This window comes from Porites lutea, chromosome 8 (genome assembly GCF_958299795.1).
Source record: "Porites lutea chromosome 8, jaPorLute2.1, whole genome shotgun sequence".
Classification (NCBI taxonomy): domain Eukaryota; kingdom Metazoa; phylum Cnidaria; class Anthozoa; order Scleractinia; family Poritidae; genus Porites; species Porites lutea.
In genome coordinates this window covers 24,045,507-24,109,473 of record NC_133208.1, presented here as the reverse complement: position 1 = coordinate 24,109,473, position 63,967 = coordinate 24,045,507, and the positions used below count along the sequence as shown (strand labels likewise).

The 63,967-nt window shown below is 39.6% G+C and overlaps 5 protein-coding genes across 5 annotated transcripts in view; all 5 read right to left on the bottom strand.

The window, feature by feature from the left end:
• Window positions 1–141, bottom strand: part of LOC140946100 (anthrax toxin receptor 2-like) — a 26,688-nt gene extending 26,547 nt beyond the window's left edge. Inside the window, exon 1 of the mRNA XM_073395175.1 lies at window positions 1–141. This exon is cut by the window's left edge and continues 14 nt beyond it. Coding sequence (XP_073251276.1) covers window positions 1–105 — 105 coding nt within the window. The 5' untranslated portion in view covers window positions 106–141.
• Window positions 142–4,315: 4,174 nt separating this feature from the next.
• LOC140947045 (uncharacterized) lies at window positions 4,316–25,975 on the bottom strand. Its single transcript, XM_073396124.1, has 3 exons — window positions 25,513–25,975; window positions 6,806–6,963; window positions 4,316–4,963 (listed from the first exon to the last, which is right to left on the bottom strand). Exons 1-3 carry the CDS (start codon window positions 25,835–25,837, stop codon window positions 4,316–4,318), a joined length of 1,131 nt encoding a protein of 376 aa, XP_073252225.1. The 5' UTR covers window positions 25,838–25,975.
• LOC140946653 (uncharacterized) lies at window positions 12,428–22,598 on the bottom strand. The gene is made up of 7 exons (XM_073395763.1): window positions 22,586–22,598; window positions 22,149–22,338; window positions 21,552–21,709; window positions 20,660–20,782; window positions 19,366–19,488; window positions 15,390–15,749; window positions 12,428–13,200 (listed from the first exon to the last, which is right to left on the bottom strand). The coding sequence occupies exons 1-7, from the start codon at window positions 22,596–22,598 to the stop codon at window positions 12,575–12,577; spliced, it is 1,593 nt and encodes a 530-aa protein (XP_073251864.1). The 3' UTR covers window positions 12,428–12,574.
• Window positions 25,976–34,474: 8,499 nt separating the features above from the next.
• On the bottom strand, window positions 34,475–49,063 carry LOC140947070 (thioredoxin reductase 2, mitochondrial-like). The gene is given in 17 exon segments (XM_073396156.1): window positions 34,475–35,253; window positions 36,274–36,371; window positions 36,447–36,518; window positions 37,293–37,385; window positions 37,670–37,765; window positions 38,562–38,698; window positions 39,171–39,440; window positions 40,605–40,624; window positions 41,721–41,791; window positions 42,373–42,435; window positions 43,088–43,166; window positions 43,533–43,607; window positions 44,418–44,467; window positions 45,030–45,124; window positions 45,789–45,845; window positions 47,110–47,175; window positions 48,888–49,063. Coding segments are annotated over 17 exon segments (1,587 nt in total). The 5' UTR covers window positions 49,009–49,063; the 3' UTR covers window positions 34,475–35,129.
• A 3,951-nt stretch (window positions 49,064–53,014) lies between these two features.
• LOC140947052 (protein Wnt-8b-like) lies at window positions 53,015–60,417 on the bottom strand. The gene is made up of 5 exons (XM_073396136.1): window positions 60,220–60,417; window positions 59,245–59,269; window positions 58,582–58,735; window positions 56,307–56,575; window positions 53,015–55,027 (listed from the first exon to the last, which is right to left on the bottom strand). Exons 1-5 carry the CDS (start codon window positions 60,285–60,287, stop codon window positions 54,548–54,550), a joined length of 996 nt encoding a protein of 331 aa, XP_073252237.1. The 5' UTR covers window positions 60,288–60,417; the 3' UTR covers window positions 53,015–54,547.
• Between the last annotated feature and the right edge of the window lie 3,550 nt (window positions 60,418–63,967).

Genomic DNA, 63,967 nt, shown 5'->3' with positions numbered 1-63,967 from the left:
ATAAATGTCAAATCCTCCGAGACATTTGTGCTGGCTACAAACAAATTTGGGGACTATCCACGCATGTAGCAAAAAAGTGACGGCGAAACTTCGCCAATCAACCATGATTGTTTACGTTCTTCACTTTTGACCGAATGTCTGGATGCCCAAAAATAATCGATGTCGATGTCGATGCCTAAGTTCGTCTGCTTCACCGTAATGAAGCTCTACACGTAGTTCATTGTGCCTTTTCACTATTCAGTTTGAAGACATCTCCCATTTACATGAAAACATTCTTCTATTCAATCCTTACTTACCATTGCTTACCATATGCAAACCGTTTCCGATGTGGCGCTGTGCCACCTGGCCGCACAGGAAGTGCTGAAAGCAGAAGAGTGAAGAATAGCGGAAGGGAGGGTCGGCAATTTTATCTCTGCCGGTTTTTACAGCAACTTTTTGTGGTTCTAGCAGCTTCGAGCAAATTTTGCCTTTCTGAGCAACTTTTGAGTAAAATATAGGTTTAGAGCACCTTTTTTTTTTTCTTAACCGATGTTAGTAATTATTGTGAAGAACAAAAAAAATAAGGCTTTTAGTTAACGTTTATTATTATAAAAATATCAAGAAATTTAGGTGGTAACTTTTGAAATTTAGGTACCAACTTGGATTTTTGGCAAGTTTTTAGCACCCGGTTTTGGTATTCCGATGAGCAACTTTCCAGCATTTTACGAACACAATCGGGAAAGGCCTAATACAAACTTACAAACTAAAGGTGACTGTTTTGATTTCATAAGGTTTTAAAAAACACTTATATTTTAACAAATTTTCAGACGATCTGTAATAATTAAGCTCTTCGGAACAGGCTAGGGAAGAGTCCCTTCCGATTTTTTCCCTTCCCCCAGTCTCCGTCTCAATAAGACAGCGGAGATCGAGGAGCAACCTACGTGTATTATGTTCATCCTTATCAGCAACCTTGCAATACAAGGTTTGATTTGATTTGATTTCTGCAAAGAAGAAACTTTCCTTAGCACCTGAATTGTTACCGGAGGTCGGGCCACTTTTGTTCGGTTGCCCCCTTTTTTAACCGCTTCTACCGGTTGTTGTTGTCAGCTGTGTTGTTGTTGTCGTCGTTGTTTTCCACGTTCTGTTTTGAGGTGAGAAAAAATGCAGAATCAAAACGAAGCATACGGTAATACGGTATCTTTTTTTTTTTTTTGGAAAAAACTGGTACGCATTCTTTGTTTTCGCTGTCACGCAACCGGGCATCATACTTTTTTTGTGCGGTGTTTATTGCGTTGGACACCGTCCAGTAGAAGAAGCCAACAAAATGAAATGTTATAAAAGAGTAATATACAAACAATTTGTCCAAATCTCAGGCCTTTGTGGCCACAGTTTCTGAGTTATTTGCCGAAATATTTCACGAACCTTTGTAGAGCTTTGGAGGCGCCATATTGGTGGAGAGAAACTGTCCACCAATACGGCCACTGCAAATCAACAAAAACATCTGGAGTTCACTTTTTCTATAAAAGCTCTTTCTTTTAACTCGAGAGCAAGCACACGTGTGCATAAACACATCTTTTAATACTTGAAGTGGTGAAACTGCTGAAAATCAAGAGAAATGACTTTTTTCAAAGAGACAGCATTCCTCTTTTGGTGTCACACACTGTGATAACTCGGAAGTTCAAATTGCTGTATTTTCGAAATGAATCGAGCTTCGGGGCTGGAAACTTGTACAAAGATTTATTTTCTATTTATCTTCAACCTAGTGTAAATAAGAATTCGTAAAAACCTCGCTTTTTTGACTTTGCAATCTGATGACGTCACTGTGAAAACCATCAATTGAACTTACGAAAAAGTCAGGTTAAGGCTGGTTTTCACTAGCGACGGAGTCGGAGTCGTAATCAGAAGCGTTGAACTTTACGATCTAGTGAAAACAACGTTCTGTTTCTTCTCAGCGAACCCACTTACGACTCCGTTTTTACAATCAAGTGAAAACTGGGTCTTTGGCGGGGGTCGCAAGCAGAAACGGAAGAACTAAACTAATCACAAAGCGTGGGAATGTGCACTGTGATATTCATTGGTTTATCATTCCGCTTCTGCTTCCGACTCCGACAATTTGGTTTTCACTAGATCATATAAGCGGAACGTAGGCGACGGAGTCCTAAAGGGAGTCGGAAGGAAATGGAAACGTTCTGATTCTTCTGACTCCGATTCCGTCGCTCTTATGACTCTGCTTACGACTCCGATTTTTGATTTTTACAAGGTCATAAGCGCTCTTACGACTCAGCTTACGACTCCAACCCACCGTGAGGAAGAATGGTAAAAAGGCTGTAGGAAATATAAAAAATTAGACAAATGCGCGTTCTTGACGGAGTGGAAAAATGTTTAACTCTGGAAAATTCTGATTAAATGAATGATGATCTTCCTAAGAAGGAAAAAAAAAACTCAACCACTGCGCAAAAGTCATTTAGGCGTCAATATGAATGTCTTTCTTTAAAGTTTTTTTAAAATTCTAAAGCTGAAGGTCTCTAGGAGCAGAGAAAAGTAGTATCAACAGAAAGACAGCTTGAATTAGAAAATAATTGTTATCTTCATCTAGTCTCTCAAGTGATGAGCCGATCGCAAGTGACTGGGGCAAGGTAGGGCCAGGGTTACCGTACTTTATTTTTCTTGTTGTTTTATTTCATATTTTCTTTCGGTGACATACAAATGGAAACATTTCTAGAATTTCTACTTAGATTACACAGTAACCTTCAAAATGCACAACTAATTCAGCTAAGTTGAACTTACGTATACTTTGTACAATAACATATATTATCAACCTTCTGTTACTCCAGCACGTGATAGCCAATCCATATTCACCCTAAGCCTAGTCCCGACTTAAAGTAGGCTTTCTTAGCCTGCATAACGGGCACTTTACAAGCGAAGCGAGGCGAACGCGGCATTTTGCGCTAAGCGCCAAACGAGTGCGAAGCGCAGGGTGGCCACGGTAAACAGGGTTACCACTTCCGCTTACTGGTAAAGGTGATCGCTCAACAGACGTGAAATCTAAAGTAAAAATAAGAAACAAATTCCGGGAATTTGATGCTGAAGTAGTTAATTATTTAATTGAAGCTAGCAGAAGCATGGTCTAAGTGGGGCAGTGGTAGCTTTGAGGGTTGACGTTTAATTTTCTCCGATTTGGACAGTTGCCGGTTCATTTATTCAAATGAATAAATAAGTGGGAATTTAGTCCAAGAGTTTTAGTAAATGTTATTTTCTGTATTATGCTTTTTTTTAGCTATTTTGTTTTGGAGGTTGTCTTGGCCTTTGACTTATAAAATTTCAAAATAATTTCAGATATAAGCAAGTTCTAAGGTCTTGTAATGTCTAGAAGGAATGTTTTTAAGAACATAAGAACTGGTTTTCCATTTTGGAGCTGGATTTTTCAGGAGCCAAAAGTCCCTGACGATCAGCTGAAATACTAAAAACTAAAAAAAGCAAGATTGAAATGTCTTGAAACTTTTTGACGGCTTATATCAATCTGCATTTTTGACAGTTGACGGTAAAAAATAACCTTTTTGAAAACCACATTGAGTCCCCCTCTATATAGTAGTAATTGCGTCGAACATCATAGGGGCGGTAGGTATGCGAGATATTCACGAACCCAGTACAAGAACATAAAATGCATTGGCATAGAAAAGTTAAAAAATATCGGAAAACAAGCTAAGGTCTATTGTTGTTATTGTTGGTGCTGTTGCTGTTGTTGTTGTAAGTTGTCTTTAGTTTAGGCGAAGGGGTGAGGGACTAAACTAGATATCCACAATTATGTGGTTCTTCTGTCCTAAAATTAAAAACATGACCTATGATATTACAACTGAAATATAGTCGAAAATCTTCGGATTTCTCCTTGAAAACTTCGACAGTCTTCGGACATCTTCGGTAGACTTCGGGAATCTTCGGAAATCTTCCGAAATAATCGAGAATCGTTGGAAAGTGGTCTAAAACTTCTTGATATAATGAATAAATAACATGACCTTTTTGGAGCCGTTTTTGTTTCCTTCTGGATAAAATTTACTGTTGCAGAGAATTTTATTACTGTTAGAGCTAAAATGACTAAAATTTAACTGTTTTATGTTGCAGTGCCAAACAATTAAGTGTTTAGTGTTATCAAAGTACCCCCATTTTAACTAACGACTGCAATCCAGAATCCAAGTTCCACTGCCAAAGACTGGAATCCAGTACCTGGGAATCCGGAGTCCACGGCGTGGAATCCAGAATCCAAGACTGTCTTGGATTCCCTTACATGTGGCCACTTTGAAATAACATTCTTGAAAAAAAAAACGGGATCTTTCATGAATTACGTTACCCACAAGTTCAAAGAATACGTCTTAATTGAATTGTAATTAGCCTCACTGCCAAAATCTTTTTCGGGTGAGTCACGCACATTCGCCAGTGAAGGAGAATTAGCTTCAGTTATTCCAATACCGTGATCAGCTCTGTTACAGCTAGAGCCTCCTCCACCAATCATCATCACCGATCCATCTCCAGAAGACCAGTGACACCAAAAGCCAATCGAATTGGCATCTTGCATTGTCCCGTTGCAAGCAGCTTCTTTAAAGCCTTCGGTTGTTTGGTACTGGCCCCAATAATGGACACTACATCGTCCCAAACATTGATTTTTAGACCAAAGCTTGCCGTTTCTGAAGTCACCATAGTTTGTGATTTTCGACCTAAACGTCTCTCCACTTAGGCAGAGACCTATGGTTTTCAGAAGGGCAGTGTGCTGAGGGTCATCACTGCGCGTGATCTTAAACTCAGTTCCGCTGACAAGCCAGAATGCTGAAGAAATCATATCAGCATTGTTTGATGGATCAGTTGTTTCCCCAGAAGCAACATCCTTGTCATACCACCATAGTGCACTGTCACTCATCCAATGTAAGGCATCATTATTTGAGAACCGAGCGATCAGAGTCCATCCGTGATCAGAAGTCATATCGCAATAAACCTAATGCGCAAAAAAAAGATAAAAAAACACTTGTAGCCGAAAAACAGGACGAACAATTCCCTTGCGTGCCGAGATAAGTTCTACAAATTACTCTTATTTCGCCTTTTAGTGTCAATATATTTTGTCATCTAATCATGCGCATCGATGAACAAAGGGGCTTCGCCTCAATTTTCAACAAAAAAAGATCCCCGCTAACGTGTTGTTCTCAATAATTTTTGAAAATAATGCCGATTTAAAGTTGGTCACAGGAGAAACAGCAGGCAGCCTCTGTGATATCTGGTATCATAACTCTTTTTCCAAAGCCCTTAATTCCTTTCTTAATTGACGATCGTTAAGGCAGAGGCGTTCGAGCCTTCTGTCACGCCATGTAAGGTAATCCAAGACAGTCTTGGTTTGTGGAGTGCACGCCGGAGTGCTCGCCGCGGATTCAATTCCAGGTACTGGATTTCGAGCTATTTATCAGTGGAACTTGGATTCCAGATTCTAAACACAAGCGGGATACCGGATTTCTTTGATTCCAGATTCCAAAGCCCAGGATTCCTGATTTTACAAGCGAAAATTTCTTAGATTCCGGAATCTGGATTACCTTACATGGGACGACCGCTGTCCTTGTTCCGTGTTCATGCTGAATCAATTCAAGAGGTTACACTTAATGTTGTTGTTGTTGTTGTGTACATGTTTTAAGTACAATGGGATGCCGGATTCCAGATTGACATATGACGCTTTTAAGACCTTACCGGAATAGCGGAGGACGATGAAAATATCGTGTAGCTTCCGTCACTCGCTTTGGGGTCGCTTCTTTTTATTGCCTCGCATGAAGGATGTTCTGGGGACATTAATGTTTATTCAGTTTAATAGAATGTGTGACCATAATCGGACTAAGATTAGGGACGGACCATTAGAAAACCTATCGGAGGGGAAGGGGGGCGGGCGAATTACCAAAAAAAAAAATATTCGCGCAAGGGGAAATTAAACGGAAAAAAAATTCATGCGCGCCAATTAACCCTAAGAAATATTTATGCTATGGCCTAAAAAAGAATTATACCAGGAATTTGATAACGAAAAAATTCCTGAGGCTCGAAAATTCTTTCCCCCCCCCCCTCCCCTCATAACTTTTCTAAAGGTCCATCCCCTAGCTCCGGACAAATATAAAACCCATAATCTTCGCGATCCTGTTATTATCCAAGAGAGAATCGGAAGTGACGCTAAAAATACGCCCCGTGGGCGGGTGAGGCGCGCTTGAAGCTCTTACGCTACTCTTACGCTACACCAAACCGATTTTGAGACGGAAAAAAAAAAGATTTAAAAAAAAAAAAAAAAAAAAAAACGACTGTTTTGCAGTCTACCTCAGGCCAGGAGCCTAGGGACAGTCAAGCGCTATTTCTTCGAGTTGTTGCCCGTCGGTATCTGAGAATGAAGTATGTTCATCCAACCTTTGAACTTTTTGCTTGTCTTATAACAACTCTTTGTTTATATATAGCTCCTCTAAAAATTTCTTTTGACTCGAAACCAGATGACTCGAAACAAAAACTTTGCGTGATCCTAAGATCCAAGAGAATGGATCATAGATGGCCAATCCGGACAATGATGATGTTATTTGCACGCACATCAAGTCAAATATATTGGTGGGAAACTGCCTGATCGTAAAAAGTTAACGGTTGAACAAACGTTGGACTATCAAGGCGGGAGTCGAATCATCGAGAAACAACATAATAACGTGATCCTGGATTATTTGGGGAATCTGTCAAAATTTCACATAATATTTAACAAATAGAAGATTACACTAAAAAGAAATCCGTAATTAAAGGAAGAAAAAAAATGTGCAAAAACGAAAGAGTGTACCAAACACCTACCATACGTTGAGAAGTTGCAGTAGGTGAGTTCAGGTGGTCTAGATTCAACGGTTTGAAGCCAGTATTCGTCGCTAACCGCTTTTTCTTCACTCGCCTTAATCTCTTTACACGTTTGAGCTGGTAGCTCAGGGATAGAACCTAGAGGAACTGCCAAAAACGAACACAATATTCATAAATAAGTAAATACTCAATAATTTCAGTTGATGTGCGGAACTAGAACTGAATAAGTGAAAATTCAAGTAAATGGAGTGTTTTCACTCACGTGGCCAGCATCTATGCAAATTTATTGGAACAAAAGAAAGCGTTTGCATAAGAAAAAAGTTCAACTCCCACAGGATTTGTTTGGGACACCAACATGGCCGCCGTTTCATTGTTTTGGGACACCAATATGGCCTTCGTGACGTCATGTGAAAACACTCTATAGATAACTTCAGGTGATGTGCAGAACTAAAATGACAATGATAATGACGACGAAGAAGTCGATGACGATGATGATAACAATAACTTTTAGCTTTAAACACCTAACAGTGTAGGGTTAGGGTATTGGGCATTGGATCGATGAATATAAACTAGTCAATGCATGCATGTGTCGGCCCTTCTTTTAAATTGGAGGACTTATGGACACATACCCACATAAACCTCATCTTAGTAACCCCACTCCCCCCCCCCTCCCCCCCCCCCCCCGTCCCGTTAGAATCTTTCTGGCATAGCAAGCCTAAAACAGATGTCAAAGTATCTGTCCGTTCCGTCTAAATTTGAAAGGCTGAATGCTGTACATAACCACACAAGAACCTAATTTTAAGTCACCCCCTGGATGAAAATTCGCGACACAAAAACTTAAAAATGATAAAACTAAGTATAAGAGCAGGTTTACTTGTGCAGTTCGGAGGAAGGTGAAAATTACCGGCCAGAATGAGCGCACAAGTGATTTACCCCGAACTCAAACAGGTGAGCTTACTCGCAGGCCAGCCCCGACTAATTACCTCGATTCATGCCTCGTCTGTAATAATATCTGTCTGGGTGAGGGACGAAATCCACGGGCCTGGCTTCTTTAGTTCTGTCACTGAATTCACACATGTTGGTAGAGATCACCCAATTGAAACTTTGGCATCTGTTGTCTTGACGACAAACTTTTAGACATTCATGTCCATGGTTTAGGGTCATACTTTTATAAATGTGTCCTCTTAACATCCAGCCAAAGATGGATTCTTGTGTTCCACCACTGAGGCACTGTTGAGTTATGGCTTTGTTAAATATCTCCAATATAAGGAGAATGGAGAGTGCTCTTGAAGCAGACATCTTTCTGTAAAGTTGCTTTTGGTCATGGAAGTCTAAGGAAAAGAATTGAAGGGATGGTTGCAAGTTGATTTTAGACGCTGAAGAAGCAGTCAGAGAGTTATGCTGTTTTATGGTAGTGCTAAAATTACTGTCGGTAGATGACTTACCTACTGTAAGACTGTGTATAACAAACAGAGTCTTTTCTAATTGACGGAACAGATGAAGTCAATTCGAAACCGACAACTGAATAAACCACGACCATTTGACATTAAATAGAGTTGGGAAAGAAAAAAATAATAATAATAACTCGAAGGTTTCAATTTCACCCTGATTTCAAATAGTTATCAATTTTCTCTCCAGCTATACACGAAGGCTTATAGAAGAAATTTGATTCACAAAATTTATAGTACCCGTACGGTTATGGCAACTGTTGAAAACTTACTACGCAAAATCATTTGGTTGGACCCATTTAGTACGACGTCAAAGTGCGTACATTAGGTGGCTCTTTACAAAGAAAAGGAGTTTTCACAAAGAACGGATTCACATCAGCTGTGAAGTGAATCACAAATCAACAGCAAAAACGAAACTTTAAAAAATGCTAATTATTTTGAAAGCAATCACTTTTTAATTAACTTACCCTTTAATTCATGGCCAGGACCAATTTCATATTTCGTACAACGAAGTTAAAAATAAAAATTTAATGTTTTTGTCCACAGGAGAAAGTGCATTTCATTCATGTTTTTTGCTCATCTTCACATCGTGTTTAGATCTACGGCTTTTCCTCTGTGTCAACAATATCATTGTGCCTTGGAAATAAATGTTTAACAAAGGGAGACCTTCCTTTATAACTGTTTGAAAGAGTTAGTTCCTTAAAATACTGTGGGCTTCTTAATTTAAATTGTTGAATGGCAGCTGAGCCGGTGACGTAGATCGTGTGGGTTGAATAACCGAGTTAGGTAGATGAGAAAGCCTGCTGATCAAAGCCTTGTTTGACCTGTTTACATAACTACGTACAAAAAAGTAGCAGAATCATTCAAAGATGGTGGCCTCTTGCAATTGAATAAAGGAGCCTTTGATATCACTTTAAGTTTTAATTAGTGGAAAGTGAATTTCGTCCTATTGTTTAAAAGGGCATGCATACACCTGCGAAAAGAATATACAGCTGTATATGAAAACAAAAGGTTTAAAGGTAATTTCAGCTACTCAGACAAAAGTATTGCAGATTGTATTAAACACATTGTCCCCTTCGCCACCACTAAGGCAAACTTTTATGCTGGGTGATGGGAGTGAAAATGAAGATATGTTATAGTACAAAGGCATGATTTTCTTCATGGCCTCAGAGGGCCACCATCGCTTCGAACTCAATTTTGCTAAGATTAATTGGCGGTTTAAAAATTGGTTGGACACACTCTCCGTGACAAATTAAATTAAACGAACAGATGCACTAAAAATAAAAAACAAAATGGGTCTCCTACAAAGCGCCACTTGGAATTTTGAGTAGGTGTGACTAATGACTAATTCATAAAAAGGGAAAATGTGAAAAGAGGAATAAAGATAAATAACATACGGGCAGTTCACAATTTAGTTCACCCTGTCGGTCAAAGTTTACAGAATGTGGTTTTGCAAGCTACAGTGGCGTAGGTCTGGACCAATTAGAGTGCTCTCATCTCTTCGCACCTGACTAATTAATATGCTAATTTATTTAGCAATTATCTGATGAGGCTGAGTACCGATATGAACAATTATTATGCAGATCGAAGAGGGTGTTTTTAGCACCCTTGGATTTTTGTTTTTTGTTTTTTGTTTCATTTCGTACAAAAGCTAAATAATAAGTTTTATTACTCATTCAAAAGATTGACATACTTTATGCTAAGTTTCCGATTTCCTCAGTTCAAAACATTCACATGTTCGGAAAGAGAGCCTACGTTCGATATACGTTCGGAACCCATCAAGACTTGAGTAAATTTCAATTTTTAGTGGACAAAAAACTTGTACCAGAATAATTTAAACAATATCGCATTCTTTTTTTCATTTTCAAGAGCTATAGATATAAAAAATTTATGTGTAAGGTGTCATAATATTTTTTGCGAATTTGACATTTATTTTCTCAAGCTTTCATGAGAAATTTGTTTTGGTATTATTACAAATAACTAACTAGTATATCCATTATAGCCCTTGAAAAATGTAAAAAAAAAGAATGCGATATTGTTTCAATTATTCTGGTACAAGAATTTTGTCCACTGAGGATTAAAATTACTCAGTTTCCTGATGGATTCCGTCTTAAAATCCTAACATGACCCCGAGGCTTTCTGGTCATTTTTCTATACATGTATATTTGCTTTGGTTTTCCTTGTGTTCAAGATTCTTTTGGGAATTGTGAGACAGTGAAGTCGTGAAAAATTTGCAGCCTCGGAGTTATGTTAGAATTTATAATAAATAACGACTGGACTATTGTTTGTTTATTGTTTGTAAGGGCCTGTTTATATGGAGTGGGGGACCCCGGTCTAGTGGGGTTGGTTTCTTTTGTTTCCACGCTCTGGGGGACACAAAACAAAAGAAACCTACCCCACTAGACCGGGGTCCCCCACTCCATGTAAACAGGGTCTAAGATTTCCGTACAGCCTCTTTCATTATGCATATAAGTTTCGACTTACTTAATTTAATAGTATGAAATTCCTGCGTGCAAAATAAATAAGGGGCGCGCTGTACGGAATCTCTACCCTACTGTGTTTTTGAAAGTTCGGCTATGTCGTATTCCCGTAACGAATCAAATCTTCCCGTATTCTATACCACTGTAGCCAGTAAGATTGCTGAAAGCGTTTCTGATGCATGTTAGAATTACTGACTGACTTTTCTTTCTTCCGTAGTTATGGCTAATAGGCCATTTGCACTATGGCTTCATTTTACTACTACGACGAGAATCCTTCAGGGTATTGCTTTCTTGTACAAATTAAGGCTTTTGTTAATTAAACCTCACTGGGATTACCGAATTTAAATATGAAAGGAAAAACGAAATGAATTCTGGTCTTAGTAGTAAAACGACGTCATCATGCAAATGGCCCATTAACCCACCGTCTTGATAACTATGAATGAATAAATGCAACAATTTATTATAAGTGCAAGTAAATACATACGTTAATAAACATAAATATACTGAATATTACTAATTACTTGTACATAGAAAAGGTGACCTGAAGGCGACGCTTCTTACTGATTATAAATATTGTAATAGTAATCCGAAAAATAAATTACGGGACTAAAGACTGACTTGACCCTGATTCGTCTCCAGTCGTCTTCGTGAGAGACGACTGAGGACGAGTCAGGACGACAAAACGAGCCCATTTGATAAACTTTGATACAAGAAATAATGTCAGTAACCATTTACCAAGTATAAAATAGCGTACAAGAAAATTTTTACTCTTAGTTGTCTTTTGAAGAAAAAAGTGTGAAAGGGGAGGTTCTAGAGAGAGAAAAAAAACCTTTTTGCGCATAGTATTTCTACTCCACAATATGTTAAGGCTTAGAGGAAACTTTTCTGTCCAAACAAAAGCACTTTTCTCTTATCTCGGCCCTAAAATGCTGAAAATGTAACGCGAAAATACTAACTACTGATGTACTTTTAAAAAAACACCTAGAAAGGACTGTTGTATTGCACTCTAACGAGTACCAAGTTACTTTGTTTTCAAAATTTGTACATGAGTGCAAAAACTGCGTGGATTCAATGACAGAGAGATGACTGGATCCGGATGATCTTATTATTCCCCAATTAGCAGTTATTACCGTTACAATTGCTAGCTATAGCTACTGGGGAGAAGCATTACTTTAAACTCTGTTTTGGCTTTATGGCGAGAGCGGTACAACCGTTTCTGACTGGACGCAATTATCGGGCCGTTTCAGGGATTGGGAATCCTCGTTTTCGAATTGCCTGGCGAGTGTTAAACTGCCTATTACAGATTCACTTGTTCTTGAAGGAGATGAAAATATGCATCGTTCGTTTTTTGAGTAGCCCTTTGTCTTTGAGCATAGTTTAAAATATCTGCTGTTTTCTGTGGCAAAAAAGTAACACTCGAGGCACAAAAGAGGCGCTCTTCACTGGCTGTCATGCATATCCGCCGTCTATCAAAAAAAACAATTCAAATTTGAAGTTCCAAAATTTGAGAAATATCCATGTTTTTCAAAACGTTCGTAATACAGTCTCAGACGACCTAACTCCCTCGCCCGCCCTCGATAGAGACTTGCTCCTCCGGTCTCGTTTGGTCTGCCTCCTCCTTGGATAGCACCTCCCCGTAAAAAAAAAAAAAAAAAAAAAAAAAAAAACTGGCTACGGGCCTATACTAAGTCGCATAGCTTTTGTCAATCTGATGATCGTTTTATTTACGTTTCTCGATCAATGTAAATTTAAGTAAAGCAACTTAGTGATGCAAACTAGACCGACTGTGTTAACTTCAGCACAATAAAGGTTTAAAACAGAAAACAAAAATTAGTTCGTGCAAACTACACTGGCATCCTCGCCATGATTACAGTTCTCAATACCCCATCCTGCATGTGAGCAGTTAAACAGCGAAGCCTCTTCTCCCTTGCAGCCGACATCATCCAACCAGATAGGATCAGATCCCTGACCGTATTTTGCACCGTGTGGCGCAGAGGAGGCGTTGCGGAAACCAAGTTGGCGACAAACCACTCCAGCATCATTGAGATCCCAGAGATCATCACAAACTGTACCCCAGATCCCTTTATAAAAAACCTCAACGCGACCATAATTTTGTCCTCCCCCTGCAAGACGGATTGGGAAACACTCTACACTGGCGTCTTCAGAATGACCACAATTCTCCTTTCCCCATCCATTATGGCTGCAATGGTAGATATGCGTTTCATTTCCTAAGCACGCCAAATTATCCATCCAAATCGGTCCAGAACCCTGCCCATGTTGGGCCCGTTGAAAGAATTGGGACGCTTTTGGGAAACCAAGCTGCCGGCAAACCACGTTAGCGTCATTCAAATCCCAAATATCATCGCAAATTGTGCCCCACTGGTTGTTATAGAAGACTTCTACTCTGCCGGTTGATAGTGTGCTGCTGTTTATACGAAGGGAACCAGTAGTGATAGCTGAATTTTCCGGCACAGGAGATAAAACGATTGGTAAAAAAATTAGCAACAGAGAAAGATACAAAGAGTAAAAAATCAAAGCGGAGCGTTGTGCGTGCGCAGCCCTGTTGATGATAAAAATCTGATAACCTACCGATACGAACAAAGTCGCTTTTCAGGTGACTGCACGACCGACCGCTAATCAGGTCATATAAATCAATGTGAAAAGTCACACAATTAAAGCGACAATACTGAAATGAGAAAATTGTGATACTGTCATTCTATTATAGAGTTATAAACGCCATCCAGAACTAAGTCAGTTGACAGCTCTCAGATTCCGAAGAATTTTTCTTTCTAAGAGTTGCAATCCTTTTGGTCAATCCCAGTCCTGGCATTGACCAAAAAGGTCGCAACTCTGAGACGAGAATGGTTCAGAATCTGCATCCACAGACCTTCATACTTTCCATTGACTTCGGTTAGTTATCCGCTGAGTAGACATGATCAGTTGATACTTATACATTGGTTCGCATGCTTAAGATTCTTAGTTATTTATCGTCGAAGGCGTTACTTCGAAGTTAATTGTTTCACGGGTTAGGATTTACTAGGGGCTCCGCTTTACTAGTCTCCCTCGCAGCCGTTTTTTATCTAAAAAACGGCTGCGAGGAAGACTAACGCTTTCCAGGTCGGATAAAGTTTATACCTGTAAATCATATTTGTGATGTATTAATTATATAATTTGATCTTAGTGCCGTTCTGACAGGAAACTGGATGGCCTGCGAGTAAGCTCTTCATTAAGACTCGCGAGCGAGAACGCGCAGGCGTTTGGCAAAACCGCGAGGAGCTTTCCCCGCTCTAGCGTCTCCTTTCGCTGACTGCACGCGTGACTTCACGCGACTTCTTTAATAGAGAGCATGCTTGCAGGCTAGAAACCAAGCAACCTTTATCTTGCGGGAAGTTTTCTTATGAAAAATGCTACTCCTCAAAAATTTCTTTCACATGTAGCACGATATCTCGATGGAAGCTTAGCAAGCGATCCAGACGTTAAAGAGGTTTCAAGGAAATCACGCTTTATATATCGTCGGGAAAAAAACGGCCTTATTTTTTGCTATCTTTTAACTGTTTGTTAAATCTCTAAGAATATCAAATGACAAAAATTAAACAAAACAAGTTATCGTGTGAAAGCACATCCAAATCTCACAACGCATTTGATCAAGCCAAGTGGCAACACCACTGGGCGCTTTAATTTCCATTCAACCAAAACGTTCGGTTTGAATTTTCGACAACTTTCAGTGGCGAATAGAACAGCACTTTGCAAAATTTCCAAAAAAGAGGACAACCTCTCGAGGTGTACTTCCTAATCCAACTTTGTTCCCTGAATTTCTAGAATTTTTGGTTGAATGGTTCGCATTTTGGAAATTCAACAGTTTCCAGAACCTCTGGAAACTTTTCCGGAAAATGTCTGTAACATTTGCCGCTGTTTCCAAATTTTCGAAAGTTTTGGTTGTATAGATTGGAAAGCGCCCACTGTCTCCTTAACAGACTGAGCCTTCCGCCTGGTATCCCAAGTACCCCGCGCGCTTTCACTTTTCCTTCTCCCCAGCCTCCCTTCGACACAAAGAGGCCTCTGCAGAGGAGAGAGGCAAAACCATGAGCATTTAAATAAATTAATTCGAATTTGAACTTTACATAGAAATTTCTGCAATTTGATTGGTTTAGAGCAGTGGTATTTCAGCTTAATTTGAAATACCTACATGTGAAAATTACAAACCTTTTGCGGGTAGTAATATAAACAAATAATAGCATGATTTGCACGTGATATTTGGCATAAATACAACTCGTGATATTTCAAAATTGTCTCAAATTTCACTCGCCTAACGGCTCGTGAAATTACGTATAACAATTTCGAAATATCACTCGTGGTATTTATGCCAAATATCACTACAAATCGTGCTATTACCTATACTAATATCATAGGTGACGAATTACTCCTTAATTTTGGCGCGAAATTTCGGCGTTAATTTGTAATTTCACAAGTGAAATTACAAAATTGCCATGGCAACCCTTCCGTACGTCTCGGTGTCAAGATGGCGACGAAGTTTTAAAACAAAGGCTCGGGAAATTATTACGATTTGGACAAAACGCGCGTGAAATTATTCCCTAATTACACTCGTCACCATTTGATTACACATACTAATTTTATGGTAAGTCACCTCGGTATCGAGCTCTGAATCCAAAATCCGTTGATCCTGCGCTACTCGATGAAAACGTCAAATAAAGATTATTCGTAGTACTGAGAGCATAAGGTCCAGGCAAAATTTCTCCACTGAATCTGCCAATGAGATTCGATGAGGCCGACGTGCCATCGTACACACTAAGGTAATCAGAGGCTTTGGTTTTGAAAATGGAGAAGACCAGTTCCAGTGTTGTATTTGATGATAAATGCCATTGGCAGTTGATGTTGTTCGGGTATGTCGATGTCAAACTTGACTGAATTATTCCACTCACGTTAGAAGTGTCGCTAACCAACAGGTTGGCACAGGAGCTTGACGCTGTAACTACTGGAACTGGAACTGTGAGAGTAACGACAAAGTAATTAAGGGGGAAGGTTCAAATCACCTGTAACTTATTTCGTAGTTCAAGAGCCTCATAGAAACCCTCAGTCGTGTAAAAGTGTCTTTTAAGCGTCAAGTGACATTATACATTTAGAGAGATTAACGGCCTGTTTACATAGAGGTGGGGGACCCCAGGTAGATCAAGTAGCCTGCCTGCACATATAATCTCTCATTTTAACTTAATAGTTGGAGTGACCCGCCACATGTTGCCTCACCTATCTTACGCCGGGCACTAAGTTAGTGGTCCCTCACCGAGTCCAAACCTAAATTTTAGAACATTAATTCGGTAACGGAGGATGTAATTTTGGAAATTGCAGGTTGCAGGTCAGAATTTGACATTTTGACAAGATCTAACTCCAAACAAACAATTTCCTGGGACTAAAGATATTTCTGGTTTTGCGTGGCGCCATAAAGACGTTAGGACTTTAGACTGCAAAACAGTCGGATTTTTTTTCCTCAAAATCAGTTTAGCGTTGACCGTTCGCTTGTACTTCAAATTCTGACCTGCAAACTGCGACGTGCGACCTGCAACCTGCAACCTGCAAATTACACCCTTCGATTCAGTAATCTGACTCCGTGAAGTTTCAAACCGGTGTCATTTCGGTCTAGAAATTTTAAAGTTGAGGTGACTTGCAGTCAAAAAGTGCGCGGTTAAGGCTTACATAACAACTTAAATAGCTAGCAAAACACTACTTTTTTTCTCGGGAAGATAAATGACAGGATTTGGCATGGAATATATAGACAGCACCGAAACATTGAAACATAGTACATATCAAGAGCCATGGCTCTTGTACATATATCATAATGACCTTCTGATCTGCAAAACCCGGCCTATGGTTCAAAGCCAAGAGCCAGCTGAAACTAGATCTAGACCCAATTTTCCTGAGTCGAGAATTGTTTTTCTAAGGCACAAATCACCTAGTAAGCTTAACACTAGCCTGCGAAAACAGTCGTCTCCCCTCGCTCTTCGCCGCTGGGAACGTTTCGCGCGGAGGAACGTCTGCGTTTCAGCGGCAGAAATTCCATACTGATCACGTAAATCAATGTTTTCTTAACTAGTAATAATTGCAAATTAGGGGAGTGCGTTCGATGGGGGAGGGGGGAGAGGGTGGGTAGTGAGTGGTAGAGGGAAGGGGGTTCAAAATCTGATGGGCTTGTAACATTGAGGAATCAAAATCAAACGCTTTTATCAATATGAATATCAGCAGCTGTCTTTATCAGTGTTATTTTTTATCCTCCCACTTTACAATTCGTTACTATTTCATTTTTCCTCAAAAATGCAAGAGCGTACTGTACTTTTTACATTTACTTAGCCAAACCTCTAAGTAAAGTACATGTAAGTAACAGCAGGTCAAACACTGACTATGATCCTCAGGATATTCTTTTGCACCGTAGGATGGTCAATAAAATTGGCTAAAAATTGGGATACAGAAAATTAAAGTTATCTGAAAAGTTTAAGCGTCGCGTATCACTTTAAACCCTTGTTGCGTGACACTAGGCTAACACGACTGACCTACTTAGCACTGTTTTCAAAATACAACGCACCCGGAATTAGTGAGATGAAAAGGTCAACGTTTCACTGTTCAACTTCTTGTATATTTTTCAAAAATGGTGACAAACAAAAGCAAATGCAACGCTGTAAATAGCTTTTAAAATCGAAGAGATTTCATTTGTAATAGAATTAAATCTGGTCGATCTAAGCTGATGTTGCTTGAATTCATAAAAACAAATAAAGTGTGCAGAACACATTGTTAACATAACATCTACATATCCGATTATCTTAGAATGATAATTTTCCTATATAAAAAAATAATAATAATTAAAACTGGGAGAAAAACTATAAACAAACCTGTAGCAAACAAAAATTGCCAACGTTTCATCTGCGAAAGAGTGTCACACTGATAGATACCAGCTCCTGGGCGAGAAAAACTGAATACATGAGATCGAGGCAAAATGTGCCTGGCCGGTCCAAGATGGCGTCCAAACCGTGAAATCGCACGGCATGTACGGAACGGTTACTACATCATGTACGGTACACTACTGTAGTAAGCGCTCTCCTTCGTCGAACGTAATAGATCCGGTAGTCATGGGGTTCCAAATGCAAATTTGTTCAATTTTACGTTTCTTCTGGTCGATTTTGGTTGAGAGTTGTGTTCATCTGCGAACGAGCTCCAGCAAATCTCAAATGCTTCTTCTACAGGAGACTATATTCCATAAATATTAACTATTTTGTTAGAGATTCATGGCGTTTATATTTGACCTTTGTGGCCTTTTGTCTTTTGTCTGTCAGTCGTAAGCAATAGCTAAAACAATGTAACTACTCCGTCGACCAAACAGCGCTTCTGAGCGGATTCCGGACAGATTTTACGACGCAGGTATGGAATTTCTGTCGCTGAGTCGCAGACGTTCCTCCTCGCGAAACGTCCCCAGCGGCGAGGAGCTGGGGGAAACGGCTGTTTTCACAGGCCAGCTTAACACCGACGCCGCGGTTTTATGGCTTGCACAGAACATTTTATTGCAAAAACTGCCATCGATCATCCACAAAACCACCTACCTGAGTTCTGCCTGTCAACATCATCCAGGAATAACTCAACCACACTTTCGCAGCACTGATAAGTCTATCCACAACCATGCATAATCTTTTCACGTTTAACACAAGCGAAATATCATCAATTAATTCGAAAGACCCGGCCTTTTGGCAGATAAAAAACTCTAGACTTTTCTCTTACATTCGTCATATTCCAGTTCCCGGATGTAAAGTCAACAGTGTGGCAGATGAGACTAGCATAGACTCTGTTTTCACACCACTGACGGCCCAGTTGTTCAAAAGATGGATAGCGCTATCCACTTCGATAAATCTCTATCCAGTGGATGGCGCAATTAGTTTTCCTAATACTTATCCGCTGGATAGATTTTTATCCAGTAGATAGCACTATCCAGCGTTTAAACAAACGGGGCCAGAAGTCTTGACCTGGGTCAAAGTTCACCTGCAATCTTGTTCTCGCCTAATAGATTTGACGCCTAGAACCCTGTTCCCGAGGCCAAAGACTTAGTGGTAACCTTAGAAAAACAAACAATATCGTACCTTTCTGTCTTGTCTCGGGCCGGGTTTGCATAACTGTCGAGATTCTCTGAGATGTTCTGGTAATATATTCCTGAATTCTAGGTTTAGTTTCCATAATTTACTAAAAGTATTTGGAGACATATATTGTTAAAAAATTTAGCCTCTCTATCTGAGCCTGTGGACGTCGTTTTTGTCGCGCGCTTACCAACAAACCCTCCTTTTTTAAGGAAATCGTCGCATATCAAGAATTGCTTTACGTGGCAATGCTGCCAACGAGCTCGAGCAACCACAACATCGACAAAAAAAAAAACAACAAAAAAAACAAAAACGAGAAAATAAGAAAAGGTAAAGAGGTTTGTAATGGACCACAATACTTTACCGAGTACCTCTAAAGAGATTGTCGCTTTAGGGGACATCAGTGACCAGGTTGAACTCTTTTCCCTATTACTGGATTAAGCTGCAATTAAAACATATCTATAAAATGTATTTTAATTTATTTTCCCATGTTACCTCGGCATGTTTTTCCATCTCCAATAAAACCAAGCTGACACGAGCAAAGGTAAGAGCCATCATTATTTTGGCAGTCGGCATTCGGATCACAGATGGAGGGAACAATGCTACATTCATCGATATCTGTGAATAAATTAAGATCACACTAGAGTGCGAAATATGTCCAGTGGGGTGTCTCCTTTATAAATAATAGGTTGCTCGCAGGAAATTTCAAGGCACTACTAAAAGATTTCCTCGGATAGACCTTTTCTTGCATACGATGGTCTCACTAAACCTCCCACTTGAATTGTAGCGTACGAAATCTACCGTCTTACGACAATCGCAATTTGTAGGCTTGATTTAGACGCTACGATTCGTTCCGTAAACTTTTCGTAAGTAAATGCCATGCAACAAAGTAATGTACCGTGCGCCAGAATCTCATCTTAACCCTATTCAGACCGGGCTTTTTTTACTTCCTGTGACCGGGGGGCCTCGGAGATCCCCGCCGCTAAAATTACACACAATAATGTACTCATCATTTCCAACATCTGGGCATAACTTGATTGACACAATGACGTAATCTGGCGTCATTATGACGTCATATTGTTAAATTTATTGGAAGAACCTAAATTTCACTCAAAGTAGACATAAAGCGAAAAATACTTAAATAGAAAGGTGTCTGCATGGTAAAATCAAGGAAGTTGGTCAACACAAAAATGAAAGGGGGATCCCTACTATTGACGAGGGTTACGACTTACACCGTACTCCCTGTTTTACCACTCGTGTCTCGTGTCTTCAACGAGAACACCTAGCTTCTGGTTTGTTTTTATTGTTAAACGGAATAGACAACATATGGGAATAGCTGGGGAGTTGGGGGGGAAGGTAAGATCCGACTTATGTCGACTGCCGCTGGGAGAACTCGGAAACCTTTTTTTCCAAGTTACCTGTGTCACTGACTGAAGAAAAAATGTATATTATTTTCATATATTTCCCAGCTTAGATTCACCCTCACGTTTATATTATCGCCAGAATGCTATCTTTCGACATTCTGAACACGTGAGACAGAGCAGTCTATCGGCAAGTGTGTCGGTGTCTAGAGGAGACTAAGCGTCCTGTAACTCGAGCCCAGGCCTACACCTTCAACTTCCCTCGCACCTGCACTTGCATAAACCTTGCGTCATATGAACCACGTTCATTCTTCCATAAGTGCAGATCCCTTGTAGCTAACTGGTAGAGCACCAGGCCTAAGACTGGTAACCAGAAGGAAGCAAGACAAAGCAAACTATGGTTATTAAACCCAGTTTACGTATCTTACCCCGGCATTTTTTGCCATCTCCAGTAAAACCAGCTTGGCATAAACAAAGATATGAGCCTTCATTGTTCTGACAGGTAGCGTTTTGGTCACAAATGAAGGGAACGGCGCTGCACTCATCAATGTCTGTTAAAGGAGAACAAGACTAGTCGATAGGGAGTTAAAGCCGCGACGTTTTGGAGCGAAGCACGTCAACCAGAAGTAAGCTTTTTTCTCTATTAATATGCCTTGACAATCACCAAATTTTATTGCTAAGTGTCTTTACACTTATAGAGACGATTTGCCCAAGAATTTGTTCAAAATCAAGGACGAAGAGTGCAAAAATTTATCTTCCGCTAGACGTGCGTCGCTCAAAAACGTCGTTGCTTAAACTCTCAAACTCCCTATTTCCAAATCAACTTAATAAACAAATAAATAAAAAAGAAACATTTAAGAAGTAAAATTAACTACAAATTTAGTAGATGGGAACCACATGTTGTAAATGAAAGACACAAGAAGTGAGATTCCTGTCTTTTCGTAACATTTGTATTCGAAGTGCCTGCGTGTTTTAAATACACTGAAGCTTCAAAGGCCTGCGTGAGGCAAAATCAATTTAAATTTCTTTTTCGAAAGAAGACTAATCCACAGCACCCTAGGCTATGCAGTGAAGAACGTGAAGTTTGGTCACGAGACAAGTCATGTCATCAGATCAGTATATACTGATTCAAAGAAATAACTCGAGTGAAACAGTGGCGTTCTAAAAAACCGAACGTCTGTACCAAATCATGTCGAGATTCACTTTTTACTGCCAAAGTTACACCTATAAACCACAGAAGGAACATTACGCATTACCCTGGATCGTTTGCTTATTACTTTAATCTGTTTTGAGAAATAGCAGCTTCGACAACTCACAAACCTTGGCACGTTTTCCCATCACCAGAGAACCCATTCTTGCAATTGCAGGCATAGGACCCATTGGTATTAGTACATTGGGCATTGACGTCACAGACAGGCAGGGAAGCGGTACACTCGTCAACATCTGAATAAAAAACAATAGCACTTATGTAGCGCTTTCTGATTGACCACGCAATGAGGCATGATATTTACAATTTGTCATGGTTACCGGTTTGTATTTTACAATGGCGCTAAAAGTCACTGGAAATAAATATTGGGGACGCTTTGTAAAGTTATTATAATAGCATTAATTCCTTTTCATATTGAAAATAAACAGGAGCCGAAATAAAATAATAATTTAAAAAAGCATTAAAAAAAAAGCATAAAGCATTCTGTTTGACTGATGAACTCGTTAGGAGAGAAAAGAGGCTTCTTACGCCCAAACTGCTCATCCAGATTGAGAAAATGCGCTTGTAAAGGATATTTGTATATTTTTCATAGAATAATACTAAGCTGAATTGTTCTCGATTAGAATGTAAATTATACTCTATTTGGCCAGGAGACGATAAATCGGCTCCTGTTTCGGCAGGGTTTTAGACGACGAAATAGAGACGTTTACGTGTTACGGAAGTACTCATTAGGAAAGGTTCGACTGTACTTGCCTCCAGTGTTCATGTCACAATAAGCCAAAACAGGGATACCAGGCTTTATGGTGCTTAGCCAGTATTTTTTGCTCACCGCATGTTCTTCACTCGCTTTAATTTCTTTACACGTTTCCGCTGGTAGCTCAGAAATAGAACCGAGAGGTGCTACAATGAAAAGGTGACATAAAAAATTTATTTAATGACTAGTCCTGACAGTAATTTTGTTTCCCGAGAATCTCAGTGTTCGCTGAGGGAATCATTGAGAAGCGACGGAAACAAAATAAACTGCTTCCCAAGGGGCCAAGGGGTTATTTGTTATATAGCTGGAAATTCATTAATCGTCTCAGTAACTGCAGTCGTAGTCGTAACTGCAGTCGACGGTCCGCATTCGCGGGTAACAGTGCACTCTTACCCTCTGAGGTCATAGATTTTGTAACGTTGCCGCTCAGAGATTTTGGCGGGAAACAGTTTCATTGTTAGATGTCATGTGACCTTGAAGTAGCCAATGACAGCGCGCGCTTTTGGGAAAAAGGTCCAGCTATATAACAATGATTGTTATTTTCATAGACAATTCCCACAATCATGCAAACAAACACACCAACTTGAGGCCTGGAGTGAAACAATACAACGATCTGAATTCGTGTAATCACTGATGCGAAACGCGAGAAAAGTCTACTCCTCAAAACATGCAGTGCTTAGAGATCTTGTCCAAACGAAACCGGATAAGACATCCTAAGATTTTTTCTTCGTTTTCCAAAAAAAAAAAAAAACAGACAGACAGACAGACAGAAAAAACACGGCAATATTTAGCGTAGCTGAATCGTTTGTGTCCGTCCACATGAGAACGCTAAAACGATGAAAATACCATTAGTATCCCTATCAGAGAATGCGTAGAGCTAGGGGTATAATATGAGGGCGTCGATAAAACCTGGAACACGGAACATGCCGGAACATTCCGGAACATTCCGGAACATCCCGGAACATTCCGGAACATTTCGGAACATCCCGGAACATGAAAAAGGAAAAATAATTTTCATAAAAAATTATAAAAATATAATAATAATAAAATAATTTTTGTAAAAATAAATAATAAATGAGAAACGAAAAATAAAGAAATAGAGAAAAAGAAACTCGTATTATCTGCGAGCATGAGAAAACAATATTTTGTCGCAAATTATTTGTTGGGCGAGTGAGGGTCCATGCAAATGACAGTAATGAGTGAAGGCTTGTTTCTAAATTCAAAATATGTAAAAATGGGTTGCGAGGAGGAGGGTTTTCAAGCTTTCCTCACACAGCCACCTCTTGTAAATGTTTGCCATACGGGTTAATGGTTATCCATTTACGGCTTTGCGACCGCAATAAGAGCTTAGGGCTCGTTGCTTTGGACTTGGATAAGATTCACATTCGCCATGAATAGTTGCAGTGGCAGTGGTAGTGCAGCGGTAGTTTGTAACTGTTATCAGTTAGCCTGAATTTTAGCCGTCTTCCGAGTCGAAAGTAAAGTTTGCGACTCGGGGAGATGGCTGAAATATCAGGCTGACTGTAAACAGTATAGAAACTACTACGAATGTGAGTATTGTCCACTAAAATCCAAAGACAGGAGCCCCTGAGCTCTTCTTAAGTTCACAGAGCCTAGTCTGTAAGTAATTCATGTCAACCTCAAGAAAGCAAAGCACCTCAGGTAAGAAAATGTCGGTTATATATAAGGACCGACTTGGCTTGACATGAACTGGTGATACTGCACCGACATTTCAGACCATCGCAGAGCCGTAAATGGATAACCGCCAAATGATTAACTCACGGCAAACAAGTAAAAGAGGTAGCTGTGTGAGGAAAGCTTGAAAATCACCCTCCTCGCGACCCATTTTAATATATATTTGAATTTAGAAGCAAGCCTTCATTCGATCATTACCGTCATTTGCATAAACCCTTACTCGCCCAACAAATTAATCGCGACAAAATATTGTTTTCTTATACTCGGAGATGATATCAGTTTCGTTTTCTTAATTTTTTTTTTTGTTATTTTACGTTATTATTAATTTTTACAAAAACTATTTTATTTTTAATTTTTCTTTTCCATGAAAATTATTTTTATTTTTTCACGTTGCGGGATGTTCCGGAATGTTCCGGCATGTTCCGGCATGTTCCATGTTCCTGGTTTTATCGACGCCCATAATATGATCATTGTATATGCGAAAATCTTCGCTTTTTTGCCCGTCCGCACGTAAACTAGCCTGAATTTCATCCGATTACTTCGAGTCGTTATTACTCCCTCAGTAACGTCTGAATCGACCGGCCGTTAATGCCGTCCAGTGACGTCACTACGCCTTGACCTTTGCTTTAATTCATGCAAAATTTTCAAGTGGCAAACCGAGAAATATCGTTTGGAAATGTCTGCATGATACAGAACTGCTTTTATTTTTTCGATCGTAATTCATATTTAACGCTCAAACTATCAACTACATGCGGTACAACTCTGAACCGGTTGTACTAAATCTGTAAATCAAACTCGGTCGCAATCACGCAATGACTGAAATAAACACACACACGAAACACTTAGTTCAAAAACACAATGATTTGCTTTAATTGAAAAGAAGCTATTTGGTCCTTAACGAAGAAAAAAACAAGGAGACAAGAAAGAAAAGCTAACAGAATCATTGCACTTGACGGTAAAAATAGCAAGAAGGTCGAATTATAACATTAATCTCAGAAAACTTCGCGTAAACAAAATCATGATCAACGGCCGCCGAAACCACAAAGCGGCTCTGAATGAAAAACCTACCGACTCTCCGCGATGATTCTTCATTCGCAGTTCAATTTAGCATTTCAGTTTCGAAGACAAGGACAATTTTGCTGTTTAAGATAAAGATAAAGCTTATCGCAATGTTTGAACGAAACGAATGGATGCATCCGCTGAATATCAAGCAACAATCCCGCTAAAATTTTTCATAATTATACATAATTATGCGAATGTTTAGACAATCAACCAATCAAAATCACTACCCGGTTCTCGGGTAGTGAGTGACGTCACTGGACGGCATTAACGGCCGGTCGATTCAGACGTTGTTGAGAGGAGAAAACGACTCGAAGCAATCGGATGAATTTCAGGCTACACGTAAACGAGAAGCCGGCGTATTCTAAAGTCTCCATTCTGGGGGCCGTTTTTGAAAATTCATTGTCTTCTAATGCATGTATCAGGAAGACTCGCTTGTGGATCACTTACGCGGGTATTCTACATTAGTATACAAAAAATAAATACGGTAATTGTATAATGACATGGCACTTTTTTTCTGACTGTAGGACTTCGTTACCCTACACCAACGTGCGAGTTCAGTTTACCTCGATTCATGCCTCGTTTGTAGTAAAATCTGTCTGGATCGGGAACAAAATCCTCCGGTCTGGCTTCTTTGGTTCTATCACTGAATTCGCACATGTTGGTAGAGATCACCCAATTGAAACTTTGACATCTGTTGTCTTGACGACAGATTAGTACGCATTCAAACCCGAAATTAGCCATCGTTGTCCTGTATACATGTCCTTGCAGTTTCCAGCCGAAGATTGATGACTCGGATCCACCTTTAGTGCATTGTTGAGCGAGCACTCTGTTGAATATAAAACTTAGAAGAAAGAGCAACGTGATGTAGACGGTCAGTTTTGCTGCCATTGTTTTGGTCGATGATGTGACTCACAGATCTGAAAAGAAAAACGTTTCGTCTAAATAATGACAAAAAATGATATTTAATACAAACGGAGTCAATGAAGTCACCTGGGCACTGGATCTTAAGAAGATGAAGTTTTGATAGCCAGCCTCTCGTCTGACTCAGAGCAAATCTAGCTCACCAAAAAAAAAACAAACAAACAAAAAAAAACATCATTATTAAAAGCTTTTCTTGTTGTTGTTGTTGTTTTTGGTAAAATGTCTCTAGTATTAAGTTTCTGTATCAACCTGAGGTAATAAAACCAAAGCCGAAGCTGCATTTATCTTTTCGCCGTTAGAGAAGATTGTTTTTGGTCCAAATTTCTTGCGCACTACTGTAATATAATGAGATAGCGGGCTTTGAACCAATATCAGCCGAAGATTCTTGTTAGTTAAGTATGCAAGTTGTTTTCTCATGATATTGACCTTGCGTAGTTCACTAAATTTGTTACAGTAAAAACCCGTGAGTAAGAATCTGTTAGGCTAAAATTTATCAGTTAGGCACCCTCTATAACAGAACCTATTTAGCCTAAAATTTGAAACAGGTTCTTTTTTTCAAAAATCCTTAAAAGAAATTGTGTACACTTGGGCAACTGGACCTCAAAATTCATGTGATCAGCGCTTCAGAACCCATCAGTTCATCTTCTCGTGGACGTGTTATGCATAAACACTAATTTTGTATACACGAGATGTTATAAGGAAAAAGCTGAATAGAACTTAATACTCTTAGCTTAGCTTCCATGTATTTTTTCTTCAGAAAATAAGAACCTTTGTTAGTAAATAAGCGGATATTAGAACCTAAACAGCCTATATTTATGCTAATCGCCATTTATATGTAAGAACCTGTTTAGGCTAACATGGGAAAATGCAGCGGATTCTTACTGTATTTCTCTTTTAGTCCGATATAAAACTACTCGGTCTAGTGGTAGACTAAAGAAAATTGATAACCGAGGCAAATGAATTCCGCGCCTTGAAAACGTGTTGTCTGTCAAGTTTCTATTGCAGGCAGCTTGTTACTTGCGCAATCTTGATGGCACCTGTATTGAATACATAGTGACTACGTTGGCCAATATCACTGAAAGATTACAGAATTCTCGATAGTATACGAGTCGGTTTCTACATATTTACTTCCGTAGTTCCCTGCATTCGTTATTCCACTTTTAGTCTCTGCATATAAAACGACTAGGTCCAGTGCTAAACAAGGAAATATGGATTACCCGCCTCAGGTTTCTATTACGGACCTGGGGGGGGGGGGGGGGGGGGCACTGCCACATATGGGCTATATAGGTATGTGCCCCTGTGAAGGGTATTGTTTTCAAGCAGTTTACTCTAGGATAGGGTATAAAAATCACAGTGTTTGGGTCTAGAATAGGGTATCATTTTTCAGGAAACTGATTAGTTGGGTGAAGATTTTATCTAGACTAGGGAAACAGCTACTCTAGGATAGGGGGGATTTGGGGAGTTTACTCTAGTATAGGGTAGCAAAATTCAGCTGAACTAGCTCTAGTATAGGTTAAGGGTTCCAGGGTTCCAGCGGCACATCCCCACCCAGAAATTCCTAAAGTACCCCCCCCCCCCCGGGATTACGGACAGCTTGCTACTTACGAAATGGCACCTGTAATACATTGTGACTACGTTAGCCAATATCACTGACAGATTGCAGAATTCTTGCTAGTGTGCAAGTCGGTTGTTACTAAATAACAATTATTCCTCGAGTCCGAATGGGCTCTGAGCCAGAATAATTGTTTTAGTAATATAAAATCCAACTAGTTGGTCAAAAATATCGTCCACGTTAGTTTCGATGTATTTGATAAAGCAAGCCTGAAAAAATTCAGGCTTGCCAGGACTTGAACCTTGCAACAGTGTTTGAATGGTCAGGGTTCGGAGGGTCTGATAAGCCTGAATTTTTTCTGGATTTCTTTTCGCAACTGCATAAGTTACGTCTTTCACTGCGATGACCTTCTTTCCATTTTGTTTATTTATTCCGTGGTTCAAGTATGAAATTCAGACATTTAATATATTCTTTATATCGCAATTCTTTTTTCGGTCAAAAACGGTCTAAGACCCTGTCCGCACTACGCCGTATTTTAAAAAAAATTGAAAACGTAACATTGTTCTTATGCTTTAAAAGGTGAGCCTTTCATGTTGATATTTATATGGACCAAAAATGACACTTTACCTAAACGTCCTTCAAAGTGGATTACATATAATCTGAATAACACCATCCTACAGCAGCTCCGCGAGAAGATGAGCTCAGAAGCACTGAAAGCAAACGACCTGGCAGAGATCAAGGGTGCCGTGATTGGACTAACAACATTGCCATTGAAGTCTGAAAACTTCGACCTGAACAAAAGGGAATTCTACGATGCGCCCAGCCTTAGGTACCGCTGGACACCGAAGTACCTCCCATTTACATGCATGTCCTGGCGGCAAGAGATTCGACGTTGATCATGCAGTGTCATGTATCAAACGCGGATTTGTCCATAGGAGGCATGACGAAGTGCCCGACCTGTTCTCATCCATTCTCAAGGACGTATGCCATGATGTTGAGGTCGAGCCACATCTTCAGACCCTGACAGCCGAGAAGTTTAACCAGCAGTGCCAACTCCTCTGATAAAGCTCGTTTGGATACCAGTGCGCACGGTTTTTGTAATAGGGGGCACCGTGCATTTCTCGATGTCAGGGTTTTTAACCCTTTCGCAACGAACCACCTAAACCAGAAACTTGACACAGCTTTCTCGAGCAATGAAAATGAGAAAAAGCGACGATACAACCAGCGAGTGTTATTGAAGTCGAGCATGCCTCCTTCAGCCCTCTCGTGTTCTCACCATATGGAGGAAATAGCAGAGAAGCCAATTACGATTTCTCACTGAACTAGCCCTGAAGTTATCCGAGAAAAAGCGAATGGAGTATAGCATCGTAATTTATTGGCTGAGAGTAAAACCGTCTGTTAACTTATTAAGATCAACGGTTTTATGTGTAAGAGGCTCCAAAACAATTGAACAATTAAACATTAGCGGAGCAGAAATCAGAACTGAGATCGGAAAAGTAAAGTAGACACGTTTTGTTTATTATCATTTTTTAAGCGCTGCGTAGAGTATTTTAACCCGCAGCCAAGGGCTTTTTATAGTTTTTTTTTTGCAAAATAGTCTTTTTTATCTATGGATTTGTGATTAACTTTTATCTATGGTTGTATACTGTGATCTGTTATCCAATGATTTTTTTGATAAACTTTTATTATTTGAAAACGCCGGCTTTGTGATTTACTTTAAACAAAAATACTTTGTAGAAGGAATTTTTCGAAAACGGCCATCAAAGGAATGCGCTTCAACTTTATCGGCGTTGGTGGATAGAGGTTTTATACAACGTTTTGAAGCTTCACTGTTTTTTGCAAGTTATCCGAATTAACGTGGACGGGACCTTTATTAGATTGTCCGGCAGAAAGGTTTGTTTCAATTTATTTCACGGACTGAGAAACTTGAGTTTCATTGCTAAAGAGTTGACAAGAGCTGCAAACGAACATAAAAATGAAACAATAAATGATTCGCCTTGATTTTAAAAAAGGGACTATGCCATTACAGTTGTGATTGTACATTTAAAATCTTCTGACAAGACTCGCTTGCATTTGCCACTCTTTTTATAACTTAATATCATTACTTACCCTGAAATAGGCAGTCTCTTGGAACTTAAACTAATTTAAAATGTGTTCGCCGTCAATATTTCGCCGTTCTATAATGATGATGATGATGATGATGATCTTCTTTAATGTAATACCATAATACAACATAATAGCCGCGCCCATTCCTTTGGCCTAGGGTTAGAATGAGGTAGAAGTCTATTTGATGGAGAGCGCCATTCTTAGCGTTAGAGTAAGCTTATTATTATTCTCATTCTCATTCTCATTCTCATTCTCATTCTCATTCTCATTATTATTATTATTATTATTATTACTCTTTCTATTAGGTCTCTAGATGGCTTAGTTCTTGCCCGGAAGCCTACTCGCTGAGACGTGCAATTATGTAAGCATTAACCATTCTTAAACTTAAAAGCTGGCCTTTTGGAAATGTTAAAGTGATTTTACTTAACCCTTAAATAACGTAGTAGAATAATAGATGCTATTACGCACTTATTCTATTGTCTCCTATCGTTTATCTCTCGCTATTTATTGCACTTAACTACTAGTATCTGTTTCACGATTCAAGTAAAATCACTCTTAGACCCTGTTTACATGGAGTGGGGGACCCCGGTCTAGTGGGGTAAGTTTCTTTTGTTTTGTGTCCCCCAGAGCGTGAAAACAAAAGAAACCAACCCCACTAGACCAGGGTCCCCCGCTCCATGTAAACAGGCCCTAACTACAATATGCATTTGAGTACGTCACAATAAATAATTAATTAGCACCCTTTCAAACAATTGAAAAGAAACCTATTCTATACCCTTTACTTAAATATAAATACATCAAAAGTGGTTCGCTTTTTGTCAAGTTTTCTTTTATCGGCTAAAGTCAGTGGCAGAAATTAGTCCCAGTGGTAAAGAACGAATCTTACACAATCCTTCTCACGAAAAGCTTCTAGTGAGTCTCCGTTTGGATTATAGTGCATAGATGACATTGTTTACACGAACAAAAGATGTAGCTAGATACCTGAAGCCCTTATTTAGTTTATCACATCAAAGTTTAACGTAATAAGTGGAAAGTTGGTGTATCTAAAGATATCTTTAAGTGTTCTGTCAAAATTTCCTCAGAAAAAAAAAGGAAAAAAAAAAAAACATTTCAGAGAGCAAAAACCCAAAGGGAATTTGCGAGATTATAAAAAGGCTTTCTGCAAGATCAATCCACTCTTATTTCAAACGGGGCTTCGTTAAAAATTGCAACGTAACTTTTTCCACTGAACTCAAATATACGGAAACCTAGACCCCAAACCCATGAAAATCAACGAAGTGGCTCACAAAATCGTGCAGCTGTCACTGAAAAGCCGATTCACAAATTACAAACTCGTAGAAAACAAAAACAAAACACGAAATGACAATCCAATTATATTCCCGGATAGCCAGCTGGAAGCGCTACAGTTCGTTTTAGGCCTGTGAAGGCCCTGAAGATATACCTTAAACCCGGGGGGGGGGGGGAGGGGGTACTCGACAAATAGTTGACGATAGATGAGCTGCTGAGGGTTTGAAGACCCCTGACTCTGTTTAGGACAAAACAAAATCCCAAAACACACACCCTGTGTAGGACAACACCCACAATGTTATTACCTTGTTTAGCACAAAGGAGAAAATGCACGCCGTCTTGTTTTAAGCCATTTATCGGCATTGCTTTTCTATACTTGGAGTACAAACAAATTTCATCAAGCAAATCAAATCAATAGTGCTGGCAATACCTTGTTTAAAATTAGGACAGAGTCGCACAAAATTATATTCCCGGTTTACAACAGAGAGGTTAATACCCATACCTGACCAGCGGCACATTTCAGTAAAGGCCATATAAGGCGGCAATCCCCACCCCCCCTTCCCCACCACCCGACCTTAAACTTAAAATTGTGATTTTGAAACCTTTCACAATTTTGTTTTTTTTTTATTTGCTTTGTTGAGACGTCTTGGCAGTCTTACCTAAGCTGAGGTATACTCAAGAAGTTTTGCACTTTGGCTACGAAATTTGTAACAAAAAACCAGGTGTCAAATTTTCTTTTTACAAAAACATGCCTTCAAATAAATCTGGCCACTTTCACACACGCCCCATTTTTTCAAGTTACGCGGCGGTTTAACCTTACCCAAACTTGTGGCACGTCAAATTCCTTTTCCACTGTTGCTCTTTTATGAAATTGAAAATGTCCGTTAGAGTAGCACAAGATCATTTCCAATTAAGGCACGCGAGTTTGAAACGTGTTATCAATCTTCCTTTCTTCCTATTGATCATGAATTATTCAAAACTTTGTGGTATTGCGAAATGCACTCTTAACACTCCCTTTCTATTGACCATGAATTATTCAAAACTTTGTGGTATTGCGAAATGCACTATTAACTGACTAAACACGTTCGAATTCAATATGGCCACCTTCACAAACGCCCCTTGTTAAATATGGATGAGGTGTACACATTTCTTGTCGGGTTTCCTATTACGCGATAGCAATAGTTATGATGTTACCTTGGCATTTCAGTAACAAAAATCCATTTGCAGTTAATGTATAAAGAGGCAGAAAACATTTCCGTATTTGAAACCTGGACTTTTTACTTTTGGCAATTTCTTTTCCTAACCTTATAAGTATTTAAAACTTTCTAGCCAGCCATACGCGACTATTTTCCATCTTCGGAGCGACATGTGTTGATTGCAGTCGGGTATCCCATGTTGTTTCTCTCTCTCCTCTTCTTCTTCTCTTTTTTTTTTTCACATCCGAATCGACTTTGAATCGGAAAATCTTTTTGTTCTTTAGACACACGATTTAGCTACAGTTGCCATCGTTACGAGAAATGGCGACATAAGTGACATCGAAGTCGAGTGTTAATTTACTCCACCTGCAGCGCTACGTCTTACCAAACCTTACAATAGGCTGTCTATTTTACGTTTAGTTTTCTCTCATAGCATGCCCGCCCGGTTAGCTCAGTTGGATAAGAGCCTGTCTGCCAAACGGGAGGCCGCGGATTTTTTGCAACCCCGGCCGGACCAAAACAAAGGGGCTCAAAATAAGTGAGGATAATGTGCTGTCTATATTGTGACATATACAAATGGTTAGACATTCTAGAGCGCTTACCATTTGTACGGAAATTACGGTGAAAAATTTCCGTCAAATGGTACTGGTATGTTTTTTTGGCACCGAAATCAGGAACGGGATTGAGTTGTACCATTCACAAAATACCGGTAAATTTTTTCGCTTTCTCTCGACATGAAGCCTGGCACTAGTAATCCAGACGAATGGTACAGAAAATCTCGGTCGTTTCGGTAAAAACGGTAAAAAGGTAATACCTCGAAAAGTATTACTTTTTTTCCGGAAAATTTCCCCCGGGATGAACCGTTCCATTTGAATTCTCACCGGAATTTCCGGGTTTTCCATACAAATGGTAAGCGCTCCCAGTCGTCGCGGATGAGGACGAAGCACAAACAAGCAAGCAAAGCACTAACCTTATGGGTGGTTTCAGTGAGTTGCCTCTGCATTATTCTTTGCATTTTTCTGAATAAGCTAAAAATCAAACGAGCGGAAATCGACTGCACCGCGCAAGTCGAATCTGAAAGATATGGACTGAAGACTGGTTAGTTCCAGTAGCTCAGTGGTTAGAGCGTCCGAACTAGAACTCGGAGGGTTGTAAGTTTGATTCTCACCAGGAGCTCGGAAAATTTTTCTGAGCTTTCTGGTGTTTGAATTCTTCTTTAACAAAACTATGTTCTATTACCAAGAAGCAAACTTCAAATAGGGAGATTACCATGTCGCTAGCTTTAATTTCTATATACAAATCTTTTGAATTATCTGTTTTCAATGATTTAACCAAATTAACGCAGTGTATATCACGTAGTGCGTGTAAAACTTCGCAAAGTCATGAAAACGGCCAAAATATTGCATTAGCGGATGTGTTATTTCTTGACCTGTATTATCATTTCTTTCGGTCATTTCGGTTTGGCCATTTCGGAAGTTTTGGTCATTTTGGCCGTTGTGTTTGTTTGTTCATTTTGGTCCCTCTGGTCATTCTCGTGGTTCAAGTCATCATGGTCAATTAACTTTAACCATAACAGCTTATGAAAACACTACTGAACGGTCTTAAACTGCAGCAACGGACGAGACATCCACGTTTGCAATGAATTTTCGCACTCCCTTCGGGAAACAAAAACAAACAGAAAAAACACTGCCTTTAATAGGCCATTTCCGGTTCGCCCCAAACCTCGGTTACGAAGCGAAGCCAAGCGCGAAGCCATTGATATAAAAATAATTGCTTATTCTCAAGCAGATAAAACTCAATTTCAAAAGAAAAGTTAAACCATTTTGCAGTTAGCCTCGTTTTGAAGGTGGAAATTTAACACACATATTGTATGTAGGTTGTTAAAACGACGCTTTTATTTCACAAAATTGATTTAACCTCCCTGAGTAAAGACGAGCATTATTAACCATTTTCGCATTGTAAGGGACGGACCATTAGGAAACTTATGGGGGGGGGGGGGGGGGGGGGAAGTACAAAAAAATATTCGCGCAAGGGAAAATTAAATGAAAAGAAATTCATGCCGCGGCGCGGAAATTCCACCCCCACCCCCATAACTTTTCTAATGGTCCGTCCCTAATCGTGTTTTAATTTTTGTTCGCCAGGTTCTATTTTTTAAAATTAATCATTTTAGAGTGGTTTTCGTTTGAGTGTCGTAAAACCAAAACCAAAGTAATTACTCTGGCCAATCACATAGGACACAGACAATACATTGAACCAATCAAAACTCGAAGTAATTACATGTGGCTGACGCAAAGCGCGGGAAAATGCATGCGAGCGCGTCACAATTGGCTTTGGTTTTACTTCTGATTGGATGAAAAGGTGGCGCGAATCTTTTAAGCCAATCGCATCCTGTAGAAAGTGCAAAACCAATTACTTTTCGACACTCAAATGAAAACCGCTCTAACCTTTCTTCATAGATCTTGCCCGTTTATTTAAAAGGTATCTAAAGGAAGACGAATGCTTTTCAAGTCTGTAGTGTATGCTTTTTAGACAGTCTTAGCTTCTGTCGGACTAAACAACGACAAGACAATTTCCAGAATACACTTGTGATGGATTCAGAGAGGTTTTCTTGTGTTCCACAGTTTCAAAACCTTTCGTCATAAACACAAGTGACTGTTTAGATAAATAATATTTGTGCCCCCACTGCATGTCCGAGAAAAATAAACATAGTAAAAATAAGTAGAAGCCTAATTTTAAAGAGGTTCCCTAGCTACTAAGTCACGTTTAGAGGAGAATCAGAAAAAAACTGTTCACTCAATGTTCTTCTGCATTTAAATATTACGAAGTTTAACCCCTTTAATAGCAGCCATGTCGGAGGAGTAAACAAAATAAGCGACTTTCCTTTGGAAAATTAAAATCATTTTGTCTTCTGCTTCAACATGGCTGCTGCGAAAACACTACTTATCGAAAAGCTAAAAAATTCCCGAGAAATTTAAATTAGCATTTTGTTGGTTTTTCGTGGTCCCAAACAAAAGCTATAATCATAGAAAGAAGATGCGTCAACTAAAGCATTGTCGGGTTAAATGTCAAATAGGCTTATTTTTCTCGGAAAAACTTGTATATGGGGGTATATTTATCCTCAGCAGCCTGTAACAGTTGGATCCAACCCAGATCTTTTGGTGATATGCATTTTCACAACCACTTCTGCGCAAGTTGGATGAATGCCAACTGTCGAGGATAAACTCTCGTATGTCAGACCACACCTAGAAAATAATACAAATAATTAGGGATCAGTATTTGCCGCCATCAAAGGTACATTTGGGGATTACATCCTCAGACTGAAAAGTTATACCCACCTTGTTAAGTAGAATCAAAAGAACGACACAAAACTTCTCACGTTTCCATTTGAGTATGAATGCATGGCAGGCGAATAAACAATTTCGGGCGCTTAATAAGAGGGTCCTCAATACGTTTTTTTGAAGTCAAGGATTCAAGATTTGAAAGCAAAATCGGGGCGAGTTTTGGGATTGAAAGTATGCACGGGAGTGGGATGCCAAGTATAACCCTCGGGATTACGGGATTGCACGAAATTTTGAGTCGGGATTACAAAATTGAAGAACCCTATCGAGGGCTCTTTAATAAGTGGCGAGCGCGAAAAATGCCCTTTGCTACGCCCTAAATATATCACAATTTATCATGCACTTGCTGTGCAGGCTACGTTTGAGTAGTTGCGCCTTAATTATAATTTCAGCTTACACGGTGCAGCTTGACTGTCAAGAAATGAAACGGGCTGCTATATAAGACGGACACCTTTGTAACACGGACAGTCGGGGCCAGTCCCGGAGGTGTTCAGCGTGCAAAGAAAGCAGTGTCCGATAGCCCACGGCTAGTTAAAATGACGTCTGGGCTAGTAAATGCTGGCTTCAGCTTGCCCGAATGGCAAGCTGTAAGAATGATTTTCTTTGCACCCTGGGTGTCCATCTGAGAGAGAAAAAATGTACTTTATTTGAGTGTCAATGTATTTCGCACGAAAGTACTAACTGGGGACACTAGTTTTACGTCTCATGGAGAAGGGACCGCCATTTTATGTGGCCATCCGAGCCACGCGAAGATCTAGCCATTTGCGCAGGGTCAAGGCAGTACCCTCATTACTCAATTATTTTAAGACCCTGAGTGTTGGTCCGGCCCCGGGAATCGAACCCGCGACCTCCCGCTCTGCAGTCAAGAGCTCTACCAACTAAGCTAATCCTGCGCGCGAGTTGACCGTACGCCGATTTACTTACCTCATAGCGGCAGAAAAACCCTGAATAACCTCCCCTGCGGAAGGCCCGATAAAATGGAGACCAACAACAGGCTGATCTCCTTCCCTTAAGCAAACGGCCTGTCAACAAAGGAGAAAACGATTTGTCAGTTTTGTGATCTGATTGAGTGATAAGGCTAAGAGCAGGAGACTCACCTTCATGTAACACTGCTCAGCGTGTCTACCAGGCACGATAAACTCGAGTGGAATGTAAAAGGCATGATACACCTGGAAGAGCAACAGATCGGAATCTAGAGAATGAAATTGACGTCTGCGGTGTCGTCGAAGAGCAACGTTGAAATGTATAATTCTAGCTACAAGTTGAGCGCTTCATAACCGACCAATCACTGAGGAAATATATGAGCGCTACCGCGAGTGAAACTTGTATACCAGGGGCAATGCGAGACCCAGAGGGAAGGAAATAAGTATTTCTCTTAAAAATGTCTTTTAGTTTTCCTCTTTCTTCCTCTTGTCACCCTCCTCTTTCACGCTAGTCAGTAAGTTAATAATGCTTAATGAAAAGCTCATTTTTACTGCTTACATCACATTCGCTCCTTGCATAAATTTGAAAGAACAAAACGCATCAAGGAAAAGGGGTCTTCCCTCTTTCAAGCCATTCCCCGCCGCGATCTTTGTTACATTTACTTTCCCTCCTCGCGTTTAACCTTTCGTCCCTATGAAGAAGTAGGGACTGCCAAGAGTCTGTTAAAAAAGTGATCGCCTTGTAGAGGGGCGGTTTCTGGCACCTTGACGGGTGGCCTCTTAAATCCTTTATAAAAGTTACACTAATACAGATTTGGCGATACGCCAGGCCGTGTCTCACTTTCATATATAGTGTTGTGGTTCAGTTTTATCATTGGTTTAAATTTCATTTTCCTTTGTTTTGGGGTATGGTAATGTTTGATAATGAGTTTGAAACAAAGGAATAAAAAATTTAAACCAAGGATAAAACTGAACCACAACATGACGCTCATAGCTTTCCATATAGCAACCCTACAGTACCTCGATTTTGTCTTCTCCGTACATATCGATAGCTTTCTCTTCCGAAAGACCTACTGTACCATATTCTAATGGCGTGAACACTGTAGTGGGAACCTGTCAAGTAAAAAGTTAGAGAGCAAGGCATTAAAGACTTATAGATTCGATGACGAGAACGCACGACCCTAAGCGATACCTTTATAGTTAAAACAATTGGCTTCACAAGCCTAAAGCAGACCTTACACTGCAATTTCTGCGATTAAACTTGAACAGCAAGTCAATCTCTCGATTATTAATTCTATTTATTCCTATTTCAGAGTATAATTGACTAATACTCAGTGAAAAAAAAAAAGATAAACTAACAAAAAACAGCAATTAATACTTCAGTGCTCTACTCCAACCTTATCATAGTCCATCAAAATATCAGAGCCTCCAAAAAGCCTATCAGCCAACAACTTTCCAGCTCTAATGGCCACTGGAGTCAACTCTGGCCTGTCCTGTTAACAAAACAAACTGATAGCTCAGCTACATACAGAAGATAATTATTTACCTCCTTTATTTTCCTCATGAAACATATTGTTTTGTTTGTCGTTCTCATCGCCCTAGAGGCTTCCTAAGTTCCCTAAAATCTAGGAAAGGAAACCCAATTTTAAAGGAAAATTAAATTTCATCACCAAAATAATGACAAACAGAAACCTGGGCTTGGATTCACATTTCCCTTTTTTTTTTTTTTTTTTTTTTTTTGGGGGGGGGGGAGTCGGGTTGAGTCATAATAAATTATGATACCGTAAACTTCCACTGATAAGCCCCTCCCCCCCGGATGCGCCCCCCCCTCTAGCTTGTATTGAAATGGATCCATGTTTACGACGTTTTAAAGCTTGAAGAAAGCGAGTTAACTTAAATAGTCTTTTGATCAGCAAGGCTATATGTGGCGTGTTTCGAAACGCTCTTTCGTCCAATTAAGTTACAAGCCCCCCCCCCCCCCCCCCGCCCCTCAACCGGATATTATAAGCCCCACCATATATGAGCCCCCCTAAAACCACTTAAGAAGTTGTATAAGCCAGGGGATTATGAACGTAAATGTACAGTATCCCAGCTACGATTTCATAAGTCCAATAATCAATTGTTGCGGAAGCTTGACAATACTTTGGATATATGAAGACATGGTGATTGTGGTCCCTGCCTTATCAACCTTGTTCCCAGGGTATCTCCTCTTCCGGTCCCCTGGTCGTAGGGGAGATGGAAGACACTGGGAACGAGCTTCTCCATTATGAACTGAGTTTTATCAAATACCTGTAGCACATCTCCGATGGCGAAAATATGCGGGACTGTTGTTTGTTCGCTGTTGTTTCCAACAATTTTCTTGGTTTGTTGGTGTACCTCAACTCCTGCCCTCTCAAGATTCAGTTGGCTTGTGTCTGGATCCCTACCTACATGAAAGGAAGTTTTAGTAATCGAAGGTTCGTGCAATAATATTATTAATTAATAGCTACAATAGCACTTGGTGTAGCTCGTAATCAAAGTTAATGAAGTGTACCGGATATTCACTTTGCCAGACTTCTTCACGGCTCAAAATGACTTCCGGACGGTGGCCGGACACGATGACGGGCCAAAGAAATTTTTGCTCGGTCAAGCTTCTTTAATCACCAGTTAAAATATTGGAAAAATATGCTGCCTAACCCTTGTGCAATTTCCTAATTGCATTTTTACAAAGAGACAAAAATCTAAGTTTTACGGGTGAGGATTTGGCTGGTTGTTCAAGAATGAGAGTGTGCGTCGTGACCCGTCAACATGACCGGCGAGTGAAGTTTCCGGCCGGTCAAGACCCCATTCTGGCCGAACATTTTCTGTTCACCGGCAGCTATTTCGAGCTCTTGGTTTTGTTAGCTTTTTGTGACTTACCGATTGCAAACAGAACCGTTTCAAACGTTTCTTGATGTGATTTGCCCGTCTCACTTTCTTTCCAAGTTACATGAAGTAATCCGCTGTCATCTTTGTCGACTCTGACAGGAACACACTGCTTCAAGAACCTAGTTCCATGGCTCTCCATGTAATCTGACACGAGCTGGGCCATTTGCTAGTTAAGCACAAGCAACAAAAAATTCGGAATACAACCAACTCTCGCCTAACGGACAACCCTAAAATTGCCCATATGGCACTTGATTTTGAGGTCTTGCGGGAGACTGACATGGGTCTCTGTAGTGTCGAATTGCACTATGGGAATGTTTTGAAGACGATTTCTCTTCTTTCATTGGCTATGACGACGTTGCACAGAAAATTAGGTCAAAATAGACCTTTTTACCGATACCGCGGCCATATTGAATTAATTCAATTTAAGGAGTATTATAGGATGCCCAGGGGGCATGAGCACATTTCGTTTGTATTTTCGAGCGCTTTTCGGGAATTTTTTTCTTAAAGTTTTCTTAGAATAAGGCTGCAATGGGAAAAAAGATTCTTGTACCGCGTTTGGATGTAATAATGATCGCCTTTTTCTAGTTTAGTATTAGAAACATGGTTTTTCAATGTATATTTCTGGGGGAAAACTACAAACGAAAATACAAACGAAATGTGCTCATGCCCCCTAGGCATCCTATAATACTCTTTAAATCGAATTAATTCAATATGGCCGCCGTATCGGTAAAAAGGTCTATTAGTCCACCAAAACAGACCGATAGCGCAATTCTCCACTTTAGAAACGAGAAAGGAACCAAAATATGTCCCACACGTGTTTCTGGGATTGTTACTGGGGTGCACCAGTCAGCTAATGGCCAATCTCTTTACGTGACCCTTGTAACAGACCCAGAAGTCTTTGCAAACGTTAACTCGGCCCAGTTTCCTGCTGGTTTCTAAAGAGGCGAATTCCACACAACAATAGAGTGCTTTAGACTCTGAGACGAGGACGACTACGAATACGAGATTTTGTTTAGATTTTCTCAATACTGAGTATTGCTCACGCGAGAACCAGCGTCATTTCGGCGGGAAAACGTGATGGCCGTCGTCATTCTACCACGAGTTTTAGCCAAAATGTAGTATTGGCGGGAACAAGTTATCACATGTAGGAAGTTTTGTCATTTTGCCATCGGAAGAAGGCTTAACCTCTTTCAGTATAAACAACCGTACTAACCGCGAGCGAAGAGTCTGAAACCTTTTTCTCTAGAAGTCCAGAAAAGGAAAGAACACCGCAAGAAACGAAATGTTTATTTGAATTATAAATTCGCTTGAAAATCAAAAGAGTTGTCTAAGGAGCATCCAAAGTCAACTATGCCAAAAATGAGAGCAGGGCGAAATCATGTGAATAGAGCAAAAACAAGAGAAATCTTAAATGTAAAAGGATACATGAAGCACCAATAACCAGACTGCAAAAGAATACAAAATAGCTGTTAGTAACAGTAAGTGACACTAAAATCTTTATAGGAGAAGTCTGATGACGATTTAAAGGAAAATTAATCCGCACGGTGGTTTACGGTTATCTCGCCACCAAGAAGTCGACTCGCCGCCAACCAACTCGCCCCCAAGAAGGCTAATCGATCGCCACCACTCTGCATTAATCGACGTGTTTACTCACCTGGGATTACTAACCTAGAATTTTACTTCTTCGCCAAGCTTATTCCAGACTGATTACAGAGTTCTTACTTGGTGGCGAGTTAGTTGGCGGCGAGTCGACTACTTGGTGACGAGATGACCAAGGGTAATCACTTTACCCACAGAAAAATAACAAGTAGCTGCAGACAGTGCAGAATGCAAATTACAGTCCACTCTCGTAACGTGAGCTTGGGACGCCTGTGTTACTAGGCGACTTTGAGGTTCGTATTTCAAAGGCCATATATCAAAGGGAGAAAGGCGGAGACTGCGCACTTTACAAGCCAAGATAACGAGGCTTTAAAGCAGATTGCACAAGCAAACAGAAGCATATTGCAAGGTCTTTTAACAAGTTGGAACAAAATACAACTATATACATTCTGCCAGTATTTTTTTTGTTGGAATCAACGCACTTTTGGCAGAAAAAAAAATGGAGACTATGATCTTTACAGTTTAACTTTCGTTCCTTACTGAAGTTACGTCAAAACACGATAAGACAGAAAGTCAACAGCTTACAAATCTCTACTCTACATACGTTTATCCATCCAAAACTATTGATTACATTGTAGTTTTTTAAAGTATTGTTCGCAAACACTGGCTCGCAGAAACAACTGTCAATACTGTTTGTTCTCTATGCGCTATGATTAATAGCTTGCGAGCAAGCTCTCCATTTGGGGAAGTCTCGAGAAGTCGCGCAAGAGCCCCACGCGATAGGATACCCCGGTGCGAGGGGCGAGGAAAGAAATCTCCTTTTCCTCCGCTCTTCGCGACTTCGCCGCTCCCTCGCGCGTTCTCTCTCGCCTCGTGTCGCTTGCTGTAATCGAAGAGCTTGCTCGCAGGCTATTTGATTGACAGGGAAGCAATCATACTCACGTTTTTCCTGGGGGCTTTTCCAAAGAAAACAGATCATCACTGCTGAAGCCATATTGCATTGCACCTGGTACCTTAAAAAAAGAAAGATTAAATTAATAGTAAATAATTGTGTTCAATATTTAATTACGTAAACAAAAGAGAGTTTTAGTGTCAAGGCAATGGCAAATGTAAACAAAATCACAGACCACATGCTGCATCAGAGGGATATGAATCAATAACGATTTGGAGGTAGAACATCCACTTTAATAGTGGTTCTTCGTGTACCTGATTCCTGGTCGAACTGGAATTTGGAAATGTTGGTTTTTGAGGAGAAGGGAAAACCGGAGAAAAACCTCTCGGAGCAACGGAGAGAACCAACAACAAACTCAACCCACCTATGGTGTTGACGCCAGGATTCGAACCCAGGTCACATTGATGGGAGGCGAGTGCTCTCACCATTGCACCGCCCTTGCTACCCAAAATTTAGTCAGGGTTGTATAAGAACGTGGCATCCCCGGCTACTGCCAAAGGAAAATAGAAGAAAAATAGAACCAAAAGAAATCCCTAGCGGTTTGATTCCCTGCCCGACTTGTTGTATCTACACGGCAACTTGAAACCTTAGCGACAGCCGTGCTAGTACTTTTAATATAAATTTATTAATAACTTCACTGACCTCAAATGGAAATCTTGGTCTTCCACCTACAGCTATGACAAAATTCTCTGCTCTGAGAGTTTTCTGAAAACGGTAAATTTTAATTTTTAGAAAAATAATAATGAAAAATAATTTTGCGTAAACAATTGGTGGCATTTAGAGTAAATTTAATTCAAGACTGATGAAAAATCGAGACTGAAAGCCACACATAAGATATATTAAAATTATAACATGACTCCGAGGCTTTCTGGTCATTTTTCTATATTTGGTTTGGTTTCCTTTGTGCTCAAATCTCTTCTGGGAATTGCAAGACACTGGCGTCTTGAAAAAAATTGCAATTTTGACCCTAAAGCCGCAGAGTCACGTTGGAATTTCAATATAACGAATGTGGGCTAGTTCACTTTTATGAAAAGACCATTCACTGCTGCTGAAAATGTAGTTCAGACCACAGTTTGGTGTTAAGTGTAATTGTTCTCGTGGCCATTGTGGGCTGCACTCAATAATAATTGTTGAGATAATTATTATCTCTTTCTTTTTAAGGTAACAGCAGCTGTAACATCTTAAAGTTCATCTCATTACATATCCCAGAACAGTGGAGCTTTCAGTACAAATGGGTTGTGTTGTGTTCCTTACGCATTCAACCAAGGATCTCTCTATCACACTTACAAGACCTGTACAAGGAGGTCTACCTAATTAGAGACTATCATTCCAGTATTTACGTCACTGTGTAACGTACCTCAGTGCCATTCTGCAGTACTGCTTTAATTGTGTGAGGGTCCAAGAATGATCCTTTTGCATTGAGGTACTCCACCTTGCTGTAATTATGTGAGAAGAAGGGAGATTTTTGTTTAGTAAAATAGCAGCATTATTGGGAAGAAAATTTGGATGTTTCAACTCTTTAGTTTTTAGCGGGACATGCAATAAGACCTACATTGCAAGAGGTACACGAGCTTCATGTATGGACAGACAAAGCCAACCAATTCTGCATTGCAAAAAGTGTACACATTGTAGAAGTAATGTATGAAGTTTGGTACTGTGCCTGTTTCTAAAGTCTTCAATAAAATCTTTTCTCACTGAACAAATGATTTTACATTCAACAGATACTGTCTCTACTGTCACTATAATTCAATTACTGTACTCTGATTTATATGAATTATATCGCTTAAATTGTAATTCCTTACTTGTTATGTAGCTTGACTCTGTGGCCCCAGTTTAGTGACTTGATATGATTCTGAACAGCTGGGACCAATTTTTCCCTGACATGTCATTAAAAAAAAAAAAAAAAAAAAAAAAAAAACCGGAGACATGACACACACGTTCCATGCTATGTTCATGTATGTGTAAGGATGGGGTACATCAGATAGGCCCTATCATGACTTTTGATGTAATGTGAAATTCTCCCTTTATCTCACAATAATTATTAAATAGAAGACACTTTGGTAGGAGAAGAGTGCACTTAAAGCTATGGAAAAGGGAAGTAGGCTTTCTTATCAGTCAATCTCCACGCTTTGTAATTTCAGCATTTTGAGCTGCAGGTGGTTAGCTCTCTTTCAGCCAGTGAAATAAGCTGGCAGCCAGCCATGAGCTTAATCCCCAGCACTCATTCAAGCATTGTTCACTCCACCCAAGTCAACTTTGTACAATTAAAGTGATACATGTCTACTGAGCAACTTTAATGATGATGATGATGATGATGATTAAAATGCCAGTAATATATTTTCATTTGCAAAATCAATTGCTCTTTTCATTTTAAAGTTTACCACTCGCTAAAACTTGAAGTAACCAAAAACTTAATTGGTTAGTTTTTAATTATTTAAGTTCATGCTTGACTCCAAGGCTAAGGGAAATAAAACAATACAAATGGCATTGAGATTCAGGGATGAATAATTCATTCTTTATGTTTTATTCTCTCATATCAATCTTAATAATAACTATTAATAATTATTGCAAACTAGCATAATATTATTTCAACATAACACTCAATAATAACTTTATAGCAATTGATTTAACATAATAAAAATTAAATACATGTATTAATTATATAACCACAAAGGAAGAATACATACCATGACAATGAGATATTGTCTGGAACATTCCATCCAAAATGACGTGCATCCTGCAAAGTCATTGAACATTAACTGACATGTGCCTGTTTTAATAAACTTCATTTCCGGATCGAGTTCATTTTCATTTTATAATACGCTTTATTTCATAAATTTATTTAGTTTTCAATGTCAGTTACAATGTAATAGTTTTTTAGAGTGCATCTCCTTGTTACACATTTTCATCAGTAATTCTAACAAACCAAAAATGATGATGATGAGTAAACACCCAAATAATATTATTCTCCTCAGTTGACACATCCACCACAAGTCTCAAAATGGAGTGTGTACAGTAGTTACTTTTGTGCACCAGTATAACTTCATTTCTTATATTTCTCTTTCCTTGAAAGAATTTCAATTACATGCACGGAACAAAAAATACAACCTAAACTGCAAATTTTGGAGGTGGATTACTGGAGCTGGATACTGACAGGCCAGGGGGCTTAATTTGTCACTGTATTGCTTTTATTTGAAAAAATAAAATGTCTTAATATTTTAATTAAGTAGTCACTTATAATAGGAGGTTGCTTTGCAGAGATGGCCGCACATATCATGCAGGTTTAACTGTCAGGATACCTTGATTGATTCTCCCAGTAAGGCGGCCTGGTGCATCAGCTTTTTTGGAATACATCCAACATTGACACATGTACCTCCAAGGCCCCAAGCTGATCCTTTAATACAAGCACCAAAATTCAAGGTTAAAAAAAAAAGTTTAGTCAACCCCGGCACTAGATCTGTTGGCACTGAGCTACTGAAGATCTATTCCACGGACCATGAAAGCACACCTTAGGGGTAACAGACTTCATTTAATGGGTACATTGTGGATGATTCTCACCAATTATGTGATTTTCTAATTTTGTTTTCAACATGCAATATCGAAATGGTAAAAGTTAGTTATAATCATTTTAAAATTAAAAAATTAGGGCATTTCAAAAATGTTATTGACAGGAAAATAAGAAAAGATACACATGTAAGCTCCTGAAGAACACACTCCAACTAACCTCCTGTTAATCTGTTATGAAGGGTTACGGAAAAAATTTAAATTTGTACATGTACTTGCACTACCTTGAGATTCACAAAATGGTCAATGAATCAGGAAATGATGTTATAAATATAATAATAATAATTATTACACAATAATTATTATACAACAATTATTACACAATAATTATTACACAATAATACAATAATTATTATTGAAGAATATTGAGTTACATGGTGTACTTCACTGGCAATTGGTGAAAGGAACAAATGGTAATACATGTACATCATGTAAGCTTAAATTATATTATAATTAGAATAAAAATTACATTAATAATATCATAATTTCCCTACCTTGTGGTGAAGGGGATACATAATCCAAGACAGCAACTTTTTTACCATATTTGGCAGCTGCAAGCCAACAAATTAAAATCATTTCAGTTTTCCCATAAATCAACTTTGGAAATAATTGCATACACTGTGGTCAGCCTACAAAAGAGAGAATTCTAAAGGCTACATGCATGTTTACACTGTATCGGATAGCTTTTACGCTAGCACAAAAACTATGCCAGAGAAGGCTTAAATGAGTTCACTAGTGGTGATTTTAGCACAATTTCCATAATGGAGTGAAGTTGAGCCATGCCAATCTCTAAATTAGAGAGTCACATATCGGACAAGTGTTCTTACTATAACTGGATAGCTTTTTGTGCCAGCATGAAAGGCTATCCAGCATAGTGACAACATAGCCCCTTAGGGTCTGTGGCATTCTTCCTAAAGTTTTAAGGTCAATGCCTTGGGGAAAGAAGCCAACACCCCAAAGCTTCTCCTCCTTAGGTAACAGTAGGTCTCTGGTCAAGCAACTCACAGAAGCAAAAAAAAGTTTGCAACTACTAAAACAGCACTTCTCTAACCCATTGTGGGCTTTCAGGGGTACTCAGGGCACAAGTTCATGACTATTACGGGATTATCAACATACACACTCGCCATTTAAAAAGAAAGACCACACCAGATTTTAGAAAATCCCTAATTTTGGTGTTAAAAAGGCTGATATTGAACAAGATACAGCCAATTAAAAACTTGAAAATTTACAAAGGAATGTGTTGAATAACCTAGACACCTGTCTGGATGTCCATATATATATTTTTTTTATTTAATTTGAAGTTTTTTTATGTCTGTATCTTGTTTAAAACTGGGCTGATTAACACCAACTTTTAGAATTTCTAAAGCTTGATCTCCACTCTTTTGGACTATGTAGGTGTTGTGTTGAAAATCCCGTCAAAACTCATTCACAATTCATAACAAAGAAACAAAAGAAATCAATGAGTGTTTTTATATCTGATTATATCTGATAAAGACACAGTTAATCTTTATGTCCAATTTTTTGGACCAAAATAATCCCAAATCTAAATATTAGTACAAGAATAAGTTGATCTTAAAATCAGAGATTTTGAAGCCCTTCAAAAAAACTTGCAGTCTTATATTACAAGATAAAATACACACTCCTGCTCGTTTTTTAAAAAGTACATATTACATGCACTCATACCCGTTCCACAATAAGAAAGAGCACAATTAATGATCCTGTGTAATGGGTATCATGGGTAACGTCAGTGTATAAGTTTTATAAGTTGAAACATACAGTAGGAGTTGATATTCTAGTGGCTTGTATAATTCTCACCTTCATTTGAACAGGCAAGACCACCTGATCCCCCACCAATGACAATTAAATCATATTCCTGGGAATCTATAAGATGTAGTCAGAGCTCTATCATTATGGTAAAGCGGTAATGATGCATTAGTTTATAAAGGAGAAAAACTGTGTGCCTTGTTAATCCAGCTATAAACAGCAGCAAAACATTGTTAAGAAACTGTCATCAAAATAATGGGCTACTTCGAATAACAAAACAATCCCCACAACCTCCCCCGTCCCCAACATTAAAAGTTGGGGTGTTTTTTTGTTTCTTACTGATAGCTCAAGCAGCAGCACAACTTTGCATGGAGCAGATGGGGGAGGGAACGCTACATTTTTTTTTCTGTTTGAAGGCCGCAGAACCTCAGAAAAAGCCTTACTGATATTTTTGCCGATTGCACAACTGTTGTTCAGTCAAGTACTCCGCTCAAATGATCATTAACAAAACAAACAAATTAAACCTGATTTTCAAATCCCCAACTGACAGGAGGTAAAGGAGTTGACTAGAACTTGACTAACAGTCAAGGAATCATTATGAATTGATGCACCTAGTGTGCAGTGCCCCTTTACGGACACCTGCTTAATATGAACACCTCATTATTACGGACAGTTTGCTTTGTCTCTGGGGAAAGTAAGCCCTAATAATTATGTACTAGTCAATGCTAAGCCTCAGGATAGAGAGGCCTGGCATCCCCTGGGCATTTGACTGTATTTGCTTTCTCGTGGGCGGGGAATAATATAAGATTTAACATAACACAACATCCCGAGGGTAGGGGAGTTTGACAAGATCTGACAAGAGTCTGACACCTAGCCTCAGCCTGCCATCTTGAAAACTTTACCCAGAGTTCCGTGGGATTCCTGTTTCAGGAAGTTGTTTGGTATCCATGTTTGTTCTTTGCCTGTTCGCTGTTGAATATTAACACAGACAAATTTTGTCTGTGTAGGACCAAACAGCTTTAAAAAATTAAAAGTGCTTGATTATGAAAGAAATGCCTCTGTACAAGGTATGCAATGTAATAATATTAGATGGAAAAGAAAGACTGTGGGAGTGATAAGGAAATATGCATGGTAAATTATATCATCTTAAATCAAACAAAATGTACCCCTAGGGAAGGGGTATTTGACATCAATCTTTTTCCCCCTGGGTAAAGAATTTGACATGAAAATGGCCCAGAATGTTAAATCCCCCTAGGTATTGACCCCTTTCCTGGGGCTTAACATTGACTGGTGTATTACATTTTCTGTAAATTCAACCCTCTTAATATGTACACCTCGTTAATTCTTGGTTTGTAACCACGCGACAAGGCGGCCATGTTGGGGGCCAAAGCAAAGGAATATTTCCTTGAAGAATTTGCATGAAAATAGAGTAGTTCCCAGAGGAGAGAAATGCTTTTGTTCTTGGCCACCAACATGGCCGCCGTGACGTCATGTGCAAACCAGCAATAAGGGAAGTTCCCAGAGGCGAGAAATGCTTTTGTTCTTGACCACCAACATGGCCGCCGTGACGTCACGTGCAAACCAGCAATAAGGGAACTCTCTATGTCCCCCTCCCCCCCCCCTGCTTCTAGTGTCTGTATTAACGAGGTCTGAGCAATACGTACAAATGCGCTCATTGTCAAGGCCTGTCAGAAAGAAACTAATACTTATTTACTTTACGGCTTGAAACGTCTCAAAACAGAGAATCAATAAGAAGCAACACCACCCCATCCATTTGCAAATGCCGTTCCCTCCACCGGTAAGCAAAACCATGGGCCGCTGAAGCCTACCTGTACTTGTCGACCTGCTGAAGACACGGGCGACAGCAGCGCTTGTCACGGACTTGTGTGCATTCAGGTGGCGTGTGATATGCTTGAGGCGAGCTGAATGTTTTACGAAACTCATGAACATTAACACAACACTTGCTACAACTGAGAGAAACTACTCAACAAAGTGAGTCACATTCGTATTGGGGGTCTTGCGGGCTCAATCAGAGAGGTTACTCAATCTCCTCTCCAGTCTTTTCCGGTGAAGTTGGAGCACGAGCTGGGGGGAGCAATACCACGAAGAGTGTTCCTAAGAGACTATCCGCTATATGGGATGTATGGGAGTCCCGGAATGTTTCCTTGTGAAATCCGGAGTACAGGAAAATTTTACTGCTCCAGGAATCCAGAATCCCACTGACGATTACAATCCAGATCCATGTTCCACAGTGGAGCTGACTAGAATCCGGAATATACAGCGTTGAATCAAGAATCCAAGACTGTGTTAAATTCCCTCGGAGATGAGGCAAGATAAGCAGACAGGAGACTTGTTATGTTAACGCCCGCTCCGAAAAAACCGGGGGGTCTCAAAAAAGGTTTTTATGGCCCTTCAGGCCTCAGTTTGGCCAAAAAATGAGGGGAGGCGGGCCCCCCGGGCCCCTCCCCTGAATCCGGCCCCTATCCGATACAGACGCAGCGTGCGCAAGGACTGTCCTGCTTTAGTTAAGACATACCCTGAGTCTCATAAAAGCTCATTGGCGGATGAATAGGCCAACGGATCGGCGGATTTAGAAAATATTTCTGCTCGGATTCAGAGCGAAATTTTAACGCCGGATTTGTTGATCTGTCAATGGCAGCGGATTGCGGATTCATCCATTTTTTGAGCCCGGATTTTGGAATTTGCGTGTTTAAAAAATATTTTGCTCGTATTTCGGATTCAGAGGGAAATTTCATCGGCAAATTTGAAAATAAATCATAACCATCCCATTATGGCTCTTGACCATAACGGATCGGCGGATTTGCATACCCTGATTCACCTCCTCATAAACATTCACTCTCGACCACGATTTGCATACCCTTATTCACCTCCTCATTAACATTCACTCTCGACCACGCTGAGATGGTAATGAGTAATACTGATAAAAGCGCGCGAGACACGAGGAAATTAAAGCAATGACAACTTGTCTCTACTTCGGGCTAACAAAACATTAGATTAATGGAAACTTTAAAAAGGAATTAAACAACAGAGGATACCAGTTAACAACAACAAAATATCAGTTAAATATTTATTGATTTTATAATCGATGTACTTAGACTGTTCAGTCAAGTTGCATATTGCAGTTAACCTTTTATGAAAAACTTTCTGTTTATACTAAAAACTATTATATGTGGTCATTGCTTAAAGGCTCATTCGGGGGAATGTTTTGGGAGTTTTAATGATCCCCCCCCCCCCCCACCCCCTTACGAGAGACTAGTCGCCCACTCACCCCCGACCGCCTGGGTTAAGATTCGCCCCATGTAAGGAAATCCGTATTCTGGAATCCGGGATATTCAGTTTGTTTGTGAAATCCGGAATCCGGGAAATTCAGGAATTGTGTAATCCAGAATCCTGGGCTACGGAATCCGGAACACAGCTAAAGGAATCCGGAGTCCCACTGACCATTTGAATCCAGAATACAAGTTCCACAAACAAAGAATCCGAAATCCAGTTCTTCGAATCCGGAATCCATGGTGAGGATCCAGAATCCAAGACTGTCTTGGATTCCCTTGCATGGAGCGATACGAATATGGTCTATTGGCATTCATTTCTTCTCCTCGAAGCTATGAGTGACATGTACTCTAGCGACGCACAGAATACCGTAGTAGAACCCAAAAGGTTACATCCTTTGTATTGATTCTTCTGGTATAATTATGCAGACTGTCAGATTCAGACCGTCAGGTACTAGTTCTTGGTCCTCTTTTTCAAAACTGAATACACACTCTGACCTATTGACTGCCACAATCTCAATTTAACATCCCCGCTTGCCGTTCACTGCATTGCTTGCTGCGTTATAAGGAAACTCGATGCCTTTCTTAAAGAAATCTGTTAGGGTTTTTGTACAGTCACAACACGCGTTAAATGGAGAGACAAGAATGTAGAGTATTGCAGCTATGAAGCCAACGGGAAGAGCAATCAGCAACAGAATGATTAGCCAAATGATACCCCAAAATAAGCTGCACAGTGCGTCTATAAGCTTTGCCATTTCGTCGATAGAGCGAAGAGCACTCTGTTAAGGTACACAAAAGACGTTAGTGAAGCGTGTGCAAGTTATTTCCACCGGTTTCCATGACATCACTGTTATCCCGAACATGCCCCGGAAATCTTTAAAATCTTGTTTTGAACTCTTAGTCTCTTATAAAGCAGTTCTTTGTGTCGTCACACAGCGCTCCTCCTTGTCCTATATACCACTTATCTCCATGGCAACATTAATTGTCTAACCATTTAAAGACGGCATTAAGAAAGTAACTCAATTATCAGTCGATCATGCAAGGGAAATCATCAAGAAAGGAAACTTTACTTAAGCTTATATTCTGAGCTGAATAGAATCTGGGCTGACTGGTCTTCAAATATATAGTTCTTCCTTCCCCTAACCTAGTACAATAACAGCGTAACTCATGCAGGAACTTGCCAGTGAGTGAGAAAACGAGTAATTGCATTTTGCTTTTGACTGTTCTTAACAGCATATGGAGATCTTCTCTAGGCCAAAACTGGCACAAACTCTCAAACGGTTACAGGGAGGGGAGGGTATCCTTGTTAGTACGAAGTGTAAATAATCATTTGGCTGCAACATTATGAACTGGAAAACAACAAGAATTAAGTTGCCACCGGTTGTCCTAACAGGTTGGGTTGAACTGAAGCTCCAATGGCTTCTGAATTTTCAACTAGAAGTGCCGCATTATCGTTTCAAACTTATTTTGAAATGATAGAGAAAAAAGAATTCATTGAGCGCAGTCTAGGCCTACTTACTACTACTAGGGATAAACCTACATATTGACTAATAACTTACTGTTTTCTTTCAGCTTCCTCGATTTGCGATGACCTCATATAATAAACTATGCAAGACCGGCAAGATAGATCATGTTGATTATTGAACGAAAATTTGGGAAAACAATGAAAACAAGAAAAGCTTTGACAGGCTACCTGCTGTTTCCTGTCTTTCAGAATAAGAAACCCCTGAACCTGTGTAGTCATAGCCTGCATAGCAGGCGCCGTTTATTAGGGCGAAGGAAGAAATCTCGCGAGCTTCCTCTCCCCTTCACGTGTACCACTCGCGCGGCCTGTGAAAAAGTGATAACTAGCACCCGTTACGCGACTAGTGTAGTGACTGCAAGTAAATCTCAGAGAGTGGTTTGGAAATTTTTCAAGGAAAATTAGTCTGTACATTAACAGCCAACAATGCTCAAAATCAGGGATTGCAAAAGATTGAATATATAGCCGTTTTGAGTAGTGTGACCAGTGATTGCATTGAGTTAAAGCTACACACGCGCTTCCCTTCCAGGTGGCCTTTGAAACCAATAGCGTCAAAGTTCTCCTTAGCTATAATAGTACTTTAGCTGTTAATGGTAATTTATCCTTGCGTTCACGGCCCCCAAAACTCGTCTCGGATTCAGGAATGCAGAAATGGAATCTGGAAAATGTTTGTTTGGGAAATATAATGCTTGTGGAATTCGGAATCCTATGTAATCCCTTCCAGGTGGGCTTTGAAACCGATAACGTCAAAGTTATCCTTAGCTAGACTTTAGCTGTAAATGGTAATTTATCCTTGCGTTTACGGCCCCAAAAACTCGCCTCGGATTCAAGATTCGGGGAAATTTTTGCTTGTGGAATTCGGAATCCTGGGATTTGGAATTCGGAATCCCACTAAAGATTGGAATCCGGAATCCCAGCTCCACTGATAAAGAATCTGGAATTTCTTGGGGCGACAAAACGTGATGCAGCAAGCAATGCGCGCAAAAATCGTTCAGTTCAAATTACAGTGGATATCACCATTTTGGTTTCAGTCTATCAAAACCCAAATAGTGCACCTTTGGTGAAGCCTGAATCTGTGTAATTACTTTGAAGATTATTGATGAAGATTATTAATTAAACCAATTCACTTCTTATCATATCGGGTTAAAAGTGATTTTATTTCTGTTGATAAAATATTTTTAACACTTACTTACGTTATACTTTCTATCACAGGCAGTCGGCGTCAGGGTTTTGTTTCTGTTCTTCACCTGTGATACAGAGAAAAATACTAAAGCCTTTATCTCAGTTTCTTTCGATTTTTACTTCGAACGAAAAGGAAAGCGGGAAGATTACAAAAACGCATTCTTAAGCACGACGGCAATACTGGTGCGAAATCTGCCGGGCAAAGTATTTTCAAGGGAAAATCGCTTGTCAGTGTACTTTTTTTACAGTACTGAAAGAAACGCATGGATCAGGCATGATTCCACCTCAAAAATCTGGATTTGAATCCAGTCCACACAGTTTACATTCAAACCCAAAATGCTCTTTTAGATTCAAAAGTCCAATTTTGGGTTTTTCGAAAGAAACACACCCTTAGTTCGACACCTGTGAATGCCGCAATCGTAGATTATACCTAGTAAAGTATCTAAATGCCCATTATTAACAGCAATACTTACAATTAAAACTATACATGAACCCTTATATACAATTTTGACATATCTTTATCTTACAATGGTTACCATTGGATTAATTTTCTTCTGCCCCGCATGTACGCTTTTAGAATCGTTTACAATGAAACATGCGATAAATACAATAAATAACATATGCGCGCCCGACTTTTGTACCGCAAGAAATGGATTCGCGGGCCTAAAAAATGTTACTTTAACATACCCATTTGCCCCGTGAACGCTAATCCGGATTACGGAATCCGGGAATTTGCTTATGGAATCTGGAATCCCACTAACTATTGTAATCCGTAACCCAAGCTCCAGTGTCCAGAAGTCCGGATTCCAGTAATGGAATCGTGGAAACCACAGCGTGGAATCCAAAGTCCGAGTCTGTTATGGATTACTTAGCATTGAGCGAGACCTAACCATATTATCAAATTAACCCTAAACCTTTCAGCTTATACAATTCATTGCTACTTCTAGTAGAAAGAGTGACCCAAATAGAAACGCTAGGCGCAGTCGCTGATATATCAGCGGTACAGCAGTGCAAAAAGTTGTTTTCGGCTTTTGTTGGTACTGACTCAACAAAAGCTTGTAGGCTTTTGTACGAAGGATCGCGACATGGCTGCGCGTGCTCGAATTCTAATTTACCCACGGCCTTCTTCGCCTTGAGGTATTTAGTTTGAAATCTGTATGGTTTGATGGATTTTTTACGTGGGGTGTAAATTTTGATTGGTTGAGATCAGTAATTTTGTTTTGTAGTCTTATACAAAAAAAAAAGTTTTTTGTCTGTTTGTGTTGTGAGCGTAAAGGCCCAGTTGTATTGTTCTTACATAGAAAATTCAACGAACTCCTCACGGCCTAGAATTATTGAAAATTACTCACATTTCGAAGAAAACAAAGTTGTCTATATTACGACCCAAATAAAGTCGTTATTCTGTTCACAGAAGCAGTCTTTTATCAGAAGTTTCTGTGGCACTCGACTTTCGTAAATCGTAAGTTTTGATTTTAACTTGCGGTGAGTGAAGTTCTCAATTTCTCTTACAAGTTGTAACGGGAAATTTCGACGTGCATTCATCACACTGCACACTGCAGCACCACACAAACTTGCACTTGCATTTTATGGTCTTCACTTCCTGAATTGTTTGATGCCTCAGACCGCAAGCATTACACAGAGATTTACATTTATCGGGGGATACCTCGTCTCCCCTGCATATCCTTCCCAGCATTCCAGGCGAACCTACGGTGCTGTTTCGCACGCAATAGTTGGGAGAAGAATCAAGATATACCAGCTTTTTGTCTTTTGCCGAAACAGCTCGACGCAGATCCCTGGTTATGCGTTCTTGGAGCTTGTTTTCCACAAATTTCACCCTGGCAGCATCACGGTATATATCCTTGAGGTCCGATCCCACGTTTTCAAAAGCCCCAAGCTGCTTCCAGCACGTTTTTAAAGTGCAACTTCCGGTTACGCCATGGCATTTGCATTCTCTCCTAAGGTTTGCTCGAACAACCTGTTAACAGAATATGATGGCCATTATTGGACTTCCTGTATAGTATCACTCAAAGATAATGTCAAAATTTAAAGGAAAAGACTAGAAACGTCTATTTGGTGGCACTCGTTTCAAGCTCCGTAGATTCAAGTCAGCTAGCCTGCGTAGCAAGCGTTTCCAAATCGAGTTATTGCGCGAAAGTTAGAGTTAGAAAGTTAGAGCGTCATTCATTTTTTTTGCTCTTGTCCCAGCTTTCTAGACGAACCTCGCGAGGAAACGCTTGCTATGCGGGCTACAAGTCAGCCGCTATGTATACAGCACAGCATAATAAACAGTGCTACGACAGAGCATTATACAGAAGCATACACTTGAATCGAATGAATTAAAATGTCATCATTAAACTCATATGTCAGAGCTTATGCCTGATCCATTGTGTACATAACCGAGCTGTTTAAAGGACGATCAGCGCAAATGTTCATGGTTTAACAAGCCCTCAGCATTGAGCAAAACATTCTCATGGGACTAAAGCACCTTGCCAGGGGCACCCAACGACGGTTTCCTCCTAGATACACTGAAAACACTTTTTTGGCTATCCAGAGGACTTTTAGATCTCTAGAAATGTATACTTAGCGGCGCTAAATAATTTGTATCTGTTCGGTCATTCTAGGATAACGTGAATCTTTCTTCGCAATTACAAGGGCTTGAGTATTATTTTCCCGAAAATTTTAGACTGATGCAATTTGATTTATTACGAAAGTGAGACATTTTCTGATTCCTCTCTCCATCGCATTTTTGAATCCGAAAATTTTAGGTTTTATGAAGCGAAATGTGAAAATTAAACTTCAGAAAATCGAAGGGAATTTATTAGATAAGCTTCTAAAATTGTACTTGATTGGAACGCGACGCTTACAAAGAAGTGGAGCCAAAAGGGCCGGCCCATTCCTATGGTCGAGGGCACCATCTGGGTAACTACTAACAGTAAGTCTAGACTTGCCCTAATAAAAGTTTGACCAACTCGGCCCATCACAATGAGGTATTGTTGTGTCCTTGCTTTATGCTGCGCGGTTCCGGTGCGGATGGACCGATGAGCGTAACTAGTAATCAATTGATAACGGACGAGGAAGCCAGAGGGCCAAGTAGTAATTAATAGTTTTAGTTTGTTTTTGCATAAGAAACTGTTCTTTAAGTAAAGGGCAAAAATATCCTTTCTTGAGGAAGGGAGAGAGAAAGACGTTAGTTCTAAGATTGTAAGTATATTTTAATTTTTCTATCCTCATGCGTCTCTTTTTGTTTCTCTTACCTTTCTTCCGACTTCATTGTTATGCAGATTAAAAGCCGTCCTAGCATCGTTCCCCTTTTCGAGCTTGTCTATGAAACGCTTTGTTTCCCTCTCTCCAAATTTCACATTATCACTGCAACCGCCCCATGTCCAGTCATCACTTGCCCTTTTTGGTTTCTTTATCACAGCGCAGGTACATCCGGGTATTTTTCCCTTCTTGCACTGCTGCGTGATCTCATGGGTAATAGCTGCTGCGCTGATTGCGTGAATGAACGCAGTCTCTCGAGTGGCTGCCGTAAAGTAATCAGAACAGTTTAATCCCTTGTTGGGTAACACATGCATTAGCAAAGCAATAAATCTAATCTCAATCTAGCCTGTGTAGCAAGCGTTTCCCTTGAGCTATTGCGCGAAAATTGGAGAGAGTATAAAGCTTCCGCGCCTGATTAACTTGAACGGAAACCCTTGCTAGACAGGCTTATCTAAAGCTTTTTTCGAGTCTAATTGGTATTGGTGTTACGGTGTGTTATTGGGCGAAACACCGTCGGGCGAAAGCACTGCAATTCGAGTAATTATAGTGATGAGAAATTAATGCGCAACACGTACTAGTTTAGGCCAGCACATTTAACAAAACAAAAATAGCCTAAATTTTGATAGAAAAATGCCTGAAATGCCTTAAAACAGAATGTGAATCCCAGAGAGAGAATTCGAACGATTAAAAGAATTATGTGTTATTTGTGGAGCCAAGGTTATCATGCTGATTTTTATTCCATCTACAAGGCTTTTAAAATCAAAAGAAAATTCACCACCTCAAATTAGGCTCAAGTCCTTTTCTATAATTTCTCTCTACACTGACCGATTACCTTCAGAGAATAGGTGTTTTGTTTCACCCTCACCGCCTCACGCGCGTTTTCTTAGTTTATTAACACATCTTTTTATTTATAAAATTCACAGAGCAAGCTGTTTTTTGTGTGTTTGCCAGTGTGCTCTCACTCCATCTTTGGGCGTATGCAAACCATAATTTTTACTATATTAGTTTCCACGAAAGACTTTTGTCTTGAAGCAATTTCCCGAAAGAACAGCAAAGACAAAGAGACAAAAAGCCATTATTTAAAAATTGAACGTTTCTATACCAACTAACTCTTTGACGTTCCGCTTGCTTAAGAATATTCACACTACTCCTTGAACGGGAAAAGGCGCACCAGTAACACAAAATAAAAGAATTGAATTGAAGATATGTGAGTTTTCTCAAATGAGCTTCGTGACATGATTGAAAAGGAGTCGAATACAATGACCATTACAATGGTTCGCATCGCTAGAAGGGCCTATTAGCTATTTGTGCTTAACGTGGATAATGAGTCCAATACGTGTTTAATAGTGTCAGTGACTCGAGACAAAGGTTATCGAAATCATCTCACATTTTATTTTTGGTACGTAAACTGTAGCTATCAGAGATAACGTTTACTGTCGGATTTAAAGCTTTCAGTTAAAGAGATCCAGTCCACTCTCTAAAGGTTTGCATTCGCTGATAGAGGTGAATTTGAATTTTGCGCTGACCAATTCAAAGGAACAAAAGGTAAAAAAAAAATCAAAGAAACACGATACCATCAAATCAAGTCAAAAGAAGGAAAAACTAAATTTACGAGGGTTTTTGGATAATTTAGAGAGTTTTACAGGGATCTCGGAAATCTTTTAAATCAAATCAGTACTGTAACTGATGGGATGTGACTACATCGCACACCTTTTTGCCATCTCCGCCCGAAAATAGCAAGAGCTAGACAAGGCGGGCAGAGTCGAAAGGTTACAGCAGTTATAAATATTAAATTAAAAGAAGCTATGAAGATGATATTAAAGTAAAGTAGTTACTTGTAAGACGGAGCAGGCCACAATACTAGAGGATCTTTTAAAATTTGCGTCCTTTGAAATTTCTAGTGGTTCGTAATCTCGGCGATACTGACAACAAGTAAAGGCTTGTTCTCAGGGGTATTGATCTTTGATATTCAGCTAATCGTACTGAATGTATTAATAAGTTTACCACCTGTCACTTCACTTTCAAGTCATTTCGCCCTGGTTACTTCGCCCCCTATTTTCGCGTCATTTAGCGCGCTTCAAATATAATATTCGTTCTATAAGCCATAAAGCAAAACAAGCGCGCTTCAGTTACAATATCCTCGTTGTTTAAGCCATAAACCAAAACATGCGCGCTTCAAATAAAATATTCCTCGTTCTCGAAACAGGGGGCTAAGTAAACGGGGCAAAATGACTTGAGGGCGAAGTAAGCCCCTTACATCAAACCTACCATATGGTAACGTTGTTTTGACAAAGATGGGCAGTTCCTTAATCACATGCTTGTCCAGCGTACAGTTCCAAATATCGTTCTTGAACTGTCTTTGGCATTCCTGAAGCCCAAGACGACCACCCGCTTTGACGAAGCTCAACAACAATGGATAAGCCTAAAAAAGAGTTTTTAATCAAGCGGCATAAATAAACGATCACTTAAGGAATTACCGAATCTCTTTACAAAGGGTATCAGTTACACAGTTTAGAATACGATTTTTACGTTCAACGAAAAACATGCAAGGCATTTAACAGTGCCTATGTATCCACCCAACTCGCCCCTGACCCCAATGTTTAGTCGATTAGCTCCCAAACTCAATTGCCATTTCAAGTTGAAACTGTTTTTTCGCTCTTGCCTAGTCTCGCAACTAAAGCCATTTTTAACACTTTATGTTGCTTTTGTGACCGATAAACACTTAGATGGGAAGGCTAGAGGAAACCAATTCCGTTTTTGCAGAAGATAACTTTATTTGTACATTCACATGAAAAGACAAACATCTGGTCTCTTCTATCAACCTTTCTTGAAAGAAGTGTTTTTTTCCTTTTTCAAACACCGCAGCCAAAATGCCGCTGTATATATTAACAATTACCACGAACAAACCAAAACGAACAAACCAAAAATTACCTCTTGTCCTAGAATGCTGGCGGATCTGTTAAAAGAATTACATGTATTGTTAGAAAGTTGATGAAGCCAAACTGACTCTTAAACAAGGTATTCAAATACAATATCGCACCATAAACCGCAATGCCGCAAATTAGAATACAAAATCCTAAACAAACTGATATGTGCACTAAAAGTAGAAAGATTACTACCGGTTTTTTCTGTTCTATAAAGTGTGTCAAATTTTAATTAAAGATGTTATAACTCGTATGTGTTGTTGGTATAAACAAATTGACTTTACTAATACGTAAGTTAAACAATTCAATGTACTTAGAGACCATGGAAATTTAGACTCTTGAAAAGTTCTCTCACTTTTATCATTTTGAAATCTACCCTCAACCAATGCAATTGTTTTTAGCTAATCAAACATAGCAGCTTTAAGAGCTAATCGTTCTTTCGCATTTACTCTCACGTCAATTTCTCTAAGGTTTGCTACATAGCTAGGACTCAAAAGAGTAATTTTTGTAGCAATCTGTCTGGCCTTCGTTTCACATGGTCGCTTTTAACAACAGACTGATTTGAAGTAAGTTGAAGTTATGGCTCAACTCCTCGACACGAAATTAATTTGACTTTGTTGTGAAGTTGAAGGATGGCGAATGTTGTTAAAAAACCAAGAGACAACGGAGACTGGCACTCTGGTAAAAATACTCGAGTCTTTACATTCCACGAACTTAAGAACTCAAAAACGGAACAAACACATAAAATCGAGACTTTAAGACTCACTGCAACGCTTCCGAGACTTCAAGAACGGAGTATCTGAGATCCATGATCCAGCTTGCTTGCGGATCATGAACCCAAGTTCGTGAGGCAAAAGAAGTAGAGCTTTTTCTCTTGTTATACGGAAAAAATAAAGTGCTCTATCTACACGATTAATAGTTTGAAAGAACATGCCCATAGGCGTTAAAACTATTAACTCACAGCAACTATAGATTCACTCACTTGCTTCTACTTAAACCGCGATTCACACAAACTACGGTCAACACCATAATCGCTGCAGCCAGCTTCATGATCAACTCCAAGATTTCGGTACCGTCCGCGTGAGTTGACTTGATGAGTGAAATGCCGAAAGGCTTGTGAAGTCTCGAGTTCTTTTATGCGGAGCTGAAAAACAAATAAACTCATTACTAAAACACGCCGAACAATAGCAAATAACTATTTTATGCAAAACCCTCGCCCGTAAGTGGGTGGAGGTGTGAAATGGCGGCATGAAGTCATCAAGGGCGAGGGCTTTTTAGTTGACTTGAAACACAATAGTGTTGTTATCTCATTATAATTCATTAATCTCTGATAATCTACACGATGTCTTTTTGTTTGCTTGATTTCTTTTTTCTTCTCTTTTCTTTCCTGAGACGGCAAGTTGTAGTCTCCCGCTTAGCTCTGCTGCCCTTAGAGCCCAAAACAAGTTCGTTTAATTTAACGATGATAGGGGCATTCGGGGTTACGTGGCACAGGGACACTACGTAGTTATCACAAATAATATTCATCATTTTGGTTTTGCGTTTACTAAGAACATTCTCCTGTCTCTTTTAGTCACCACGGTACACAGAATACATGTAGCCCGTTTCTTCTTTTTCTTTCAAGAAATAAATTATTTCAGAGACACTTCTCATCAAAACTCGACCATCACTGAAAATCTTCACCACCTAATATGTTTTACGGGTGGGGCCTTTAAGCTGTTTCACATACAGAATGGACCTAAATCAGAACTAGCAATTGAGTCTACACAGCAAGAGAAAAGAGAGACAGAACCGCAGCAGGGTTACTGCTCAGTTACATGGTAGGGCGCTGGACTGTGGAGCGAAAGGGGGGCTCTCGGTTTGGAGATATCCAAAAAACGGACATTCGCGTGGCATGGATGACCAGTGGCGGTCAGGTGTAAAGTAGGAGACGCAATGAATGTCCTCTTTAGTAATTTTGTCGCTACCTACGTTTGACACTTAAAAAATGTAGTCTTTTAAGAATGAAACAAAATGCTAATGTCTCACCACCAAACTTCACCCTCGACGAAAACTTATAAAGAGGAAATTATGACCAAGAAATCAAAGGCTCCGTGACTACGCCCTTGAGTTTGATGACGAGAGTACTTCACTGATCGCACGTGCAATAACTATGCACGTGCTACAAGAATTCTAACCACCCAGAGACCACTACATCGACCGCGTCCTCGAAGGTTTTGTGGGTTCCGCGTTCTAGGAATCCGCTGTTTCCGAGCACATTTAACAGAAATCTCTAGATGTCAGCTAAACTGCTTTGATTTAAGTTAGTTAATGAGGATGAAATCGTCAATCCTTGTAGTTCCTTCAAGAAAATTGGTGTTAGTAATGTGAGTGTAGATGGTCATAAAGGCGGCTTGCTTTTTCTTCTATTGTTACCAGGGACTTACAATTTGTTCCGCCTAAGGCTGGCTTTATGACGCTGCTCGGAAGAACCACATCAAACCCGATTGCAACAGTCCGTTGGTTCCCCCGCGAGAAATTCGCTTTGAGGCCAAGCTCTACCAACAAAAGGAAGTGACATAAGAAACGAAATTTCGTAACATGTCCCAAGTTCGAGATCCGCTTTTTTTGCGAAACTGGATTGTTCCAGATCCATCGGTCCCCTATTAACCTCACGTATGGGAGAAATTGATATATTGGCTCGACGATTGCTTCCAAGTTTTGACCGAGGGATAAAGTTGACTAGCGTCAAAACTTACAAATGCCAATTAAAAAGGAAAAAAAAATTAAAAAACAAACAAACAACAACTTCAAAACAAATTACTGTCAAAAGGTTTAAGCAGCACATGTATAGACCATTTAAGCAGGGAATCTGACGGAAGATATGTTTACGTACGTGAGCGCTATCTTAACATCCTGTTTTTGTGTTGCGGGTACGATATAAGCCGCCCTGCGTACCAGAATTAATTTTCTTCCCGCCACGAGGCGGAATGGTCTGAGGTCGAGCGCCATCTTCGGGAATCCGAAGCCGCGAGGCTCGCACGGAAACTGGAAATCGATATAACGCTGCATTTAAGTCTCTGTCACATAGGGTAATGTGAAGAAATCAAAGAAAAATGTCAAGCTAAAAAATAAAAGAAAAGTAAGGAGAATCACAAGACTAAAGTGTGTATCTCAAGTTAGAAACGCTACTTTTAGACTAATATAGGATTGCTCAGAATGTGTGATCATAATATTAACATATTTAATGTTAGTTTTATCATTTACACTAGATAGTACAAAATTGCGTGCGTATAACTACATGTAAGTAATATTTATAATCCAAATTATTACTACCTTCAGATATTTTTCGTGATAGCGTTCCTCGTCTCTATCTTTTTTTCTCCTAGTGCTATGTTTAATTTCATGTTTCTCGGTTTGTTCTGTATTCATTGCACCGCATTTTTCTCTAATATGTCCAGACAAACTTGAACTTAGGAACATAACAAGTATAAACCACAGTCTGAAATAAATCTGTCACTTGTGATAAAACTTTGCCTTGTTGTATATGAGCCGTGCAAGAAATATGCATATTTACTCCAATTTCTCCTACCTTAATTGCAAGTCCCTATAGTTTCCGTTGCTTTCGACCCTTTTCAAAATGAACTCAATCGACTATATTATGGGCAGCCCGTGGACCGTTCCCGTCTTATCAGAAAATGAGCAAAGCGCTGCGGATTGATCGAAATATTTAACAATATAACTGTTGTTCGAACCGTTCATCTTAACAGTGCCGAGAGAGAAATATAATTAATTTTTGAGACACACCGCTCAAACAACCTCATTAAAAACTTGACCTCGCGCGCTTATTAATTGATCGGGTGATTCTTTTTTGCCATTTAAGGGTGAAAAACATCAGTGATGAAAACAAGAATACGCTTTCTTTGTTGCTCTAAAGACGTATTGATCCACCGTGGTCCTAACACTTATGTGAAGGACAATACACTGTCTTCTACTGAGTTATGAAGGAATCAATGCTTGAAAAGTGAGCTCATTTGCCTTCAGGCGCCTCTTGTGTTTGGCGGCATTTGACTGGAGCCGTAATCGGAACTTCTATGGGCAAGTTTTCACACACAAAAAAAATCAACCTGCTCGTATAAAAGAATTAAAGCACGAGAAGCCTTGTTCTTGTTCGTTTGCTTTTTTTCTTTGCCTGAGAGCCTGGTCGCAAACGAGCGTCGAGCAAGAGGAACTAAGAAGAGGCAAACAAAAAACGCCACTTTGAGTTGGTGTAGACTACGTTGTCTAGAACTTGCTCGTGTGCACTCTAATTGGCTTACATCAAGTCACAAGTTGCTTTTAAAAGTGAAAAGTATTAAACGACACGTCTCATCGATTTTCGATCTCTTCGTTTTTGCTAGACGCTGCTGGTATTAGAAGTCTAATTCAAGACAAAGACAATCCAAAGAAGAAAACCAAATCAAAAACATAAACAAAAACCAAATTTCAGTTTTGTTCGAACAGGATGTTGGCGAGAAATTAAATATTTTAAATCAGTCTATTAGGATATAATATAAATAGATCATTGACGAACATTGAAAGGAATCAAAATTATTTTCGCTGTCTCGCCACATTTCGTAAAGCCGCAAATAAATACAAATTAAATTTTATTTAAAAATAGTTAAGTGGATTACCACAAAAACGTGCATCGCACTGAAAAGCGAACAAACAAAGGAACAAAAAACAAAAACATCAATCTACAAAACTAATTA

What these genes read in the sequence shown, in the direction of transcription:
- LOC140946653 (XM_073395763.1), bottom strand. An exon ending in AGATGGCAAAAAATGCCGGG is followed by an intron (nt 19,489 to 20,659) that starts GTAAGATACGTA and finishes ATTTATTCACAG; the next exon opens with ATATCGATGAATGTAGCATT. An exon ending in ATTCAGAGCTCGATACCGAG is followed by an intron (nt 13,201 to 15,389) that starts GTGACTTACCAT and finishes CGGAAAATTCAG; the next exon opens with CTATCACTACTGGTTCCCTT.
- LOC140947045 (XM_073396124.1), bottom strand. Translation starts at nt 25,837, where the DNA reads ATGGCAGCAAAACTGACCGTCTACATCACGTTGCTCTTTCTTCTAAGT. An exon ending in CAAACGAGGCATGAATCGAG is followed by an intron (nt 6,964 to 25,512) that starts GTAAACTGAACT and finishes CGTTTTTGGCAG; the next exon opens with TTCCTCTAGGTTCTATCCCT. An exon ending in CAACGTATGGTAGGTGTTTG is followed by an intron (nt 4,964 to 6,805) that starts GTACACTCTTTC and finishes TTTGCGCATTAG; the next exon opens with GTTTATTGCGATATGACTTC.
- LOC140947052 (XM_073396136.1), bottom strand. Translation starts at nt 60,287, where the DNA reads ATGAAGCTGGCTGCAGCGATTATGGTGTTGACCGTAGTTTGTGTGAAT. An exon ending in CCAGCATTCTAGGACAAGAG is followed by an intron (nt 58,736 to 59,244) that starts GTAATTTTTGGT and finishes ACTCTTTTTTAG; the next exon opens with GCTTATCCATTGTTGTTGAG. An exon ending in ACAATGAAGTCGGAAGAAAG is followed by an intron (nt 55,028 to 56,306) that starts GTAAGAGAAACA and finishes TTCTGTTAACAG; the next exon opens with GTTGTTCGAGCAAACCTTAG.